We start from the raw sequence: 60,948 nt of genomic DNA, 5'->3' as shown, positions 1-60,948 counted from the left end.
CCGCCTATGATAGCATGAGGGAGATTAAAACTGAATAAGTTCACAAATGCTGGAGTGGTTAAAGGTCATCCCCCATTTTAGCACATGGAAAAAGAACAAGGACCAAGTTTTCATTCAGGCTGTGCCAGTTAATAGCTGTGACGTTGGGCGAGTTATGAAACCTCTTTTCACATCTGAAAAGAAGAACAATAATAAGTAGCACTCACTATATTGTGGATGAAAGGCCATTATAAGCACTGACTCAATGGCAGCCTTCCTTCCTTTTACCGTATGCTAGGTTGTTCCAAACCACACAATGTTTGTGTGTCTCTAATTCTGAATTGCTGTTCCATTTTCCCCACAGATAGAAGCTACGGTCCAGGGTACTATCCCAAGCCCACCATTTTTCATCCTTCAGCTGCTGAAATAAGCCTTCATAAGGCTGGAACACATATTTGTCTTCTTGAGAAATTTTTCCCTGATGTTATCAAGGTGTACTGGAAGGAAAAAAATGGCGATACAGTTCTGGAATCTCAGCAGGGAAATACCATGAAGACTGATGACACATACATGAAATTCAGCTGGCTGACCGTGAGTGAAGAGTCAATGAATAAAGAACACAAATGTATCGTCAAACATGAGCATAATAAAGTGGATCAAGAGATTCTTTTTCCTGCAATAAAGAAAGGTATGTGTGTGTGTGTGTGTGTGTGTGTGTGTGTGTGTAATCTTCCCAGAACACTTTTTTTGCCCCCAAAGGGAATGCCCCATATGTCTGTCATGTACTAATAATAATTATAATTATATATACATATATCTTCCTCAAATGTTGCTACATTTAATAGTAGCATAAATGCCCTGCTATTTTCCCATAGAATTGAAAATAGTATAGGATTTAGGACATAAAAAAGATAAAGAAATAAAAATTTTACTTTTCTCAGCCTCAGTTTTATCATCCAAAGTTAAAGTCACATGATTTTTTAGGGTTGTTGATGAAACAACCTACATGACAGCACCAGCAATTTAGCACAAAAGAAATGCTCAAAAAGAGATTCCACTTTTGATTATCTTACTTGGTCAGGAAATAAGAATAATCATACATCTTTCTGGAACTTTCTGCTCAGCAAGCAAAGTCACTCATGCCTGAGTCTTGCTATACTTGAAGTATAACCCATAAACAATGAGTCTTGGGCGACTGATGGTGTCATTCTGAGGGAGTTGGATCAAGGTTTACCGAAAAATAGAATAATTTAGACCTTCAGTGTTATTATGGTCCTAGGTTTTCCAGATTCGTATTTTATGTACCTTTGCAGGTAAATTTTGGCGAGGCTAGTGCCTAGAAACATATTTCCATTCTACATAATGAGTGTATCTCTTGCCACTGGTATTGCTGCTCAACAAACACGTAGTGCAGTACTAGCGTGGGTCAGGATTGGAAGGGTATGGATGAATATACTAGGACGAATCTCTATTCCCAGGAGGATGCACAGAGTGAAGAGAACGTAGTCTTTTCCTAAACATTCAGGGTCACCTGGGATTCAGGCATAATGTCCCAAAGGAGTGCCTTTGATGCAGATGCTGTACATATTTAGCCAGTGTGGGCAGAGGGCCAAATGTGCCCTGGCCCCGGCCGTGGTCCCATAACTCCCTCGACTCAGAACTTCAAGTCCTGAGTATTAACACAACAGACCAAAGTCCCGTAAGAAGACTGGTTGGATCTTTACCCTGTGGCTAACAAGCCCTTTCTAAGCAGTGGGAAATGAGGGCGTCGGGCGTGCTGAGACCTTTGCTGTGTACCAGTCTTTATCTTACACCTGAGTTTCCCCAGAGACCAAGTCAGGTTCGAACACTTGCCGTGGCTTCCTTCTGAGGCTGTGATGAAGGACAAGTGAAATAATGTATGTGAAATGCTTGCTCTCAAAAATATAACACGAATGTATTTATTCATGTATGTGTATTTATATCCTTTCCTAGAACTATATATATATTTGCCTTTTTAAAAAAAACAACAACATTGTAGATAAACGCAACTCTCACCTCAGGTTTTACATATTCAAATAACTATAAGTGTGACTTGATTTATCTGAAAAGAATTGCCCTGAAATGCCAAGCTCCTGTAGTAAAAGGTCGTTTGCTAAGCATCACTAAGACATCTGGAAGAGATGTTTTAGTGTCTACAATGGTGGGAGTATGCTGTTTCTCTATAGATTATTTTCTATTTCTATGGATTATTTTTACAGAGTACTTTCCACATGTTCTCTCCCATTTAATCTCCCACAACAGTCTTCTGGATGCTGGCTCTGCCAGTCACTGGTGTGCCTCTCAACAAGTCACTAATACTCTCTAAACCCCACTCCTCTTCTGTGACATGGGGCCCTCTAAAAGACAAGTCACTCCAGCGTTACTGGGGGATTACTAGTAAATGAGACAATGCATGTGAAGCATTTGACATGCACTGCACCACACAGCCTCGCACAGTAATAATCACTTTGTAGACATTAGCAGTTATTAGTATTGTTGTCATGTCCACAAACACAACTGCAAAAAATTATGTGGGTGAGCTGGGGATATTGGGGAAATGCATGATTTGGAAAGGCATGGCCTCGATAGGAAATTTGTCTAAACCAGACTCCTTCAAACATGTTAGATTCTGTTGTGGGTCCTCAATTAAGCAAATTTCTTTGAGTAGCAACTGTTCATGTCAGCAGTGTGTGCTGAAGACTGTAGAGCAGCTCCTTTTTCTGTTCATTTTTTTCCCATTCAACAAGTATTTATTGAACAGTTTCTTTGTGGCAGGCACTGTGCTAGGAGCAATGAGTACAGGAGGAAAACAGGTAGTCTTGGGTAGTAGCCTCCAGATAGGATTAAAAAGTTAAAATGTACCCTTCATGACCTTCAACATCTTCACGTGCAGAAACACAGTATATGTATTAGGTCTACTGAATTACATAGAGTCTGGGCAACTATTCCTGGAATTGTGGGGCTCATATTTTTAATGGCTCTCTCGTCTTTGTTGGTAGATTCTATCTATCTATCTATCTATCTATCTATCTATCTATCTATCTATTATCTATATATCTGTCTATCCAGACACACAGTCAAATAATGGTTACTAACAATTCATTAATAGTGCTCTCATTTCTTGTAGAGGCTGCTACTAATCATGTAAGAGAAGTTTATCTGGAAGACAAAAGTGGTAAGTTCTTGCATATGTTTGCCTTTGTGTCATGCTGTAGCATTTTCTCCCTTCTGATCAACTTAAATTTTGAACTTTTCTGGCTTAAGGTAGAAAAATCAGAATGGCTGGATTTTGCAGAATAGACTGAATGATATTTTAAGCAAAACCATCATTTCCTATTAGCTATCTTAACACAGTAAATGTTATATTTTGGTATTAGATAACTGTGGGGTGTGGCGATACGCTCACAATTATTTCAACACTGGATTTTATTCATCTGCATGACTTTTGTTTCTATTGATTAGGGAACACATGCTATCAATATGCTTCTAGATTTTTATCTTTGGTCCTTGCTAGTAGTTAATAACATGAACTGACATTTACTGAGCAGTTCTTATACAGAAGGCGTAGTGTTGTGTTTTGAATGCATTTCCTTGTTCAATTATCATAATACTCCTGTGAAGTAGTAACTATATTTTCTACCATTTTACAGATGAGAGAGTGAGCTAAAATTAAGTCCCGTACACTGTGCCACACAGCTAGATCTGGGCTGTCAGCCCAGGACACCTGAGTCAAGAGTTCATAAACTTCCTCAGTCCTCTATTCTTCCTTTATGAGTGGAGTCATTGAACAAGAAAGCCGAAAGCCAAGACCCCAGGTCACCGTGGTCGGCAAACCAGGGCTCGCGAGCCACATGTGGCTCTTTGGCCCCTTGAGTGTTGGTCTTCCACAAAATACCACGTGCGGGCGCGTGGTACAGTGCGATTGAAATTTCGTGGTCCATGCGCAGAAGTCGGTATTTTGTGGAAGAGCCGGTATTTTGTGGAAGAGCCACACTCAAGGGGCCAAAGAGCCGCATGTGGCTCGCGAGCCGCGGTTTGCCGACCACTGCCCCAGGACAATGGATGCATGGTTGGGGCGGGGCTGGGGGCAGTGCATGGGCTTCTGAGTACCACAGACTGGGCTTCAACCCCAACTCTTTTAATAATTAGTTGCATGAATATGGGTACTAACATTTTATGAGAAATACTTTACTCATCTGCCAACCAGGAATACTTACACCTAACTCAGTTCTTAAAGAGATAAGGTCACATATGTGGAATGTCTAGCGTAAGGTATCTCAGTTAGCTGGCATAGAATATGTACTAGTTTCTGGCCCTTTCTCCCTACAAATGCACAAAGAAAGCAACTAGAAGCACTAGCTCTAGTCCTGCTGATCTCTCCTCCATTTCCAATATCAAGGGGGCTCTGGACCTCAACTAATACCTTCTCTGACCAAGGGCAGGAGTTCTGAGCACATCACCTCTTGAGGCCCCTTTCCACACCAAGTGCTAATAATTCTGGAGTGCTGATGCTGTGAAGATAAAGCATGTCAAAGGGAAATTAGCACAGGAAAGGACGTGACCTTGTGGTTCATTGAGTAGCAGTCTGGCTCTCCATCACTGTCGTCAATCATATCTTGACATCATATATTTTTTGCAAAACTTCAAAGGATATTAAGTGCAATTACCCTATAGTATCATAGCCCCAGTGAGAGACATTCAGGAAAGACAGGTGAGCCATCACCTCTTAAAGTTGCAGAGCATTTGGATTAACCACTTTCTTCCAGTTAACACAATGCCCTCTAGTAAAACCTCGCACCCACCCCATTGTGAACACCACCAAATTTTCATGGATTGTACCCTTGGTAAGAATCATATTGCATGCACATTAATGCCTCAGATACTTCTAAATCAGCAACTCAACTTTATACTCATGCTTAACCCTTTGATATCTGGGGTATTATTTATTGTACTTGGAGATGCAGAATTACAGAGTAACTAAGAATGTGATCTGTAAATTCATGTTGCTGGGATTGAAATCCATCTTCTGGTACTTATTAAATACATGACATCAGGCAAATTACTTATCTCTCCCCAATTTTTTGTAAAGCAGGAATTAAAATAAAAACCTCATAGGTTGTTGTAAAAATATATCAGATTAATGCTTTGCATACAAAGCTCTCAGAGCGTTTAGCGTTTCTTTAGTGGTTAATGAATATTGGCTATTATTAATTAGAGATATGGTGAGGGTGAAGAGATGCTAAAAACTATTTACCACAAATATTTTCTTCTCAGTGGACTCACTCATTAAAAATGCAACCTTAGTTTTTAATATTTTGGAGCGCTCTAAGTGAATTTAGCAGAGGTTGTTGGTTGACTTGGCCTGCAAGCTGGATTCTACATTGTCTTGTTGTTGTTGGTAGAGGTGGTAGATGTTTGCTTATTTGGGGGGTTGGTGGTGTGAGGGTGTCACTTTAATGAAGATCATAAGAAGTAAATAAGTGTGACCCCTCCCTTTAATATTTCCTACCCTTTCAAAACAACAGGTGAAACTAACAAATTGACTTCTCCTAGATATACTTCAGCTGCAGCTCATCAATACCTCTGCCTACTACACCTACCTTCTCCTCCTCCTCAAGAGCCTGGTCTACTTTGCCGTCATTTCCTTCTGTCTGGTTCGGAGAACAGCGGTCTGTGACCATGGAAAGAGTTCATAACAGATAATGGCACAAAAGAATCAATGTTCTTTTGCTTTTTTTTTGCTTTTTTTTTTGCCTCTGAACCTGTCTGCTGAGGATCTAGCTGGACTTTCTTTCTGGGTTTGGATGATTTCAGTTCACATGTGTATTTTTCTATTATATCATTTTTTGCATAATGGTTTTCAAACCACTGGCTAAAAGAAAATTCCACTGTGTAACAATAACAAATTCTGCCATGACTCAGGGGCAGGGCCAAAGGGTACCCTTTAGCACCATCTTCCCATAATCCCCATCAGCTCCTCTAGCCAAGCCTAATAATCACGCCTTCTGAGAACAGACAGCACGCAGCCTCTAGTCACACTCCTTAGTGCTTTTGCACCAGATAACTGCCCTGAACTTTGCACTCAGAAGATGCCATATTTGCTACTTGAATTCTGTATTTTGTTTTTCATAATAAGACAATAAATTTTTTTAAAATCACAAGTCTACTCTTGTCTATGTACTCTAATTTGATGAATCTAATTGGAAGTCCAAGATAAGAAAGACATGACAAATGAGGTATCAAATGCAGTGTTGGCGTGATGGTCCACACAACATTTCTAGTTCGTTCCCTGAGACGGTCGTTCGGATGCTTTCTCTGGGGCACTGGTTCCTAGGGAAGCTGGTGCCAAATGAAGGTGCCCAGCTTCCTCCTCTTTCAAAGGTTTGGTTTGGGACATTCCAATGGCGACACTGTATCACCTGCCATGATTTGCACTGTGTGCTCAGATCTATACTAGTGTTTCTCAAACATCAGTGTTCCTGACCCTCGCAATCACCCTGTGAGAACTGCCCTGGCATTGGAGAGGCAGTGTGAGGGAGGGGTGAGGCACATCGACTCTGAACCCTAAGTGCCTGAGTTTGAATCCTGGGTCTAGCATTGCTCTCTGTGTGACCTCAGACAAGCTCTTTAACTCTATGTGCCATAATTTTCTCATTTGTAGAATGCAGTTACGGTGCCTGGTCTCCTCGATTTGTGTGAATTAGTTGGGTTAATAATTTTTGGTGCATGTAAGTCTTCAATAGCATTAGCAGCTATTAGTAGCTCTACTTTAGAAATAATAGATCACACACACACACACACACACACACCCTGACAGTCATCTCTAATCTTATTTCCCTGCAGAGAGGTTAGATGTGGATGGAATAGTGCCTCAGTGAGTTTCTACTACAAACCAGGCAATCCCATGAATCCTCTCAGAGCCCTTGGAGGTGGGTACAGTCCACGTTTATAGACTGGAGAGATTGTTATCTGCTCCTGGTCACCATTTTGTAAGTAACGGCCATTTGAAGCCAGGCCTCTCTAAACTCAGAGCCATATTTTGTGACCTAGTATCATGTGGCCTCCCCTTCACCTACTTTCAACTGAGAAAAACAAAACAAACATGCACTGCTTCTTTACTACACGCATCCTCCAAGGAGCCAGGGAGAATTTTCTTAAGGACTTGCAGGTGCACCTACATTTTCTCCTGGGAAAACCATAATCGCTCCCTTGATTAGCAACAGGATGGAAATCCTGCCTTATTTTATGTGTCCCAGTTTTGCAGCTGCTCTTTTGGAGTGTTAATGAAGTGAACTGAGAGCCCCAGGCAGAGCAGGACCTCCGATGGTGCTCTCTGGGCCCCGAGGTCCTCAGAATTGCCGTGTAGAAGCCTCTGAATGTCCGTGGGCATTTCTGAGGTAGGAGGTGGGTACACTTCCTTTTTGGTCCAGGACTTTTCATCACAGCAAGACTGCTACACGGTGTAGTGGGAGGAACACTGGGCCAGAAGTCTCACCTCCCACTCCATAGTTAGAGCCTCAGTTACTTGGTCTGGGTCTAACTAGCTGTGTCATTTATTCTCTTTTTAAAAAATGTTTTTATTGATTTCAGAGAGGAAGGGAGAGATAGAAACATCAATAATGAGAGAGAAACATTGACCAGCTACCTCCTGCACGTCCCCTACTAGGGATCAAGCTCACAACCTGGGCATGTGCCCTGACCGGAACTCGAACTACAACCACCTGTTTTATAGGTTGACGCTCAACCACTGAGCCACACTGGCCAGGCTTTGACCATGTCATATTGCCTAAGTTTACCCATCTTTACGAGAAAGTGTTCAATTTAAATAATTTCACATTTCTAGCATACTTACAAATTCAATGATTAATATCCTAATGTAGTATAATAGCAAACGTTTGCACAGTGCTTAATACCTAAGTATGTGTTAACATTTAATTCTCACAAGAACCCTATGAAACAAGTACAATTATCTCTGTTCTACAGATTGGGAAACTGAGGCAAAGAGGGGATAAAGAATGTCCCCATAGTTAGCTAATGGCAGGAAGAACTTGGATTTGAACCCAGGAAGCCTGGTTACCGGAGCTCTGCTCTTACATCTACATTAGTTGCTACTAGAGTAGAAACGGGTTAATTTTAGTTTCAATTAAGACAGGAAAATTTCCTTCCTTATTAGGCTAAGAGATAATGAAGAGAACTACCTCTTTACCTGTCTATGCTTTCTCTCCTTACTCCTATGCTGTTCATACAATTAGAGGGTTATAGGCCAACCTGCCACACAATTTTTCTCATGTTGGGAAGATTTTTATATGCTGACCTCACACACACCAATCAGACATCTGTGATTAGGGTTCATGGAACTTTGTTGGGTGAAATAAATACCAGAACAACAGGTGGCATGCACAGGTGTGCAATGAGAAACTTAGGTAGAGATTTCTACAATTCCTGATAAAAGCACTCACGGCCCAATAGTCTTTATAGAGCTAGAGTACTCCCTACACTTCTCAGCCACAAAAGAAGGGAAACACCAAGGCAACAATTCTCAAAACTTTTCCAATTATGAAGTCTCTCCACTGTTTTAGATTCTTTTCTCCGTAAACTCATAGATTTTTGTGAAGGCTTTCTGTCAATCAAGCAAGCCACAATGGTGTAATACTCAATTTTCCCTTTACATTCATCAAAGTCCTATATAATTGCCAATTAGAAATTCTGAATAATAAGATAGTCAGAGATACTATACCCACATGATACAATTCAGCCAAAAAGCTAGAAACTCGACACATCGTTAGCCATGAAAACTTATCTGGGTAAATGCATGGCCTCTGGCGGGTTCTGTTAGGCTATTTTTTGTTCGCTTTCTTCTGTTTTGTTTGAATAACAGCAAGTTGCTACAACTTAGTGAGCATCAGGAATTCTGCTCGGCAGTTTGCATGCTCCGTCTAATGCTCTCACTGTACCACAGCACAGGTATCATGCTGCGCTGATAGGAAGACTAAGTGTAGAGAGGCTCACTGATGTTTCTAGCTCTCTATTCCTCTCCCTTCCTCTCTGTAAAAAATCAATAAAAAATATTTTTTAAAAAATGACAACAGCCAACACAACAATAGCCTGTTGGTGTAAATGACCGTAAACACACAGGTCATTAATGAGTTGCATCTTATCGATTACACCACATAATAAGGTTGCATGTGATTGGTTAATTCTTGGTACTAGAAATCCTTATATACAAGTATATGCACCTGATTTTTTAAAAAGTACTTTGAGCAAAAAGGGTAGGTAATTACTCTTATTATTGTTTTTATAAATCAATCAAAATTATAACTACTTTTTGTCAGATTAGCAAAAAACATTTTTTGTTGTGCTGCAGAATATTACCAATTCGTTTATGAGTGCCATGAGATGAGAAAGATTGAAGATCGCTGACTTAACAGAGTTGAAACTATTTCTGCAAGGGGGAAAGGGAGAAGCAGAGGGAACTTAAAAATCACTGAGTGTTTTGTGTGGCTAATTTCACAGCTGGGACACTGCTAGCCAGTATCTCCTGTGGCTTCAAACTTCGTGGCCACTTCCTTCCTCAACTCAACGTGGGCTGCCCTGACACCGGAGGCGAGGCGGAGAGGAGGAGAGCGGAGGTGGTGGTGGAGGAGCCCGCGTGTGTGGGGGGAGGGTGCTGGTGCAGCTGATGGTGCTTCATGTTCTCAGGCCTCCTTTGTTTACGTGCTCCGGCAAATGTGGTTGATTCGTGGAAAATGCTCCAACTCAAACCAGCCCCCACTGGTTGGGTCTGTACCAGTGGTGGCTGGGGTGTTATAAGATAAAATAGGGGCAGTTAAACCACAACCACTTTCAAAAGGCCACAGCTAATGTGAAGAAAATATCCATCTACAGACCCAAGCAGGTGGTCAGACATGCACTTAGGCTGTGGGGAGGGGGGTCCCACTTTTTATATACAAGGCTTACCCCCATTACTCCTAGACCAGGAGGTTAATAAGGCTCACCCTATGCGAGTTGGAAATTTTATGCCCAGGACTGTTCAGATGCTGCCCCCTCAGGCCATCACAACGCTGTTCCGGAGGAAAGAGCAAACAGCACTGGATAATCCCTAACGTTTCACCAAATATCTGGGCTTTTCCATGGTATTTGATTTACTGAGCCTGTACCTTTCAGGTTTCATTTTCTTAGTGTAGACAGGGCGACACTGTGTCTGTGAACCTCGTAGCATGGACAGACCGTGGATGTGGGCAAGGGTAATGAGCTTTCTCCTTTATGAGAACACAGCAATAGCAAGGCCCTACTGTATCCCTGAATGTCCTATATGGAATCCTGTAAGCCCCCCTAAAGAAAGAAAAATACTTCACTCAACCTGCACAAAGCTTAACAGAGGACATGCACATCAGATAAAAGTGTGATTGGGGTCAAGTAGAAGAGGGCTGGTCAGCACTGTGAACATAGAGAGCAAATGTGCCCGCCCGCCCCACCCATGCACGGTACAGACGGCTGCCCAGGCCCACAGGCTCCATCTGCACGGGCCTGGGGGAAGTATGGCTCTATTGTTGAGAACAACACTTCGGGCTTTCACAGTCTCACTTCACGGCACATTCAAATCAGACACCTCCTTCTTCTCAGTCTGTGCTCTGAGAGCCAAGTGCTGGGAGCCTTGGCCCCCTTTCACGATGGGCTGTACCCCACAGGTTCAGTCCAGCACGTTTGAGTGAGAGCTCTTTCTCAGGTTAAGTTATGGCAAGGACATCTGGTTTAGGCATCATCTGAGGGCTTGGTGTAGGAGTCCATTCCTGAGACAGGGCCTTCTCGCCGTGAGAATACCAGTGAGTTCCTAAGGTTTTAGTCCAAAGCTGGCCCCTGGAGCTTTCCCTCACCCCTTTCTCCACCATGAGAAGCTCTTCCTGGTTAGGCTCCAGCCTCCTGGAGAACCTCCCCCATGGCATTCCTGTCGTTTGGCCCATTCTTAGAATAAGCACAGATGGACTTGATGTCTCCCTGCAATCGGTTGGGTTTGGAGGCTGAAGAAAGCCAAGGTCTCTTAGATGACCATCTGGAGGTGGCCAAGCACTTCAAATCTCATGGGTTCTCCGGCGACCAGGCTCGAGTGGGCTCCTCTGCATGGCTGGCTGTGGATGGGCTGGTCAGTGCCTCACACAGTGTAAGGAAGATGCCTTCTCCAGGACAGATTGGATGGTGGAGACATTGGATCCCAAGGAGTTTGACTTTTATGACCTGTTTAGATGGCCTCAAAACATGCCCTATGGGCTTTGGCTACATTGGATGACACATGTGATCTCTGTGACCCCCTAAGACCAGGAGATTAATAAGGCGTCCCCCTCACTCCTAGACAATGAACCCAATTAGCCATCTTTCAGAAAGTTTACCCTAAACTGACCAGGTTGCCCCCTTCACCTTCCTGCAACCTCTTCCCTTGTCCACTCCGATCATTCCTTTAGTTTAGAGTTGGGCAGTGAAGTGGATATTTCTGAAGGAGATAGGAAGTCCGACTCAACTCTTTATACCATCATCCCTCAATGCATAAAAGAGGAGGATGTCACCTCAGGCAATGACAGGGGTATCTCTGAGCCCAGAGTCCTATCTGGGCTCTCCCCAGCAATAGTCCCTCTGCCTCCAGGACCTCTCCAAGTAGGTACGTTCCTGCTGTCTCTAGGCACCCTCTGTGGCTCTGCCCACCCCAAACCCTACAACTCTCCTGGACACAAGATGGTAGCAGCAAAACTAAAGGGTAAGAAACTAGATAAAAAGCTGAAAAAATGGAGCAGAGCAAGACAGAAGCCACCAGGTACCACCAGAAAGAGGGGAGAGCAGGAGGCCCTCCCTGACGAGTATGAAGAGCAAGACAAGAAAAACGAGGCTCTGAAAGAGAAGGCAAATTCCTTGGCCAAGGAGATCCAGTATCGGAAATATTTGCTAGAAGAGGTCCGCAAGGCAAGGGGAAAGGAAAGGGCCCCCAGTTAGGGCAGTCGGTGTGTGCTTGTACATTGTACATGGGGGGCTTGTGCTGGAGCTGTGTGTTGTAATAAAGTATTCTGCAGTGAAAGTAAAAAAAAAAAAAAAAGAAGAAGCTCACAATAAAATGTAGTCCACTTTAATTCAAACTAGGTAAACACAAAGGGAAGATGATAGCAATGATTTCATAGTTGGGTTCAGACGCCTTTAGAACCACACTGCTAAGAAAGATACTATTCATGATAAAAAATAATACAGATGTCTGGTGACCTATTATATGTATTCACAATTCCTCCTTGTCCCCCTTTAGTAATTCCCACACTTTTGGCCAAATGCAAAATGAGAAAAATAAAACTAATAATTTTGATATGTTGGATTTTATTACTTTTAAAATTGTACAAAGAGCACATGTGCATGAGTTAAAAAAGACAAAGAAAATGTAGGGTGTTAAAAAAAGAAATCTGAGACATGAAACAAAACAATTCCACTCTGTGAATTCAAATAAAAAGGTATTTGCTTACCAAAGAAGTGTTATGCTAATATATTAAGAAGTCCTTTGATTAGGATACAGTATAAGACCGTTCTGCAACTACTCATTAACAGGTCAGACTCAATCTCACAAATACAGGATGGATCATGACATTATCTTACCAGCCACAGGCAGGTTACTAAACATTTGTGAATATGATACAGTGTCTGTGAGGTATTACGATAAATAAATTCTTTATTAGCCAATCCATCATGTCAGCAGTGATGTCACCATTTCAACTTTCCAGACGGAGACCCCATCTCTGGTGCTTTTTGCCTCCGGTGATTCTCAATGAGGGTTTTTCAAACTTAGAAAAAGAGAGAACACAAAAATATTTGAGATGTGTTGAAAGGAAGAATGCTACACATTGCCTTATGTTTTCACAGCAAAGTCTGTGCCGAAGATGACTGTGTTACAGACACTTAGAGGGCAATGGTGTGGTCATGAGAGAGCTTGTTTTAAAGTGCTGTGAAAAGGATCAGCTCTTCACATGACCGCATGTCTGCGTTGTCGCAGGACCCTTGTGCAAAGAAGGGAATGAGTATGGGGTGCTGCTGATGCAAGTGCAGGGCCTGCACTCGCCAGGACTCTGGCCGCCTTTGCCGGCCCGTCTGCCACTATGCTGGCTTCCCAACTATGCTGAAGTCTGTCTACTATGCTTACCTTCTTTTAAAAATGCTGTTATTAGTTTACTGAGATCTAACTGACATATAACTTTATATTAGTTTCAGGTGTAAAACATAATGATTCAATATTTGTATATATGACAAAATGGTTGCCGCCGTAAGTCTAGTTAACATCCATCACCACACAGAGTTACAACATTGGTTTTTCCTTCTGATAAGGACTGTTAAGATCTACTCTCTTTTCCCTTCTTTAAATAATTAGAGTCACTGCTACTACAATTTATGTTTATTATCTTCTTGTATTTCTGAGGTTAAATGTTCTCCTTTGATGATTTGACGGGATTTAACAACGTGCCCCACCTTGAGGTACATCAAGCGCTACTGCTTTGAATGACTGATCACATCTTCCATCTCAGGAGCTCCACAAACTAGAGACATTCAGTGCAGGGTCAGAGCGCACACTGGAACCAGACTGGACGTCCTGCATCCTGGCTCGGCCACTCCCTCCCTATCTGTGCGACCTTGAACAGGTTACCCACCCACCCACTCTAACTCTCAGCTGCCTCAAGTGTAAGTGGAGACAGCAGCAGTACCACAGCTCATAGGACTGCTATGCTCACATCCTACATACGCTAGGGTTTGTAATTAAATGATGTCTGACATGGAGACATTCTGGCCAAGGAAACAAAAATGAATTCATCCTTATTTAGAAATTGGGGTCTCTGAGGTATTTTTCATACTTCACAAATTTATAGCCATACAAAAAAATATTAAGACCTTTTGCACAAGTTACAATATGACTGATAAATTCATGTAAATTGGAGAAATCTGACTACAGATTCACTCATATTCTTTGAATTTTACTTTGAATCCGCTCGAAGAAATGCTCCCTATTTCAACACTTTGCTGTTACAGTTTCATTTTCAAAGACTTACTTTAACAAAAGTAGGACTCATAGCTCTAAAAGTGGCTTTTCACTGTCCTGCTTTTCTTCAGCTTCTTCAGATCCTATGTGGTAAGAAAGGGGGACAAGAAAAAGTATTGCTTTCTATTAAAGTAACAAAGGATGTCTTTAAAATTACAATATATACACATAATGTTTTAAATGAGAGATACATGTTTAATCCTCCAGAGATTTAGTTTAAAACTGTAACTATAAAATAAAGTTTTACTGTATTTCTTGTAGGAGGAACTTTGAAACAGGATCTATCACTTGCACTAATCTGTCAAAATGGATTTCATTTACATACGATTAAAAATAATCATACTGACCAGAAATTTATTTCCGCAGGCTCTTCCTCCTTCACCTCTGTGCTGGCAAGCTTGCATATGTTTTTCAAGGGCAAATAACTGAGCTTTGGTACAAATAATTTAATCTACATATTTTAAGAAGCACTGTCCTAGTGAGAGAGCAGTGAGGGTTTCCTGATGCCCAGGTGATGCCAGATGGTCCCCGCGTGTGCTGTTGCCAGTGACCCTGGTCTAACCCTTCTGGGCCAATGTCCAGGGAGCCTCACATTAGTTGTGCTCTGACCCAATCATTCCACTCTTGAATTATATCCTTAGCTTATATCCTTGAGGAAATAGCACTTGTTTTATATCATGTAGATTTTTTTTCCTCTCAAAAGTAGGGGGAAAAAGTCTAATTCTGAGAGCAGAAGTTAAAAATGCTTACATTTCCATGAAATACCTTGTACCATTTAAAATTATATTTATATAGTTTATAACATGAAAAATGCATTTTATAATGTAAAAACAAATATATAATGAAAAAATTATATATATTGTAAGGACATGTTTGATAAAAATAAAGCACTAAATACATATGTGCAAGTCAGAAAGACCAGGAGAAAACACCCAGGTGACGTACACACAGTTCTGGATTCCCAAAGCCTCTAGAATAAACCCACGGTAACTACACAATTTTAGAAATAGGATGTAAATAATATAGGCTCTATGGCCACAATCACAGAAATTACAAACACAAAACTAGAAGGAACAAATTAAACTGTCAACATTGAGGTTGCTGAATAGTTTAAAGAACAGGTAATCTTTTCTTTTTGTACTTTCTACATTTTTATAAAAAGAACTTGCATTACTCTCATAACCAGGCACCAGGAACAAAAAGGAGCAGAGATTACCAGCCGTGGGCAAACTACGGCCCTCGGGCGGGATCCGGCCCGTTTGAAATGAATAAAACTAAAAAAAAAAAAAAAAGACCGTACCCTTTTATGTAGTGATGTTTACTTTGAATTTATATTAGTTCACACAAACACTCCATCCATGCTTTTGTTCCGGCCCTCCGGTCCCATTTAAGAACCCATTGTGGCCCTCGAGTCAAAAAGGTTGCCCACCCCTGGGTTAGAGAAGGCAGCAGTCAGGGATACAACCTATTCACACACAAAAGCAGCCTGCCTCCTGCTGCGGCTGCACTTGTCAGGTAATAATGCACTTTCCCATGAGAGTGTCTGCCTGAATTATCGCAAAAATAAACCTGCTCCAGGAGAATGAAAGACCAAGAATCTTAAGACAAGATTATGTCTCACATCTTAACGTCATGAATGTCACACAGTTAAGGGTGAGTTTGTGATAAATAAATAGACAAAGGCTTCACTTTCCAGCCTATAAAGCTGCTATAAAGCTTCCAGACACTGGGGAGGTTTAACTGGCCTCTTCTCATTCTGAAAGGAGCCCAAGGAAGATGGTCAGGCCAACTTCCCATTTCTGGGCTCACTTTCCACCTGTCAGGCTAACAGCATTTGAACCGCAAGCTGACAAGTCCCTGGAATCCAATGAAGACAAACTTTTAATTAAAATGGTAACATTTATGCTTTTCCTAATTTAAAAGTGAATGCTAGACAGGTTAGATCAATAAGTCTGCTTGAAAAGCAACTATAAAACTGGACTAGATGGACAAGACTAGCCATTTCAGCACTTGGAAAATGACCAAAGGCACACAACCATCTGAGAAGTGTCACTGCTTGAAAACTGCAGAATTCTGGGAATAGCAGTGGTATTCTTGCCTGGAGCCACTCCAATTCCTTCCCCTCCCAACACCTGGTTTGATGGGCATGAAGGTTCTTCCAGGGTGGGGCAGACCATGAGGACTGGCAGCAAAACTGCACAGCTGAAGGGAGCTCACTTAATTTGAGGTGGCGGGGGAGGGGTGATGCAATGGTGAACTGACAAAACCAGTTGTGTGGGAGCAGGAAGGGCCAGAGGCTCTGCTGGTGTGAGGTTGTGGTCATGGCTGCAGTAAGCATGTGCTTGGCCGAAGCTGTGTGCACCCTTAGTGGAGACCCCAAAGAGCCCAAGCTAGCCAAACACCCTGGTCGACCCTGAGACTATGAGCATATGCAAAAGAGACAAGAGAAAATGTAGAGGAAAGTTCAAGCTGGGGAGGACTGTAAGTAGACTGAAAGATGCATGTGCTGTCCAATACATACATATATCCACTTGGCAGAAGATGGAAGACTTAATCAAAGTGCTTGAGCACAATCTCTGTCCAATCATTGGCTACCACTTACAAAGGGTGAACCCATGAAGCTCTGCTTAATAATGCATTAAAAATAAAATAAAAAACCAAGAAGGCACATCAACAGCCACATGTCACAGACTGTCTAGGCAATTGGCTAAGTAAACAAACATTAATAACACAACCTTTCGGGGGGAAAATCAGAATCTAGAGTTGACACAAATTTTTATTTTTCAATAAAAATTATAAGACAGAAAAGAATCAGAAAAGTGTGACTACTCTCAGAAGAAAAAACAACAACAAAAACCACAACTCAACAGAAGCTGTCTCTGAGCTAGACCTGTTATTTTATTTAGCAGACCATGACTTCAAAGCAACTATCTATAATAATAATCTATAATAATAAAAGGGTAATATGCTCCGGACGTCCTTCTGGACGAAGCCGGGGCCGGAGCGAAGCCGCCTGGGTCCCGGGTGCCTGCCAGCGGCTGGAGTGAAGCCTGGGTCCTGGGTGCCAGAGGGAAGCCCGTGCCGGCAGCCGGGGGAAGGAAGGCCTACTCTTGCATGAATTTTCATGCATCGGGCCTCTGGTTGTAAATCATATAATATTTAGAAATGTGAATTTATGGATATACATATTCAAAGAACTATAGATAATAAAGCTTAAAGAAGTAAAGTACAAATCAACACAACTACAAATCAGCAAACAAAGATTATCAAGGAGACAGAAATTATAAAATGATCCAGATTTTTAAAAATCTGGAGTAGAAAAGTATAATAACTGAAGTGAAATATTCACTGGGAGGGTGATTGTTTAAGAGAATATTAAAGTTGGCAAAAGACAGAACTTGTAAACTTGATGCTAGAGCAAGAGAAGTTATCCAATCTGAATAACAAAGAGAAAAAGACGGAAGAAAATGGAGCAGACTCAGCGAGCTATGAGATAACATCAAGCATGTGATGGGACTGCCTGATAAAGAGGAGGGGGAAAAGGATCCGGAAAAACATTTGAAGAATTATGCCCCAAACTCCAAAAATGTGTTGTTCATCTATACATTTAATAAGCTAAACAAATACCGATTAGGATATGTACAAAAAGTTGCTACAATATATCTCATTCTGAGAACCACAGAATACATGAAACGCAATACATCAAAATTTATAAGATGTTTGCTAAAGCAATCCCTTGGGGGTAAATTTATGACTCTAAATGCCTGTGTCAGAAAAGGAGATTTAAAATCAATCATGAAAAAGAAGTAAAAGCTAAACTCAACCCAAACAGAAATAATAAAAATTGCAATGGAAATTAAAACACACACACACACACACACACACACACACACACACAAGAGAGAAAAACCCAGGAAAACAAGTCATTCTTTGAAAATATCAACAAAAAGTTGGACAAACCTCAAGCTAGAATTACAAAAAAGAAATGAAAGAAAACATAAACTATCAAAATCAAGAAAAAAACACTACTAATCCTAAAAAGAATTAAAGGAAATATTGTAAGCAATTTATGCCAACAAACTAGATAATTTAGATGAAATGGATTCTTAGAAAGAAACAAATTACCAAAATTGACTAAAGAATAAATAAATACTCTGAATAGACCTACACATAACAAGAAATTTAATTAATAATTGAAAATCTTCCCACAAAGAAAATTCCTCAACTAAATGGTTTCATTGGAGAACCTATCAAATATTTAAAGAAAGAATGATATTGATCCTTAAACAAGAAGAATTAATTCAAAAATAAAGGAGTTGGGAACACTTTCCAGTGCATTCTATGAGGCCAGCATTACTCTGCTATCAAAGCCAAAAATATAATAAGAAAACCACAGACCAATAGGTACAAAAGTAATGAGCATTGATACAAAAATCCTCCAAAAGTATTAGCAAATCAAACCCACGTACATAATGGGTCATACAACATGAAAGAGTGGGATTTACCTAGATGTAAAGAGTTGATTTAACACCCAAAAATCAACTGATATAATACACCATATTAACTGAATACAGGACAAAAACCACACAATCATCTCAACAGATGCATGGAAAGCATATGAAAAATCCAATGCTCACTCATTATAAAAACTTTCAACACACTAGGAATAAAATGAACTTCCTCAGCCTAATAAAGGGCATCTGTGAAAACCCACAGCTATCACGTACTTAATGTTGAAAGACTGAATGCTTTTCCCCAAAGACCAGGAACAAGACAAGGATGTCTGCTCTTGCCCCTTCTATTCAACACTGTATTGGAGGTTCCAGATAGTGCAACAAGAAAAAATTTTTTTTAAAGATATCCAGCTGATTGAAAAACAAAAAATAAAACTGTCTTTACCCACAGATCACATGATCCTATAAGTAGAAAATTCCATAGAATCCATATAGATACAAAACCAAAACTAGAACTAATAAACAGGGTTAGCAAGGGCACGAGATTGAAATTTAATATACAAAATACATACCAACTGTATTTTTATATACTAGCAATGAACAATTTGAAAATGAAACTAAGACAATGTTTACATTTAAAATAGGACCCAAAAGAATAAAATACTTAGGAATTAATTTAACAAAAAAACAAAATTTGTATGCAGAAAACTACAAAACTTTAGTGAAAAAACTATGTTTCAAATCTATTGATATACACAGGGTGACTATATAATTGATCATCTAAACAAGAACATTCTGAGGGATAGATGGAGTTCTAATAGTGATTACATGGGGCCACAGGTAAGCCAAACCAAAATGCAGACTTCCTTTTAGTTGTATGTTAATGCCTTCATCTAGATTTGTTCAGCACTGATTATACAGGGTGGGGCAAAAGTAGGTTTACAGTTATGAGTACACAAAACAGAGTTTATTCTTGTATCATTGTTTATTAATTATTGTAATATTTTCCATATGGACAACAATAAACCTACTTTTGTCCCACCCTGTACTATACAATTGAGCTAGTCTCCATTTTAAGTTAGTCTTTCAATGATTTAGGAGGTGATGAATTACCTTTTCCCCAGCATCACTACTGCTTCGTTTAAGCAGTGTAACCACACGCAACAACTTCAACCCCGTCATCTGAGAGAGGACTGTGCCTCCTCATTCTTTCCATTTAACACACAGGTAAGCAGGAAATGGCCAGACCAAAAGCAAACCTGCAAACACGCCACCTTTATATCCTTCAGAGCTATATCTACTAAAATATGCTAATTTTCCAAATCTCTGTGATACTAAAATTCAAGTCATTCCTTTACAAGGAAAATGCTGACATTTCAATTTTTGGTGCCTTCAACTTTTCCCCTTATTTTCATTTATTCCTCCTTAAGTTTACTATGTGCCAAGGACTGTGCTATGTGCTGAAGAAAGACAAGAAAAGGCAAGGCCGGCCCCAGATGCCCTCTTACCTCTAGGGGCCAATCAGAGCTGTATTAGGACAACAGAAGCTTATAACTTCTGCTGCTAACATACTGTTTAATATTTAGCCATTGGCCTAATGAGAAAACTTTACAGTATAATCTTCTAGGTACACTAATTTCAATAACAGTTTTTAATTTTAATTCATTCTTAAATTGTCTTTAATTCAGACAATGAAAATAATATAATATCTATAATAATAAAAGCAAAATATGCTAATTAGATCAGACATCCTTCCAGACAAAGCTGGGGCTGCGAGGGAAGCCTGGGTCATGGGTGCCAGAGGGAAGCCAGTGCTGGCAGCCTGGGGAAGGAAGGCCTACTCTTGCATGAATTTCGTGCATCGGGCCTCTAGTACAATATAATATAACTAGAGGCCCGATGCACGAAATTCATATAAGGGGCTTGGCTCTCACAGGCCCGGCTGCCTGGGCCCTCGCAGCCCCGGCTTCATCTGGAAGGTCATCTGGACGGTCGTCTGGATGGTCATTCTGCTGTTCGGTCTAATAAGCATATTAACTCTTTATTATATAACTAGAGGCCCAGTGCACAAAATTCATGCATGGGGGGGGGGGGGGGGCCGTGTCCCTCAGCATGACCTGCGCCTTCTTGCAATCTGGGACCCCTCGGGTAGGGTCCCTAAGCCTGGCCGGAGATCAGGGCCTATCAGGGCTTTCCTTCCCCTGGCTGCCAGCAGTGGGCCCCGCCCCCACCGCTGCCACTGCTTGTCATCAGTGCAGTGCTGCCCCCCCTCCTCTGCAACCAGTCGCCTCCCTCTGCGGGTGACAGGCGTGAGGTGCAATGGCTTGGCTGGCCTGGGCTTCCCTCTGCGGGGCGATTGCTGGCCGGCCCCGCACACCTGCCACAGAGTTGCTGGTCAGTGGCCTGGGCCTCCCTCTGTGGGGCGATGGATTGTGGGGCCCCCAGATCGATTGCTGCGCAGAGGGAGGCCCGGCCCATCTGCCGCCGCACTGCCAGCTGGGTAGCCTGGGCCTCTCTCTTTGAGGCGATCAGTCGTGAAGCCCCCCCCACCGATCGCCCCACAGAGGGTGGCCTGTGGGGTGACTGTGGGGCAATGGTGGGGCCCCCTGACCAATCGCATCGCACCAGCCTTGGCTGGCCTGGCACCAGTGCATACCATAGCATGGTTGTACGGAAGGTCATCCAGACGGTCGTTCTGCTGTTCAGTCGTTCGGTTGATTTGCATATTATGTTTTTATTATTATAGATACACTAAACTAAGCCATTCTGAACACTCCTTCTCTGATCACTAATAATCTGCATTTTGTCTTAGAGCAGCTCCCCAGGGGAACACTGTGAAAGTATTTGTTGTTCTTGGTTAGCATCATAAGCTAGTGAAATGGTAATATTTCCAACTACCACTAGGTGGTATTAAAAATCACAGGTAGGAAGCCAATGGTTGCTTGTTGAAGAGTGCCTGAGGTATTCCCCATGTTATTATCCCACTGTTCTGAATTTCCAATTAAGAAAATACATTAGTGTTGAGAAATTTTAATACACTTAGAAAAATAAAAGCTATACAAAAGCATGAACTATAGTGCAAAATTCTTATTTTTTAAAGGAATGAGTCCTATGATGCACAAATCTCAATGAAATAATCCTTATGATGAGGTAATGAAAAGTTTAATACTTACTCTAATAGTTTCTGCTGGCTGAGAAATAGCTTTTCTTCTAGTTCATATATCTTATCATCTGACTCTATGCCTTTGTTTTATACTGCTTTTAGAGCCAACACCAATAGTACAGAATATCAAGTTACTTCAAGTTCCCCTAACATGCTGTCCCAGTGCTGTGCCTTTGATCTTCACATGGTTCTTTCTGCCTGGAGTCTGTTTTACTGTGTGTGTGTGTGTGTGTGTGTGTGTGTGTGTGTGTGTATGTTTAAAATATTTACTAAGCATAACGCTGGGAATAAAATAATGCCGTCTCTAACTCAAGTTTATATCTCAGTGACAGAAACAGGCCAGGTCCCTGCAGAAGACAGTGCGGACAATATAGGATGACAGGGTTGTGGGACATGTCCCAAAGAATAAGCAAACGACAAGGACATGCTGCCAACATGCCAGGAGCCTGGGGTGGGTGGGAGGTAGGGAGAAGCCTTCTGAACGCAAGAGTGGAGACTAGGATTGCAGAGATGTAGTGTTAAGGACAGAAAAAAGCAAGATGCACAACGGCTTGAGAGGGATTTTGCACACCGCATTTTCAGAAAAACTAAGAACAGAACACAAGGAAAGTTAACAAGCAGAGAGGCTAGACAACTGGGTAAGGGTGGTCACAGAAGTGCATTCTGCCAGGCTAAGGAGTCATGACTTTCGTAATCTTTGATGTCACTGAAGGCTTTTGGCCAGGGCAATAATGTGAACAATTTTTAATGTTCATTCATGTTAAAAGGCTATATATTTATTAGCGATGAGCGTGGACTCCAGCACTAGAGCCAGGGTTCAAATCCTACTTCCAACCCTTATTCTTTGTATGATGTGGGACAAACACCTTCACCTCTCTGTGCCTCAATATGCTTATCTCTAAAATAGGGAGAAAGACTTTCACGTCAGAGTGGTTATGAGAAACACTTAGAAAAATGCGATTGTTATTTTTAATACTGCACTCTGGTGGCTGCTTGTGAGAAGGCAACTAAAGCAGGGAGATAGGCTGTTGCAGAAACTGAAGCAAGAAATGCTGAATTGAAGCTCAAGGTGGAATTAAGTGGTACACATCCGATTTCACTCATATGTGGAATCTAATGAACAAAAACGAGACAGACTCATAGATCGAAAGCAGCTGACAGCTGTCAGAGAAGGACTGGGGGGCTGGGTGATGGGGGGAGTGGAGGGATTGAGCAAAGAAGAGAAAGAACTCATGAAAACATACAACAGTGTGGTAACTGCCAGCGGGGAGGGGAGTGGAGGGAGGAGGAGGTGGATAGAAGTTCCCTTCTATCACCATCTATCCCCGCACCATTTATAGGGGGGATAAATGGTGATGGAAGGAGACTTGACTTAGGGTGGTGAACATGCAATTCAGTGTACAGATGCTGTGTTGTAGGACTGTGCACCTGAAATCTGTATAATTTTGTTAACCAGTGTCACCCCAATAAATTCAATAAAAAGGAAAAAAAGAAATTAAGTGGTACAATTTGAATGAGATAAAGGAGGCAGAAATGGAGAGGATCAAAATGTCAGAATCCCCAGGGAGGCTCTGGTTTCTGACTTGGAAAACTGGGTAGACAGTGCTTCTATTCCTAAACATGGGAGGCCTTGGAGGAGGGTCAGTAAGGGAATGGCAGGTAATAAAGAGAGCATCAAAGCCCTTGTCTCTCCTGCCCGTCTTCTAGGATGCAGACGATAAGCCAGTGTCCCTGGCCCTCTATTCCATTTAGTTTTACATCTCTATGTCAGACCACTGATCACATGTCAAGACCATGTCTTAGCTACTCTCATATCCGAAATACCTGGTATGTTAAATATCTGCTAAGTGTTTTGAGAAGTAGAGGGAGAGACAGTGGCTGAGCATTTGAATAATGGACAAAAAACACAAATGATAATCAAATTTTTTTACCTGCTTCAGATTCAGGAGGAGAATAAAACTGGCCATCGGAAAGGCCACCAGGAATGAGTGCTGCCCTCTCCGAAGCATCCTGAACGATCAGGAGTCCTGAAAGAGAAGAAATCAGAGGCTGGGATGGTGCCACTGTTCTGGTAGCTTCTTGGCAAGGCTAACCACAATAAAATGATGTTAATATTACATTTAAAAACAAGTCTTAGCCAAAGAGATACTTTGAAAATCTTTCCACCAAAAAATACATTTTATTAATAAAGTGTGAACCTGTACTGTAAGGACAGATTTCAACTAGTTTTAAAAAACGGCCTCATGTTACTCATGTGCTTCTGTGACTCGGCATTTACAGCATCTTCCCTTGAGAACAGCTTTCTCCCTACAGAAATCAACACCATCAGAACCAAACACAAAGCAAAACAGAAAACCTGGTCAGCTCGGACAAGTGGTCTATCGTCTGCATGTGGCTGGAGAATTGCCGGATGTAAAACATAATGAATGGACAGACTTTTGTAAGTATGTAAAGAGTAATTAAGATGGTGAACAAATATTACCCAGTAAAAAGGTCCTCACAAAAGGAGGGTATTAAAAAAAGAAAAAACAAAGAAAAGAGAAGAAAAGGAAGGATGATGTGGACAGTTCAAGAACACTAACACATGATGATACAGGCCATCAACAACGAGCTCGGACTGAATGTGAGTTAACAATGAGAAACAGCAGGCCAAATAGCAGATACCAGGTAAGTGTATAAGATATGCTACAGACAGTAAAAATAAACGCTATTGTAAAGTGTTTCATTAATTGTGTGTTCTGCTTTGTTACTTATTTTGAATCTGGTTTAAACACATAAGCATTCAGGCCTCAGTCACATTAATAGTTGTTCTGCTTTCAATCAAGTTCAACTTATATATAATTTAAAAAATGATTTCCATTAACTTTGTCCCAAGTTCACAATATGTTTTCATTAAGGAAAAAAAGGCACAGGATAGATAAGGCGTGGTCTGATTAATGTGTTTTAAAACCTACTCTTGAATAATTCTTTTCTTGTAGATGTCGTCTCTGAAAATGAGGTTTTTCCTAAAGAAAGCCATTTCCAAGGTTACTTTTCCTTCTGCTGTTCCTTTGGGTTATAATCATGTTTATCTTTACATAAGACAGACATTTTTTTCTATCAGGCAGGGCAAACAGAGCCAGGTGACGGAGGGGGCATGGAAGAGCATGTCTTAAATCTGCCTGGGTCTCTGTTGAGCTTGGATTATGTCACCAGCAAGAGGGCGAGTGGAGTACGTGGGCTTCCACTAAGGCCACAATTTAGAAAATAATTCCAGCCTAATAATTAATCATAAAGCTCCATGAATCACTTGGCCTTCCTAGTCAATATCCAGGGATACTCAAAGCCGCACAGGGAGAGTACAACAGCTTTGGCAGGACTCACAACTCCACAACGCTAGCTATCACTCAGCTACTCGGAGGAGCGTGGTGCATTTCTTGAATGGCTCGCTGGCTCGCTCTCTTCCTCTTTCTGAACTCCATCTTCAGCATCAACCCACCACCAGTTGTACTCTAGCTGCTCAATGTTCTAATTATGACACATCCAAAGCCACAGCTGGATGATAGCCATGGGAAACTCTGGAGAATCCTGACGTTTAGAATGGCTGACTCAGTTCACCTAACATGTTTCACATTTCTCTGTCCTTAAACAATAGTTCTGTTTAGATGCACAAAATGCCTCGTGCCCTGAGTATTAACAGGGAGAAAGGTCAACCTGTCTGAGGAGAAAGCGGTGTTTGCGATTTTTGTTGTTTGCATGTCTTTGTCACCAGTGTTCACACGTCTTCTCAGGAAGCCAGGTCTAACAGCTGGAGGGAGGAGCCACATTCTGTCACTACCCTTTCATCCAACTCTCCTTGCGATATTAGCTACACCCACTAAAGAACACAAACACCACGATCTGCTAACTTCAGCCACCTGCCGCTCCATTCAAATTACAGCACCCACAGCTCTTCCTTCCAGCTCAGCACCTCGCCAGTCCCAGGAGGCCAACGTTGAGAGGAACTTACTGTTTTCTTCTTCTGACTCTTGAGGTAACACTTTGAAGTCCAGAAACCACGTCTCGATCCAGGCAAGGATGAATGAAATGATGGGCAGCACATAACCGAAAGCCCCTTGAGAGAAAAGCTGGAAGAACAGATGTGAGCAGCAGAGGGAAATCCAGTTACCATGAGCTCACAGTGGAAAACGAGGCATGGTTATTATAGATGGCATTCTTCAGAAAAAGTGGTAGGCCATACCTTTGAGAGGATCACTTTTGCTAGTAAAAAGGCACTGGTCACTGCTGTCGTCAACTGAAAGACACAAAAGTCGGCACCATTCAAATTAGACATTGGACATTGTGGAGGCACCTTCCTCACACAAGAGACCCACCTGAGACAGAAGTATACAATGCCCAAGAAGCTACGCCCAGGCCGGCTCCTTCCCACATCACTCTCTCTCTATCCCCTAAACCCAGACTGAGGCAAAGTGGACTTCTATGTGACACACAATCCCTGGCTGGCTCTAATGGCCTTTCTCCCACATTTAGCAAGCTGGTGTGTTGGGAAACTAGCTGGTGTGTTGGGAAACTAAATTTTATCCAAACACACTATCACCACAGAAGAAAGGACAGTGAAATGCAGAGGCAGGGCTCCTGGGATTGGGGTTGGGATTATCCCATAGGACCTGGCCCTAGTCACTCTGTCCTCCAATTAAGATTTGTGGCAATATGAAACCTGAGCAAAGTGAATGCCAAATAGTTGCCTTGATTGACAGAATGGAGGTCAGGGGACATCAGGTGTTGTGCTTAGTGAGTATTAACAAAGTTGCAGAGTAGGTATTTGTTAGCAAAACACACCCCCCGCCCCCCCCCCCCCCCCCCCCCACACACACACACACCAGCTAAAGTTGAGTTACTAGGAGAGGAAGGATTTTAAATTCTGATACTAATTAACTTTACAGGATGATCTAAGTGCTGTTTAGGTACCAGCTGACTTCTTCCAGCTGCCTGGACCCTTCTCTACAAATGTTTTTCAAAATAAAAACCAGAAACAATAAAATGAATATGCTAAATCTAACCTGTCCTCTTGATGATTTACAATTAGAGACTGAAGATACTTTCTTAAAACTCTCACGGAATGTCAATCATTTTTCTGAAAACAAAACACTGAGACAGTTGGATTGACAAATCCTACTGCATGTTACAGAGACTCAAATAGGGACTATTATAGAATCGGTAAGGGACAATCATCAGCTATTTGGTATTGCCAAATAGCTATTTTGTATTCAAGAGAGGAGTCAAGTCTGGCTAAAACTGTCAGCCAATATCAATGAAATGCAAGCTTGGGGCTCAATGGATGGTCTAAGGATTCTGTGGATGCTCAGAAGAGATGGCCCAGGCAGAGGCGCCCCCTGGTGGATTGTCTTAGGAGTGCTGGACAAGCCTGTGCCAGCCCACACACAGACCAAGGTTTCACACTCAAAAACAGGACTGCAGGCTATTCCTAAGCAGCATTCCCCTCCCTCATATACCTGCCTTATTAGAGCTCTCAAAAAGGTGAGTGTTCAGGTATCTGTGGAAATAGAAAAATTGCTTATAATTCTTCTTTCAATCAATAAATATTTGTTTAGGGTGAATAGTATGTGCTCTATGCTGGATGCAAGGAAACAGAAATGAGTAAAAAGGCCACTGCCTTTAAGAAGCCTAAAGGCAATATAAAAAGGAACATGAGAGCATTTCCCTTTAAGACAGGAGGAAGGGGAATTAAAACAGGGAGGAAGGCAATTATCAAAATGAGCAGAGAGCAAGTCATGAACAATCACTAAGCAGTTTCAATCAACAGGAAAATTTCTAAATATCTTTGTGACAGAGATACTGATCTTATGTCTCATTATACAATGAGGTAGAGGGTGGGTTGGTGCTTGACCAGTAATCCTATTAGGCCTCTGGATTTCTGAATTGGTTCAGTATCCATATAGACAAAGCTAGTTAGTCATTACCATTGGAAAGAAGCTAAACTGTTGAAAGGTAGAGGAACGGGGACTCAGGAAAAGCCAGATGAAAACTGCCTCTTCTCCCAGCTCAGCCCTGCTGCGAGCAGGCCCTAGCCACCAGCACTGGAGGAGGCGAACCATTCATCCAGGTATACTCACTGCTATTGCCCACCAATGGCGCAGTCTGCATACAGCGTAGGCAAGTATTAACACTTTGAACCGAAAAACTGCCAAAAGCTATATTAAAAAAAGAAAAGACAAGTTTTTAAAAATATGTACAAAAGAAGAGTAACTTAGTTTTATGAAGAAGCCACCAAAGTGCCTTCATTATTCTGATTTAGCTGAAGACTGCCATAGACTAGCACTCGTCTACAGACCACCATTTGAGATCCCTGCTCTAGAATTTATGTAATTCCACCCAAATAAGGATTCAAATCAACTTCCCATTCTCGACAAAAGAACATGAAATTAAATGTTTGTTTTTCCTTTCTACTTAAGTCCACATATATTTCCAATTCCACTTTGGAAGACAGCAGGGTTTTAGTCAAGTCTATGGTAAAGCTCTGGGTTACTGGTGTATTGGGAGAGTTCAGCCTACCCCAGTAGTTACTATCTGGTTATTCAGGATGGTTCTGGGACTTTTGTGAAACCCTTTATGTGTATTATTATCCCATGTAATCCCCACCACAACAACCACATGAGTCAACCACTATCATTAATCATAGTTTACAGATTAAGATGAATAGAAACATTGTTCAAAACCCCACAACTCCTTAGTGAGAAAGCCAAGATTTGAATCCAGGTAGCCTGACTTCAAAGACTAGGCTCTTAACCACTATAGTACAGCTGTCTTAGTAACTCTCATCCACTAAGAAATAAACACAGAATAAAAGTTTACCAATTTTACTCAGAAAATATGTTTATTCTGAGTTGGACCCTTGAGACTCAGGGTAGAGGTCTGCCAAAAGTTCCTCACTAGTCAAAACAGCTAAAAGGCTGCAGGCTGAACATTTTGCTGCCATTGACTAGATAACCTCACTTAAGATTCTGTTACATAAATGAAGTTCACAGGTTATATTTGTCTTTAATTTGCTGCTTTCATTAAAAATGTGTTTTCCAATAATCTAACCATTTAGTTTCTCTTCATTCCAAATTCTATCTCCACATTCTGGACTTGGCAAAGTATTTCTTTACCCCTCTATCTTGACGTCTCCCAGGTCCCACGGTTTCATGCTCCCAGGTCCCCTGCTCGACAGTCTTTCCAATCTGAGCTAATGGGCTCTCCCTATTTGTCCAGTAACCCCTAAGCATGGGGCACAGACAACCAATGAGATCTGACCAGTGCATTAACCTGGCTTCCTGACAATTCCTGACTCAGGCTATTTTAAGATAAACTCAGCAAGGGAAATAAGAAGAAAAAAGAGAAATCAATTTTGTTGTTGATATGTCAATAGTTTCAAAGTAAATATCATAAGACTTGGGAAATAACATGTTCTGCCACCAACTTCAATGACCTAGGCTAGGTCAAGATACTGAACCATGAAACACAATTTCTTCATATGGAAAAATAAGGGGATTGCATTATATTAGTGTTTTCCAAATATTCGGCCGCATTCAAACACTTTTTCAACCTACTGTATAGAATCTTAACATACTAGAAGTTAAAATGAATTTGGGGGAATTCACTGTGAATTTTAACTGCCTATGCTCTGTCTACAGATAAGAATGAACCCTTACATACTACATAGATAAAAATGGAACTAGTCAGGTTTCAAGGGGGTGATAACAAGGGAATCCTGAGCTCTACTTATTGGGAATTCAACTTTGTTCCCCAGACACACTTATTCAGGCCCCTTCAAAAAGTAAACAAGACTTTTAGAATAGTTTGAAAACCATTAGAAATATAATCATTAAAGTTTTCAACAAAAATAATGACATTGATTGCAGATCCTGAGCTCTACCTATCATTGGGTTATGTGTTTTCCATGTATGATTTTATTTACTTTTCAGAATGATGATGATCTCATTTTAAATACTAAGGAAACTGAAACTTAGACATAATTTATTCAAAGATATACAACTAGTAATAGTGTTGTGAATCAGGTTTTCTGACTTTAAGGGTTCTATAGTTTCTAAAGACAGTGAATAAAGAAGTTAAAATGAATTTGGAGGAATTCACTGTGGATTTTAAATCCCTATGCTATGTCTAACACAATGCTAGAATCTGATCTACTTACATCATAAAGAGATTTACCAGGGAGTTGTGTCAAACCCAATCAAAGTGTGTCCTAGAGCCAGCAGGCATGGCTCAGTGGTTGAGTATTGACCTATGAACCAGGAGGTCACAGTTCTACTCCCAGTCAGGGCACATGCCCCAGTTGCGGGCTTGATCCCCAGTGGAGGGTGTGCAGGAGGCAGCCGATCAACGATTCACTTTCATCATTGATGTTTCTATCTCTCTCTCCCTCTTCTTTCCTCTCTGAAATTAATTATATATATATATATATATATATATATATATATATATATATATATATATATATTTAAGGGTCCTAGAGCACTACAAGCATTCATTTGAATAAATGAATGCCTCATCTACAGATAATTGCATCTGTAATTCTACAACTGACTAATGTACCCAAGATTACCAATATATAACTTTCCCAAATTATATTAGAGAAAAATGAAACAGATTTATTATTGAAAATATACTGAAAAGAAAATGCATTTTCATAATGTTGTTACATAAATAGGTAAATTTTCCTTTTAGTGATTAGTGCCAATGGCTTCTATTTCAGCTATTTGAAAAAATAAAGGCTTTTCTCTAAGAAAATCAGAATGGCTTTTTCTTTTGCCTTTCTTATATCTTTTATTATCTTGAGATGACCAGATAATTCCTTAGAAAGAGGTAAAGAGAACACAGAATGGGCCAGTAACTAGGGGGGAAAGGAAATATAGTGTTCAAGGGAGGAAACAAATAGAACTACATAGAATATGAGGTCTATTGGGAGGAAATTTGCCTTTTGGTTAGTTTCATCATATCTGAAATAAACTATAATGGAAAATACTTACAAATATATCAAAATAAGAAGAGTAGAAATCATATCGCACCACCTCCTTCTCTAACGTGTTCTCAATGCCTCCATTCACCTAGGAAGGAGAGTAAAAAGTAAAAACAAAAAGAGATTTATGTGTGAAAGTAATGCAAGAGAACATGTACAGAAGACAACTGATCAATGTTTCTCTCTCACAGTGATATCCCTCTCTCTCTCTCTCTCTCTCTCTCTCTCTCTCTCATCAATAAACATATCCTCGGGTGAGATAAAAAAGGAAATAAAATGAAGGGAGCAGATGAATTTTGCCTGGGAGGAAAGCCTTTTGGAAGAGTTTATCTTGTATTGTTGGTAAGAAATGTAAACAGAACCAAGGTTTTGGGAGAAAACAGGTATGTTGGGTTAAATAAAATATATTAAAATTAATTTCACCTATTTACTTTTACTTTTATTAAATAAATGTAGCAACTAGAAAACTTAAAATTACATATGAGGTTTGCATTATATTTCTATTGGGTAGTACTGATCTAGACCAGTGATTTTCAACTAGAGTGCTGCAAGAATTTTAAAAACATGCAATGCCTGATTTAGTCAGAGGCACTGACTTCTTTTCCTTTATATTGTCAAATAAAAAAAAAATTACAGCCCTAGCTGGTTTGGCTCAGTGGATAGAGTGTCCACCTGCAGACTGAAGGGTCCAGTGTTCGATTCTGGTTAAGGGCATATGCCCAGATTTTGAGCTCGATCCCCAGTAGGGGGCGTGCAAGAGGCAGCCGATCAATGATTCTCTCATCATTGATGTTTCTATTCTCTCTCCCTCTCCCTTCCTTTCTGAAATCAATAAAAATATATTTTTAAAAATTATAACAGCCAACACAACAATAGCTGTCCTGTGTGAATGAATCAAAATTATACCTATTTTTTTGGTCAGAATGGCAAAAAAATATATTTTTTGGTGCACCACAGAATTTTACTAATTAGTTTATGTATGCCATGATATTAAAAAAAAAAAGGTTGAAAATCACTGATATATATAACTAACTGCATAAGTCAAAATATAGACAAACCTCCAAATGGTTCTAAAATATTTTTATAACATATGAATTAATAATCTCTTTGCAAAAAGGTAGAGTAAATAACATGCAAAATCTTAAGTATGGGAATTTGAAAAGGAGATGCAACATCTAAAATATATTCCAGAAGCATGCTACATTTTTATGGAGCAAGGATCAGCAATCTATTTTCTGAAAAGGGCCAGGGAATAAACATTTTTGCCTTTGTGGGACAGAAGGTCTCTGTCACAAATACACAACCACTCACATAAAAGCCAGCCACAGACAACAAGTAAGCAAATGGGCAGGGCTATGTTCCAATAAAACTTTATTAACAAAAGCAGTCCAGCTGAATTTGACCCCAGGCTGTAGTGTGCCAATTTTCACTATAATACAAAACACCATGAATTCAAATTCCGAAATCCCAGACAAAATGAATTTTAAATGAACAAGGTTTGGTTTAAACAGTAAAGAAAAAGAAATGTCCAATTCAGCTGGAGATCAATATTGCCTCATTTGGGGGGGAAAACAAAATTCACTGACTGAGATAGAAATGATGTAAAAAAAAAAAAATAAGAAAACGGTTTTGTCTCTGGAAACAATTCTTATACTGTTATGGGAAAAAAACCACTTACATTTAACTCTATTATCCACAATAATGTTACAAATAAGAGGTCAAAGGTGACAAACAAACAGAAAGTCCTCCTGACATCAGATATGCCTTTCTTTTCCCTTCCTTCATAGGACTCGATCCTGGCCATGAGCTGTGCAGGGTTGATGGAATGGACATTGCGCAGAGAACCGCGAGAGCTCTGGCTCCCTGTGAGAGCGTTCTCCATGTCTGCTGGCAGGGAGTTCATCCTGGAGGGGAGTTACAGGAGCCTTTTTCCAACTTCACCATCCCTAGAGAGAAGAGGCCTGAGGGGAATAAAAGAGAGACGCCATGTGAAATCAGAGCTCACCCAACACCACAGCACTACCCCCACCTCCATGCACTGTTTCTCTAATGGAGCACAGAGAGTCTTAACTGAAAACATTTATGTCTTGATGAAGACATAAAGAGAAAGTGAAAGGAGAAGCAATTCTTGATGTTAACAATTAATACTACAAAATAGATGTATGGAAAAGAATGGCAATAGAGAAGAATGCAAACTTACAGTGGTACAGGATAAAGACAGGATGTTAACCCCAACAAAAAGGTGTGCCCGGTAACCTGGAGAAGGCCAGTTGGTGAGCAAGCCAAGCCAGGTCTCTTGCTGTGCCAAGAAGAAAACCTCTACAATTCTGTCATCACCCACAGACTAGGAAAACTTTAACTGAATAGCTTCCCAGAGAGCATGTAACCAGAAGGTGTAAACTACCTATAAAAATGTGTGCCCTGCCGAAACCGGTTTGGCTCAGTGGGTAGAGCGTCGGCCTGAGGACTGAAGGGTCCCGGGTTCGATTCCGGTCAAGGGCATGTACCTGGGTTGCGGGCACATCCCCAGTGGGGGATGTGCAGGAGGCAGCTGATCGATGTTTCTCTCTCATCGATGTTTCTAACTCTCTATCTCTCTCCCTTCCTCTCTATAAAATAATCAATAAAATATATTTAAAAAAAAAAATGTGTGCCCTAAAAAGGAATTGCTTTCCACCGAAGGTATCTAATAAACCAAAGTTCGTTTTTCCCCATCACCTCTTACTGAATAAGCATGTTTCTGAGCTTCTTCTTTAAAAAGAAATACGCACACTGCAAAACGTTCAGCAACATATAAGTGCCCCACTGGTAATTACAGTAGTTACACACTCCCATAGGGAGATGCCGAACCTCCTTCCCCAAAGCCAGGATGTACTTCTATAGTAAAAGTAAAAGATTTATATGGTTGGACAAGCATGGGAGAAGGCATGTTCTTTTCACAGCAATTGGCAAGAGCACATTAGAATAGCTAGAACATGTAAACACATTTAACATCTCTTTATATACATCATGTTTGCTCACATTCTATTGGTCAAAGTATATTTCAAGGCCAAACCCAAAGGCAATAGAGCGGGGATGTATACTCCACCCAAAGAGAAAGAGTAGGTAAGTGAATATTTGTTGATTAATATTCCAATCTAGCACAGCTATCAATGTTTTAAATCACAGGTTGACAAACTATAGCCACATAGCCTGCAGGTTAAATATGGCCCACTGCCTGTTTTTGAATATCGAGTTTTATTAGAACACCACCAGATCCACTTTATTGCCTATGGATGCTTTCACACTAAGATGGCACAGATAAATTGCTGCAACAGAGACCATATGGTTAGCAAAGCCTAAAATGTTTATTTTATTATCTGCATCTTTTTTTCTAGAAAGAGAGACTACTGTTTTTATCAGCTTCTCAAAGGGGACCAGGGTAAGACTGAGAGTTATTCAGATTAGGCTAATTGACAAATATTAATTTGCATGCTCTTAAACTTGTAATTCATTCTTATTTTCCACAGGTTGCTCTAGTGACACACTACAGTTTAGGTACAGATGGTCTTATCTTATGTTGGCTTATCTGAGGGCCACTTCAACAGTTCTTATAGTATGAACACCTTATTCTCTTTCTTTTATTCCACACTACTAAAACTGGAGAAAAATTCTGCCCCATCTGTACTGGTAGCTTCCTAAATGATGACATCTTTCCCACATGAAAACAAAAATAAAAATTGTATTTATAAGATCATTTATTAAATAGTGTGGACCAAATGGGGCCATGTATTAATCCTGACAAGCTCAGTAAAGGCCTACATGGTGGACTTACAAACTCAGAGATCTAAAGGAATCATATAGGATGGTCTGAAATTAAAACCTTTTAACTAAAAGCACTTTATAGCAGGTAGTCATGTCCTAGGCTAGAATATGCCCCGACAAAAGTCAATCTTTACCTTAATTAAGCCTGTCTATTGTCTTTTTGCATCTATGATATCATTACTTTGGAATGTCAGGGTAACTTCCCTTTTACCAGACCCTCATGGCACAAGCAATGCACCAAAGCAGATACTAAAAATCCTCTTATTGTTATTGAGTTGTTTGTTGACTGTTAACGATACTATACCTTCCCTATGTAAAAGAAGCATGTGTCTACATTTTACTTTTTATCCAATCCCAGGATTCCCACCTAACCCCGCCCCCTGCTATGTTTCCTCCAATCTCCCTAATCTATTACCAATGGATTTCACATAGCCCACTTACGTTTTCTCTTTTGATTGTAATGTATAGAATAAGATGCAAAACTGCCGTTCTCTGGGACATTTTCTTAATCCATTGTCCACAATTTGGCTCAAATAAACTCACAAAAATTATCTGCAGGTTTGAATGCTTCATATGTTGACAAAAGTTTACTGAGACCTTTAACAGACCACAAACTCCTTAATCTTGCCTAATCTAGCACATGGCCTAATTTTATCTACTTCTCCAGTACCACTTCACCACGCTAAAAATCACAAGCAGTTTCCTTAAAAAAAAAAATCACATTCTCTGGAACCTCTGTTTCTATTTTTCTCTCTTCATGGAGTGTTACTCTCCTTACCTCTATGGCTCTTACTCTTCCTATCAGCCTTAATGCAAAGGTCACTTCCTTAGGGAAACTTGTGATTCCTCCAACTCTTCCATACCTGTCAGAGAATAGTGTACGCCAAGCATGTCAAACTCAAAGGCTAACATGGGCCAAATGAACAAGGTTTAAGTTTATGTGGGCTGCAAAAAAACCAAAAGCTTCCATTTTCATAGAAATGTAGGTTTATTTTGATAGAAGACATGCTGAATACAAAGGGCTGAAATAAATGAGTAATCATTAACATAAAATAATAGAACATTTTAATAAAAATTAATATTTTTTCTTGAACATTAACTTACCAGACACTGAATAAGTGCACAAATTAATAAGCAGAAGTTATTAATTAACTAATAATTAACAACCTATTTAATAAACCTATTTTTTTGTTCTATGAAAGCGAAATATTTCCTGTTGCATAGCCCAAACAAGTCAGTACAAGACTAATGATGTGGCAATCAGCTGCTAAAATATTCGCTGCTAGTATTAGTGGAAAGAAATGGTGTGCCTGTACGTAAGGGAAATAAATGCAACATGATTATAGTAATCAGTCATTAGCAAATGTTGTAGTTTGTTATTAATAACTAGTGGCCCAGTGCATGGATTCGTGCACATTGAAAAGAAATTAATTAGAAGAAATATTTTAATATTGCTATTTGCCCTTTCTCTATAATAGAAATATCAACAAAAACAACCAAATTCACAATCGACAATGACAGATTGAAACACACACGTGTGATTGGTGCCAGTGAGAGCTTTATATATATCGCGCATGTGCGAGTCAAGGTTTATTTTTAAATTGCCAGTGTGCACCGTAGGTACCAGCCGGTTGGACGGTCAGACGAACAGATGGTTGGTCACTTAGCCTTTTACATATATAGATTATGTATAACAAGATACTGTAAAAATTAAGTTACGAAATTTTTATTTATTTATTTTTATTTTTTTTACGAAATTTTTATTAAAATATTTCTTACAATCTGTTATATTGGCTGGGCCACAAAAATATTAGTTGTGGACCACATGCGGCCTGCGGGCCACGAGTTTGACACGCTTGGTGTACACAGAACTACATAATAACTCCTCTTACGCTGCATAAGATTATTTTTGGTCTACATTTTCCCTAAAGAAACCAACAGCTCACTTAGGATATTGTGATTCACCTATTATCCAGTTCCTTCATTTTGAGCTTCATATGGGAAGTGGGGGAAATCTAGAGACAAAGGGGTGAGGGGGCATTTAATGTAACAAAATATATAATAATTTATAATATATAAATTTAACAAAAATATGCTAATTCCTAACACTGAAAACTACAAAACATAGTTTAGAGAAATAAAAGATGAAAATAAATGGAGAGATATACTATAGTTATGGATATGAAGAATTCATACTGTTAATATTTCAATTCTCCCCTAACTGATCTACAGACCCAACTCAATCCCACTCATAATCAATCAAGGCTTTTGTAGAATTGACAAGGCATTTCTAAAATGAATATAGAAATGCAAAGAAATGAAAACAGCCAAAACAATCTAGAAAAAGAGCAAAATTGGAACTTACACTAATAACTTTCTATAAAGCTCAGTAATAAAAATAACGTGAAACTAACATAATGATCAACAAATAGATTAATGGAACATAACGGAGAGCCTAGAATTAGGCCATCACTAATATGATCATTAGACTTCTAACAAAGATGTCAAAACAATCTAATAATGAAAAGAAAGTTTGTTTTCAACAAATGACGATGGGTCAACCAGATTAACAAAACTGAAAAACAGAAAAAGAACTTTGAACCCTAACTCACACCATGCAAAAAATAAGATAATGTAGGAAAACAGTTTTACAACCTTTTTGCAGGCAAAGATTTCTTAGAGAAGACACAAAAGCCACATCATCTGAAAAAAATTGTATAGGCTTGTCTTCAGGAGTTCCTGCGAGCCAATGTGAAACAATCTGAACATGAAAATGAATAATTTTTAGAATTTATATTTAGAAAAATTAAAAAGTTCCACAAGTCCACAGTAATACTGTAAAAAGGAGAAATGGAGTAGAAGCTCTTCTTTACAGAAAAAAAAAGTCCAACAGAAAAGATAGAAGAAATAATAAAATTAGAAAAATCAAGTTTGTAACCCCAGTTGAAGTAACTGATTTAGGCAAATATATATATATATATATATATATATATATATATATATATATTAATCCTCGCCTAAGGATATATTTTTATGGATTTTTAGATGGATAAACAGGGAGGAAGAGAAAGAAACATCAATTGATCAGTTGCCTCCCATACGGATCGAACCTGCAACTTTTGGTGAACGGGATGATGCTCCAACCAAATGAGCCACCCGGCCACGGCTAGGCGAAGATTTTTAGTAAATGCTAAAAATTATTAAAAGTTTGTTAGGAAATAGAATAGTCTTTATAGTCTCAAAGTATTATCCCTCAGATTATTTAATTTCATTAAGGGATAACATACCATTGTTACTGGACTACTGGACCAGGACTGGGCCGAGTGGGTCTGCCTCAGGCAGGTGGGTGGTGTGTGGGCTCTTGACTTCTTGTAGGGCAGGTTTCACAACTTGAGTCCAGGTGAGTTTGAGAGTACATTTATTAAAGCTGGGGACAGTGAAAAAAGGAAGGACTTAGGTTAGAAGAAGCAACAGGAGAGAGCCTAGGTGGTGCTCTGCTTTGACTCCCTGGAAACATTATAGGAAAGAAGTGAGCCAGGCAGGGCTGTTAGCTCACTGGAAAGTTGGAGACAGGATGAGGGGTAAGTCTGAGACTGGCTGCCACTGCCTGCTGCTCCCTGGGTTACAAGCCTTGTGGAGGCTCTCAGAGTTTAGGAGGAAGTAAAAAGTTCATGCTCCAGAAGGGGCGTGGGCGTGCTCTAGAGCAGTGATGGCGAACCTTTTGAGCTCGGCGTGTCAGCATTTTGAAAAACCCTAACTTAACTCTGGTGCCGTGTCACATATAGAAATTTTTTTATATTTTCAATCATAGTAAAACAAAGACTTATATTTTTGATATTCATTTTATATATTTAAATGCGATTTAACAACCAAAAAAATGAGTTTGCGTGTCACCTGTGACACGCGTGTCATAGGTTCGCCATCACTGCTCTAGAGCAAGCCTGCCCTGGGTCTTTGTCTTGAGGGTTTTTATCTTCCTTCTGTGAGGGAGAATCTTACTGGAGGATTTCAGTAGAATATTCATCAGCTTTCCAGATACTTTCTAATATGTTGATGCATCAAAGTGAGCATATAGGGGAGTTTGGGATTATCCTTTGGTCTGCTTTACTGTTTTACTTTTACCTTGGGTCTAATAGGGTTTTGTTATTTGTTCACCTGGCTTCCTCTGTCCTTGGGTCTAGCTAGCACTGATGGCATTAACTGGGTCTCTGTCCTCTATCTCCTCAACCACGGTGATTTTAAGCTATGCATTCTCTGGTTAGGGAGGAGAGGTATAAACCATTTGCTCTCACGTGTCCTTGGTTAGGGCAGATAAGTTCTTGCAAATTACTAGCTTGCTGTAGGTTGTTCAAATCCTATCTAATAATAGATAAACATGGTAATTGACTGTACCTTCGCTACGCTTCCCATTGGCTAATTGGCGTGATATGCAAATTAACTGCCAACAAAGATGGTGGCTAATTTGCATACTGCAGGCAGGGCAGGCCAACACGAGCCGCCATCCGGGCCCCTGTGTGCTGCCTAAGCCCCACCCCCAGCCGGGACCCCAGTGTGCGGCCCTGGGCGGTGGGGCTTGGTGGCAAGATTGGCCCAAGGAAGTCCTATTCTTGCAGGAATATTCCTGCAACGGGCTTCTAGTTGTTTAATATTCTTGTTTCAGTTTCCCCATTCCCATGCCCAGGAATTTCCTAGCTTCTTACTATCCTGCCTCACCTTCACTGTAGAACGATATGGCAGTCACCACTTACACCAAGTAATCAAACAGTATCACCAATATTGAAACAAGCTGACATTACGTGCCTTCTGATGTAACACAGTAAGAAGTACAAGATATCAATTATCAATTATGATATACCCTTACCAACAATGTTTAATCTGAATTTAGTCATAAAGAAACAAGCAGACAGACACAATACATGGGACATTCTACAAGACAGCTATGGTGGACTCTTCAGAGAAATCAATGTGATAAAACGCAAAGCAAAAACAAAAAGAAGGAAAAGTGGTATGGATACTCTTCAAATTTAAATAAGCATTAAGAGACATGAACATCAACTGCAAGGCACAAGCCAAAACTGAATCCTGAATAAAAAACTTAAAAAAAAAGAAAAGCTACTGAAGACAATTGGGGAGTTGGTTATGGTTTGCAATCCTGGTTATGTAGGAGAATGCCTTTATTCTTTGGAGATGAATGCTGGAGTACTGAGCAGTAAGTGGCATGATATACAGAACTTAAATTAAGAATAGTTCAGAAAAACCTAAGAACATAAGGATGATATATATATATATATATATATATATTTACAAAATAAATATATTTAGACATAATGTGTATATAGTATTGATACTGAAGAAAAGAAAATGGAATGAGAATTGCTAAGAGAATAACTTTTCATATTGGAACTAATCAATCCTGTAACCTAGCAAGCAATCCTTCATTTTAATTACATTCTGTGGTTTTGCCTTTATAAATCCTTTCTTTGTTCTATTCAGAGAGCATTTTGGGTTACTAACTGAATTTGCATCTCCAGCAATCCTTTTGCTCATATAAATGCCTTTTGTTCTTTCTTACAGCCTGAACCTCTTCTTTGGTTAACAGTATATATAAGTATATGCAGTACGTAGAGATATGGAAGAGAGTAAAAAGTTTTCATTACAAAAAAATCATTAACTTTGCTATCAGTATGAGCTCATAAAAGCACAGAGCAAGGAACCAGAATTATCCTAGACAATCTCTTATATAATTCTACAAATAGAATGGACATGGATTTTTGTACACATCTTTGTATAATAACTCTTCTGTATACAGCAGTTTGAGAGGCCATGACAGATTAAAAGGAAAACCTATACTTATTAGATTTTCGGGTATCCAAATCATTCTGCCTTTGATATAACTATTAAATCACCTAGACATAAGAATTTGATTACAGAAGTTAAAGACTTCTAATTTGTGACTGCAGGTAGGAGTCACTCTGTCTGAATCTTGAGCCAATGTCAAGTACCTATGAAATTCTTTTTGTTGTTATAAGGCTTAAGTGAAACAGTGGAGTGTACGTTATGCAATGGTCTGGGATCTAGTTTGCTCAGTTCTTTAGTGAAAAGTGCATAAGATATCACTTTACTCTAAGTGTTTAAAAGCCAAATTTGTCCATCATTGGTTCCATACATTAGTACTCATATACTTCCCAGACACTTAGGGAAACCGATTTTTTTATAAAGCATCACCCATCACAGTTCAGGCACATACCATCTGCTCTCATATTCATGCAGATGACTTACTACACTGGTACCTACATTTCAACAGCATTTCCTTCTGTTCTTTCTCTTACTTTTCTTTAAGAATTTAGAAGTCCAACTACATAGTAATATCTCGATATATTATTTCAATGGTTTTATTCCAAACATCAATTTTCTAGATCTCATACTTTCTAGTGTTGTTTACATTTGTTTGAGACATAATGAAAGTCTTTTTCCATCTCAATAAATTTGCTTACTCTTCACTGCATTCTGCCCTCTTCCTCCCACATATTAAAGGCACACTACTAAAGTTTATGTCATTCTTGCAGTCTTATCTCATCCACTAATTTCTGTTAATATCAGCAAAAGTAATGCCCATAAACAGAATTTAACCTTTTGACAATCTGCTTCAAGATTCATATTTATTTAGAAATTATTTTTTAAATTTTATTTTATTGTTTAAAGTATTACAAATAGTAGTACACATGTCTCCTTTTTTTCCCCATTGACCTTCCCCCAGCCTCCCCTATACTTAGAAATTATTATCAATGACTTGGAAAAATTAAAGCAGAAAAAAATATGTATGGTGTTTGTAAGTCATTGCGCTAACAGACAATAATTTATCTTCCAAGGCCAAACTTTTTTAAAAATACATTTTTATTGATTTCAGGGAGGAAGGGAGAGGGAGAGAGACAGAAACATCAATGGTGAGAATCATTGATCGGCTGCCTCCTGCATGCCCCCCCCCCCCCCCCCCCACACACACACACACACTAGGGATCAAGCCCGCAATACAAGCATGTCCAGGAATCGAACTATTACCTCCTGGTTCATAGGTTGACGCTCAACCACTGAACCACACCAGCCAGGCCCAAACTTGTTCTTATAGCAACTTAATTTCTAAGTGATCTATCTCTATAGCAATATTAAAAATGTTACTGAACTTTTATTTGATATATAAATTAAGATTTAAAGATGGTTGAGTAAATGCACACCAATGTTTTCATAGTTTTTGAGGCAAGCTAAAACATATATTGAGAAACTGAATCTGGATGTGTACTACAAAATTTAAGAATTACACGTGATAATTTTTGAAAATTCAAAGTTTGCCAAGAGTATACTACATCTACTTTATTTACTCCACAAATATGTTCTGAGCACCAAAAATGTTTCAGATCTTCCTCTGAACAGTGGGGATGTAGCAATCAACAAAATTGAAAACATGTCCTACCCTCACAGAACTTACCTCCCTGGAACAGAGGATAAAGAAAGGCGCATTGTAATTTTAAAATGAGTGGTCAGGATGAGCTCAATGAGACGGTGCTGCAAAGACTAGTGGGAGGTAAGAGAGAAATTCCATGTAAATACCAGGAGAAAGAACAGTGCAGGTAGAGGGAACAGTAAGGGCAAAGCTCTGAGGAGGTAGAATTGGCCATGTAGGACAAGCATGTCAAACTCAAAGGCTAACACAGCCAATAAACAAGGTTTAAGTTTATGTGGGCTGCCAGGGTCCAGCCCCAGCGGTCCAGGGTTTCCCAAAGGTGTGGACGGGGTCGGCGAAGAATGAAGGACACGGAGTCAGCATTCAGATGATCAGTATAGTCAGGTTCTTTTTTATTGCCCTGTTACAACTGTATTTATACTATGTAATTCTATAAGCATGCGTCTACAGTTACATCATGGTATGTTTTGGGTCCTCCTTTGACCTTTTACAGTTTCTTGTTTTATGTTTATGGTTTCTTACCTGACCTCTGCTAAAAATCTTATTTCTATTTAGCTCTGCTAATTTTAATCTTATCTATTGCCTATGTTTCTACATTCTATTCTAAAGGTTAGTCTCTGTGTTTCATTATAAGGGCTAGTTTGTTATTTGTATTCTAAGGTCACTATTCTATTGCTCTACTGTTAAGCTATAAGGAAAAAACTGAAGGAGGTTTTCCTATTCTATGGCCTAAGTAAAGCGTGTAGCTTAAGCGTGATTGTTCTTAGCTATGGTGATTAACTACCTGCCTGGCACTTAGTTTAAGTCTTTCTGCTTGCATAGCTCACATAAGATTTTTAGATAAGGAGCCTGCCTGCATTGTTTGGAGCGGTATTTCTTTAACTGTTTGACAGTTGTCCTTTTAGCCTTTCTGGTGGTCTTCCTTGGGACTGCCCTGTGTCGGCAGGTTTTTAAGGGGATAGGCTTTGGTACTTTCTCTGGTGGGTAGACCCCTGGGGGTGTGGGCCTAGCAAGTCCTAAATTTATTGCTAACAGTCTTAGTCTAAGTTCCTCATAAGTGATACACTGCATTTCTGTAACACTAGGGGGTTTTACTGATTTATTCCCTTCCCTAGGCCCGTTAACCCCTAACTCTAGGGAAACATTCCCAGCTGGGGAAACAACCTTTCCCAGGGAGGTGGCCCTGGTAAGAACACATAGCGCTAAGAAGGGGAGCAAACATATTAAGAACAGTATGCCATATGCACCAGGTCCCTTGGAATATATGCTGTGCAGATGTTTCTTCCCTGCAGCGACTGTTTCAAGCAGCAAGGATGGAATGGCTTCCGGCAGTGGGCCGAAAAAAAACAAAAGCTTCAATTTTCATAGAAATATAGGTTTGTTTTGATAGAGACATGCTGAATACAAAGGGCTGAATAAATGAGTAATCGTTAACATAAAATAATAGAACATTTTAATAAATGTTGATGTAGGAGTTTAACCAGGTCATCAGCTTTCAGCACTGCTGGAGATGACAATGGAAGAGTAGCAGTAGATGATAACAGAGAAGGTAACAACAGGCAGGGGACATTATGCTCCATGTTAAAGACTCTGAATGAGATAGGAAGCCTTTGGAAGGTTTTCAGTATAAGAGAAACATGATCCAGCTAAAACGTTAAGAGGCTCTCCAGCTGAGAACCATAGAAGTGGCAAGACCAGTTAGTGGACTATGGCAATAATTCAAGAAGAGAGATGACATATTGACTTAGTAGACTTGGGTGGTGGTAGTGCAGGTGGTGAGACTGACTGGCTCTAAATACAGAGCCAGAAGCATTTTGTGATGGGATGGATAAGGGGGATGGGATAAAGGAAGGACTGAGGGAAAACCGCTAGGTCTGTAGTCTGAGGAAATGGAAAGACAGAGTTATGTACTGAAATGAAGAAGACAGAGATGGGCAGCTTTGAAGAAGAATATCAGTTTGGTTTGGACATATGAAGTATGTGATGCTTTTTAATATTCAAGTGGGAACAAAGTAAGTGGTTGGACATAAGTCAGGAGTTCAGTGGAGAGGTGTGAGCTAGAGGTAGAAATTTGGGAGCAGGTAGATGGAACTTAAAGCCTTGAGCTATTAATTGTTGTAGTAAGTGCTAATTGCTTGTAGTAAGCGCAAGCAATTTTCAAACGCTCTCTATTCTCAGGACAGAACTGGCAATCTTACTGATTTAGATCTGAAAATCATTAATACCTCAAGGCAGTGAGCTCCCTGCTCTCCCAGGAAGAGAAGGTGGCTAAACGTGTACACTTCTTTTAGTAACTACTTTCTTCATCTTAAAGACTAGAATTAAAAATGTGTTTACCACACATTCTTCACAGCCTCCCTAGCCCTACCTTCTCTATACAGACAAAACGGAAGATACATTCCAAGGAGCCCACCAATAAGTAGATAGCAAGGCTGCCAAGGTGGCTATTCAGAGTCAAACAACACAAGACTTCTTTCAACAACACAAGACTTCTTCTCTACAGATGAGGGATCCTGAAAGTGTCACTCTCATTGACAGAGCAATCTTCTCCTCACTGCTCCTGTGGTGGCCCTATAGCTGGTAGAAGTAGCACACTGATGACAATGCTAGGGTAGACACAACATTGACTGCCCCTGGAGTTTTCCAAGGCCAACTTCCTATTTCAGAAACTAGAGCAAGTCAATAAAAGGGAATGCCATTCACACGCTTGCCCAGGAATATCTAACCAACAGGCAGAAGTTACATATATTGTACTTTGATATACAAGGATGATACAAAGTTTATATTAAAAAAATACTAATGTCTACTATGAAGGAAGGGTTGAGGTCCAAAGCTTGGTGCATGTGACAGATAAGGAAATCCCAAAATCTTAATGTCGAGATTTAAAAAATATCAGTAGTCAGTACCGTAGTCTTCTTTCATCAGACTTCATCATGCAAGAAACCAGACCCTCAAGATATCAGCATCAGATGACTTTTTCAACCTAGCTCATGATGCAGAAAACAGAATCACATAAACATAGACTCAATGCAACTATAGGCTAATATATCCAGAAAACAGATCATGAATTATAGCCTAATAATGAGAAAGGGTTCAGATATCACAAAAGTAGTAGTAGGGCTGAAACTGGACAACCAATGAGTACAGGCTGGCTGTCACTACTTGAGCCAATTAAGCAGAAACAGGGCTGAATCATACATGAGCGTATGTTCCATTAATGCTGGCGCTATGGGAGAGCCTCAGGTCATCCATGAAAATCTGCCTGGCACCCCCTCATAAGCCAGCTGCTTACATTGGGTAAGACAAAGATTACACAAGGAAGTAGGCAAAAGGAATAAGAATGGGTATAACGGTTACAGGTTACAGGCAACACAGGGCAGGGACTCCACTGTTTGGGAAAGAAGGTTATTAATCTTTCCATAATAGACTGCATTCCAAGGTTGACTCCCAGGTCCAAGGTTGACTCCCAGGTCCCAGGGGCATAAAACTCCCAGCCAGGTTAGAATGTGCTTTCGTTAATCAGAACAAAGCAATCACAGTTAATAGAGTATGATTAATATTTCTTATATAACCAATCCCCAATATTTTATTTCTGCCCCTAACAGGGCCCTTTTTCAGATCACAGGTTCTCAATGAAGATTTGAAACTAACTCCACTCTCAAGAAATTTGCCCTCAAATTATTTAACAAGAGGTAAGCACTTAGAAAACCAAAAAGGAAGACAGTAAGGCCAGCAGGAGTTCCTCTGCTACTGAAATGTAGGCAGAGAGCCTGGTCAGTCAGAGAGTTAAACCCAGACTCAGCTGTCTAAAGGCTGTGGACAAAAGGGGCCACATGCTAACCCCTTTTTGTTCAAAGTGCGACGGATGGCCAGCTTTAATTCTCACTCTTTTGACATAAACACTAGTCTAGAAGCCCCACCCCAACCATCCTCGTTTCCTGAGCCTTCAAAGAAGGAAGCGTTCCCCCTCCACACAGAATCAAATGAACGTACACTTCTCTATAATCTCACACTGCTACAAAGTCTACACAGAAAAAAACTGCAAACTGATAGCCTGGAGTCAAAGGTTATCCATGTACAGGTCACAGATTGTCTGTCTGTTGGCTTGAATTATGTGTGTGTGTGTGTGTGTGTGTGTGTGTGTGTGTGTGTGTGTATTGATTTCAGAGAGGAAGGGAGAGGGAGAGAAACATCAATGATGAGAATCATAGATTAGCTGCCTTCTGCATGCCCCCGACTGGGGATGGAACTGCAGCTTAGGCATGTGCCCAGGAAATCGAACTGTGACCTCCTGGTTGATAGGTCAAAGCTCAACCACTGAGCAACACTGGCCGGGCTTAAATTTTGTTTTTTAAACATCTAATTATTTGCCAATATTAAAAGATGAGAGTTTTTCACACAAAGAAAATCCAGATTTCCAGAAACAGGTAATTCTGGCAATACTCTCCAGTTTGTCAATTTGCCACCTAACCATCTCATTTATTTCCAGTCCTGCCTGGTCCCTGTTGGTATTTGTTTTGTTTCCTGTGTGGATAAAAAAGGGGCCACATGCTAACCTGACTAACTCAGGGAAGGCCTGCATGGAGGCCTTACAAACTCAAGAAACCTAAAGTAACCACAAAGGATGGTCTGAAATTAAAACCTTTAGTTAAAAAGCAGCTTATTTTGCCCTAGCTGGTTTGGCTCAGTGGATAGAGCGTTAGCTTGTGGACTGAAGGGTCCCAGGTTCGATTCCAATCAAGGGCACATGCCCGGGTTGCGGGCTTGATCCCCAGTAGGGGGCATGCAGGAGGCAGCCGATCAATGATTCTCTCTCATCACTGATGTTTCTATCTTTCTATCCCTCTCCCTTCCTCTCTGAAATCAATAAAAATATATTAAAAAAATAAAAAGCAGCTTATAGTGGGTAGATATGTCCTAGACCAGTATCTTCCCTGATAAAGATCAACTTTGATCTTTATTGAGCCTACCATCTTTTTGCATCTAGATAACATACCTGTGGAATATCAGGATAACTTGTAACTTCCCTTTTTTCTGGACCCCTCAGGGCACAAGTAATACCAGCAAGGAAACAGCAAATTCCCTCATTGTTGTTATCCTGTCAATTGTCAACTCCTCCTTTGATGTATATAACAAGGGGAAAACCGCCATTCTCCAGAGCATTATCCCAATACGCTGAGATTCTGCTTCCTGACAATTGTTAACAGTTTGGCTCAAATAAACTCACAAAAATTCTTTATAGGTTTGGATGCTTCTTATGTTAACACCTGTTTACATACACGGGTCTTCAGATCCCTACTAGTTGGTGCCCAGTCTGAGCTGGTTGCATTTAGACCAGGGTTCCAAAAGAAACAATGCCTAGTTTCACATCTGGTACTATTGTTTACTAATTGTGTAACCTTACAAATTACTTAACTTCTCTATGCCTCAGCTTCTCCTTTTAGTAAATGAGAACAATAGTAATACACCTTATCTCAAAGATTGTTAGGAGGAATCTATAATAATAAAAGCGTAATATGATAATTAGACTGGGCAGCTGAACGAATTTCTGGACATCATTCTGGACGTCCTTCCAGAGGAAGCCGCAGTGGCAGGGGCCAAGGTAGAGTGGTTAGGAGCGATCAGGCAGGCAGGCAAGCAGATAGGGGCAATCAGGCAGGCAGGTAGAGGGGTTATGGGTGATCAGGCAGGCAGACAGAGGGGTTAGGGGCAATCAGGCAGGCAGGCAGAGTGTTAGGGGCGATGAGGCAGGCAGGCAGAGGGGTTAGGAGACAGCGGTCCTGGATTGCAAGAGGGATGTCCGACTGCCAGTTTAGTCGAACATCCCCCAAGGGGTCCCAGATTGCGAGAGGGTGCAGGCCAGGCTGAGGGGGACTCCGCCCCGCCCCCCCCGCACCTGCCTGCCGTGCACGAATTTCATGCACCAGGTCTCTAGTAAGTTTATATAAAGCAGTGGTTCTCAAGGTGTCAGAGGCTGGGGAGGCATTTCCCATTGTCACAATTTGGGGAGGTGCCCCTGCCATCTAGTGGGTAGAGCTCAGGGACTCTGTTAAATATCCTACAATGCACAGGACAGCCCCACAACAAAGAAGTATCCAAAATGTCAATAGCGCCGAGGATGAGAAATCCGGGCAAAGCACTTAGAAGAGCACCTGGCACAGAAGTCGCCCTCTCTCTGTGTTGATTATCAATAATGACAAAAGCAAATCCTGGCTGGTGTTCCCACCTCAGCTGATGAAACATCTAATAGCTCGAGAGCTGCTTGTGTTACCTTTGATGAATTTTACTACCATACAAATAGGGAAATGTACTTAAAATTCTCTGGTTCCACATCATTAATCCAACAGGCAAGTGATTAATTAAAAAAATAATTATGAGAATACATTTTCTTGAAACAAAAAAGCAGATAAGAATATACTTTGGCAAACAATAACGCACAATATATGAAAAGTATAATGTTCTAGAAAATACAGGACACAGAAACTTGTGATTACCACAACGTATAAGGCACTAAGCCAAATTCTTCAAACTCCAAGTTTAATGGGTTGAGGATGCCCACCAGTCCCAATATATTTTTTTGTAAAACTAATGAGAGGGGAAGTGGAAGAGAAGCCTTTGAACTATATAGGGGTCTACCAAACCTGACGCTACCCCCATGCCTGCCCAGGAAGATCCTTGGTTAGAGGTCCTGCTTTGATCTTGAGTCACCACCAAGAGGTTATCTTCCAGATCCAGGTCAACTCACAAGAAAAGCAAGCAAAACAGTCCGGAAACGACTGAGCTGTGCTGACAAACTTGTGAGAGGCTTTCAGGAGTTCTGATGTACGACATCGGAGCCAACAGATGGCCTGCACAAGCTCCTGCTGCTGTGAACCAGGGGTCCTGACCAGGCTTCTTAGCCCAACACTGCAGGGGTCTCCGGCTAGTCTCTCTGTGCCTGCGTTTTCCTATCTTTAATATTAAAAAGCGGAATCGGCCCTGCCTGGCTTGGCTCAGTGGATAGAGCGTCAGCCTGCGGATTGAAGGGTCCCAGGTTCGATTCCGGCCAAGGGCACATGCCTGGGTTGCAGGCTTGATCCCCAGAGGGGGGCGTGCAGGAGGCAGCCAATCAATGATTCTCTCTCATCATTGATGTTTCTATCTCCCTCTCCTCCCTTCCTCTCTGAAATCTACAAAGAAATATATTTTTGCCAAAACCAGTTTGGCTCAGTGGATAGAGCGTCGGTCTGTGGACTGAAAGGTCCCAGGTTCGATTCCGGTCAAGGGCATGTACCTGGGTTGCAGGCACATCCCCAGTAGGAGATGTGCAGGAGGCAGCTGATTGATGTTTCTCTCTCATCGGTGTTTCTGACTATCTCTCTCCCTTCCTCTCTGTAAAAAATCAATAAAATATATTTTAAAAATATATATATAATTTTTTTTAAAAAAAGCAGAATCGCTGTTATTTTTTTCTGACACTATAAACACACACAACATTGATTTTTATTTTCAACAATCTCTCTTCAACATTTACAACCCAAAGATTTGAGTTCCTCCCAAGGGAACCCTTGTTAACTATAGAAGTCAGAGCCTTAACTGAAACAGGAAAGAGTCTGTATGATTCAGAGCCAAGAAAAGCATCTCAGTGCTTCTCTCAAAGATGAGGAATAAACGCAGGAATAAAACTAAAGGGTTCTACAATCTACAAAAAACTTTTCATGTATAACATGAATTAAGTCTCTTTTAAGTTCAAGCTAACATCTATTTGAGCACCCATGAATAAAACAGTGCATTACCAAAGGTATCAAGATTGCTAACCTGTGCAGAGAAAATCTCCCAAAAGTGCTGTGAAAAGGAAGGCTTCCATTAAGAAGACACGGGAAATATCTCATTGAGAGCGTAGCATAGATGGATGCAGATGGACAGGGAGAACTTTGGCTGGATTTGTCCATCTAGAAGGCATTCCAGGCTGCGAGCAGAGTACAAACAATGGCACTGAAGTTGGAGGAAAGGCCAGGAGTGCATTTTGGGGTACAGGGCTCCTAGTGGAAGAAGGGCACTATGATTTGAGGCCAAATGATCATCATGATCATCAGAATGGGATTCAGTTGCATGAACGATCTTACAGGACAGAGATACCTGGACAAAATATCCAGTAGATGGCTTAAAGATCAAAAGCTCTCTTTTGCCTAAATTTAAATTTCTTCCAACATTTAAGAAAGAGGGTGCTAATCCATTAACATTATTCTAATTGATTAATGAAAAAGCTTCCCATACTTGTAAGCATAAGGTTAAAGCTGGAAAACAGTAACAACTTTAAAGTCCCTTTTAAAGATTTGTGAAATAAAAATTAAAGTTATTTGAAATGACTTTCTACTAACAGAAACCAAAGACTCACCTAGAAAGCTTATACTTGTTTAATGCTTAGAAAAGGGAAGGAAAATAAAACAAAGGATTTTTTTTAGCCCCCAAAGCAGCACTTTTTAATCTTTTAAAAATGGCCTTGTATAAGTTTATGGACATTGGAATGCTATGTTTTTATATATACAGAAACCCCCTGTGATGAAATTTTCAAAAAGCATTAGGCTGAAAATCGGCAGGGGGAGAATTTGGCATCAGTTATGTCTTGAAAATCACTAAACATCTATACATCTCCACAGCCCAGCTTTCAACTGAGAGTACTGAATCATGATCTCTAAATGCCATTTTATAAAATATAATGTGAAATAATAGAGATTTGTAGCAGCTGTTATATACTCAGGAAAGCAGCAAAGTAACATGGATTCGGCTTTGGGGACGGGTTAATTGGGGTGTTCAAATCTAGATTCCCTCAGTATTAGCTAGGTTTAGGTTTCCTTTTCCATAAAGAAGGGATAATATTTACCTTCCCAATATGTTGGAAGCATTAAAATGTATGTAACATGCCTGGAACACGGTAGGCACTAAATGAAGGCAGACATTAAGTCTCTAATCAATAGAAAATGGTTATCAATTTCATCAACGCAGTTTCCAAGAACTCCGCTTGAAGAAGAGCAGGGATTAACTTCCAGTCCTTTCCAAAGAGTGAGAACATAAAGATGATACTAGAGAGGAATCATGGTTGGCAATAGGAAGGATAGAACCAGGAAGTTCAAGACAAGCAGAGGCTCAGAGTCCTGCACATAGTACCAATGAACAGGGAAGAAACATCTTGGGACAGAGTGCTTGAGGGAAGAAGACATTTTTTCTTTAAGAAAGAGGACCTCGGGTGAAAAAAAAGATATAATGGATTATTGCAATGACTTCATAACCAAAATAAAGCAGAGAGATGGTCAGAGTCTACTACCATCACTAAAGAAAACAAAGAGGGCTTGGCAATACACAAATCCTATTTCCTTTGTCCGTTTGATGACCCGGCTCCTGCCCATCTCTTGAGTGTCATCTCCTACCGCTGTCCTTCCCTTCACTCTTCCCCAGGTTCACTCCACTCCAGTCACATGGCTTCTCTTCTATCTCTGGAACTTGCCTAGCACATTTTTCCTTTAGCTCTTCTGCACCTCTGCCTGGAAACTTCCAGCAGAACTTGCCATGGCTGACTCATTCTAAAATGCAGGTCTCACTCAAACTGTCACTTCTTCAAGAAAGTCTTCACTGACCACCATACCTAAATTTCCCCCCATATCCCAATCACACTCTAGTCTCTTACCCTGTAATATTTTTTTTCTGGCATTTATCATTATCTAAAATTGACATTTAAAATATATATATATATATATATATATATATATATATATATATATATTCTTATTGATTTCAAAGAGGAAGGGAGAGGGCAAGATAGAAACATCAATGATGAGAGAGAGAATCATTGATTGGTGCCTCCTGCGTGCCCCCCCTGGGGACTGACCCAGCAACCCAGGTATGTGGCCTGACCGGGAATCGAACCGTGACCTCCTGGTTCAGAGGTGCACGCTCAACCACTGAGCCACGCAGGCCGGGCTCAAGTTGTCATTTTTGTTTACATGTTTATTGCATCTCCACCAAAAGCTAAGATCTTTGAAGGCAAAAACCTTACATACATTTTTCAGCACTCAGTCGCCAACACCTAAAACAAAGTGTGGCATAGATGATACACTCATCAGATAAACTTGTCCAAAGAATAAATTCAGATGATATTACCATCCTTTTGTGGACACAAGTTAGAAAAAGTCCCCGGAAATGGCTTTAGTTTCATTTCTTTAATGCAGTTTTACGCAATAATGCAGTCTTAAAAGATCAATGTTTGAGACAGCAAGATTTAAAGAGAATAAATCCTTCAAGATCGTAAAAAATATGTATGCATGCATATAGTTACTGTACGTGACATATGTTTTTACTTTATGAATAAAGCGACAGTACCATAAGTTTTGTGAGATCCTGCTTCTAGAAGGAGAGGGTATCTGAGTAGATGGTTAATATAGAAATTATCATTCAGAACCCTTCTCAACAGAGTTCAGAGATAAACAAACCGAGTTAATTCCAGTATATCTGAGCGGTGAGACCTGTTACTTTACCTTGCTAAACTTAACCAAGTGATGAATTCAGTGATTCCATGTGAAATAAAGACAAATGACCTGATGAAAAATTGACACATTAAGGGAATGGTAAGACAAGTTCACGTTTGCCCATGTTTGAACTAAAAGAGGAAAGAAAAAAAAACACACACACACAAAAAAAAAAAAACACAAAACCCTTGCTAATCCTAAACGAAAGTAAGCATGCTAATGAGATTTTGAAATATGGCCAGGTGCCCATGAGTGGGCAAAGCAGTGAATTAAACCACAGCCAACTCATCCATGACTTGTGCTTTCATTTCTAAGTTTTGTTTTGAACACAGCTTTTTTTCCTTAAGAATATCAGATGCCGGTTACACTTGCCTGTATAACCCGGGCATCACCCCGTCACCATTCTGGGTCGCTCTGGAGGGCCCACAGCGCCCACATGAGGCTGGACCCCACCGGAGACGCCCCCGGGTCTGCAGGGTGAAGGAACGGAGACCTCGCTCCTGCAATCAGCCCCTGAATCCCCGCCCAGGCCCCAGATGAAAACGGGCTCACACGCTGCAACTTCACTTTCGCGGATCCTTTATAAACAGAGCCTGCTTGGCCCATCCTCCTCCGCCTCCGCCTCCTCCTCTCCGGAGGGCGCAGCAAATAGAGCTGTATGCTCGGGCTGCGGCCTCCCTCGGCGGGTCTCCTGTGAGCCCCGGGAGGTCATCTGACCCCGGCTGACTCAGTGTTCCAATCTGTCAAATAGGATGACGAGAAACCCAGCCTACCTCATGGGGTGGTTCCGGGCCTGCTGCCCCGGCTGGCCCGGGGACCACAACTCCGTGGTCTCGCCCGTGGGGGGCCCTCGCGAGCAGAGGGGCGGGCTCTGCAGGGCGGGACCCTGGATCGAGCCCCGCAGGCGAGGCGCAACCCACCGCCGGCCGCCAGCTGCCCCCGAACCTGCACAATTACCCGGCTCCTGACGTCAGCACGCTGACGTAGACGCACGGAGTCCGCAAGTCGCCCTAGGGACCAAAGACCCGGCTGGGGCCCGAGTGTCGTAGTGGACTCACTGATTGGCCAGTATGTATGTCAATCATCAGTCTGCCCAATAAGTGAGGCGGAAAGGCGAAAGAGGGCGGGCTTATCTGCCCCCAGGAGAGGGTGGGAATTTGGAACTCCGGCGTTGGAGAGCCAGCGCTGGTTGCACTTGACCCAATCCGGTGCCTCTCGGTTTTACTAAGAGGCCGCTTCCCCATCGTCACCAATTTTGCTCCTTCCGCCTCGAAAATAATATTGGGACTAGATTTCAGGACCTGTGGGCGAGGCGCACTAAGCTCTCCAGGAATGAAAAAGTGGGACATTTCTTTTTTTGTTGTTCTAGCTTCACCTCCGTTTTGAATCCTAAACCTATTATTTAGGAGACCTGTCTCTGATCTCCTATCACATAGCTGACACCAAGATCTTCATAATACATAGTCACATTTAATTATGTTTTCCTAGAAGATTGGGCATTTTTTAATTATTGTTTTAAGTCAAGTTATCTATATATTTTAATTAACATTCCCCCTCCCACAAATAGATGCTACAGTTATATCCTTGAAATATTTAAAGAAACAGAGGGTTATACTGTGAAAATTCTTCTTCCAGTTTCTCGGGCACTCAGTTCACCTATTGGAGGCAACTAGTGTTGCTGACATCTTGGATATTCTTTCAAAGACATTCTAAGTGCTGTTATTAATTTTAAGTTACACATAGTCATAAATTTAAACATTACAAGTTAGGCTAATATCCTGCTCAGGCACTAATTGCAAACCCAGTTCCTATCTGATGACTCCTAGTTCCTATGCATTTACATACGCATCGATGTTATTATGTATCAGCATTATATATATGAGGTCTTTTCACACCCCTATGTAAATTTACCCAATGCTTTCAAAATACTTCATGGTAGTCCTCAGAACCAATGGATATAATTATGATTCTCCTACCTGCCTCTCTCTCTCTCTCTCTCTCTCTCTCTCTCTCTCTCTCTGTGTGTGTGTGTGTGTGTGTGTGGTAGGAAGTTACACAGACTTGAGCAGAGCAATGACAATGGGCCAAGTACAGATCACCAGGGTGGAAGAGCCCCTGGTGCCTAGCAATGGACAATTTTAGGGTGGGACCTTGCCCCGAGGGTGACACCCGCACACACTTTTCCTCCCTGGAGATAACATCTATGCCTCAACTGTATTTCAGCTCTAGGTCCAGATAAGCAACAAAACCAGCCATGGCTGATATCTGGACCAGCTGCATTGAATAATGCCGCCTGCCCTGGTGCCAGCCAGTCAGTGAAGGCCAATCAATCAATGAAAGGACCCCCCTGGAAAACCGCTGACTATTCTCTCCAAGGGCCCTTCCTTTACCTCTATAACTTGTTTCCCAAGTCCATTTCTTCCAGGAATTACTTTTTCTACCTCTATAATTTATCCAGTAAATATTCTATTAACAGTTGGAGTCTGGACCCTGAACTCTTTCCTAGACAGGACCCAAGTACTGAGGTTGCTGAGCCCAGGTTTGGTTTAACCCTACCGGCCATACAACTGGTGCCATTCCATTCTTACCTCCTACAACATTTGGAAGCATTGCAACCTTTAACATAAGTGCATGTGCCTTTTTGTACCTATATAAGTGTCCTGGAAGATACAGATACTAACATGTGAATGCACTTCTTAGAGTATGCACATTTTAAATCTTAGTAGTAGGTTTCCTCCATTTGCTCCTCTAAGTAGTTGTCACAATTTACATTCCTAACCCTAATATATGAAAAGCCCTTTTCCTGTACCCTTGCCAAAATTGATAAAATACAATATTTAAAAATTTCTGAGACGATGGGTGTGAAAAATTTTAAGGGATAAAAGAACTGCAGCAATCATGACTGTATATCTTGGTAACAAAGTGAATGAACTAGTGTAACCGCCTCCTGGATCAAGATTTTAAATGATTTCCAACAATGTAGAAGCTTTCATGTTTTGTCTTAGTCATTGCATACCTATACAAAAATAACCACTGTTCAGAATTTACCACCAGATTAGTTTTGCCGGTTTTTGAATGCTTAAAAATGGCCGTACATAGTGTGTGCTTTTGTGTGGCTCTTTTGCTTTATAATATACTAGAGGCCCAGGACGCAACATTTGTGCACTTGGGGGGCCCTTGGAGCTTAGAACTGAGGGAGGTGAAGGTGACTTGCCTGGGAGGACGGGGAGGGGTGGGAAAGGCTTTGGGTGCTTCAGGGAGAGAGAGCATGCTGGATCCTCCTTCCTAAGGGTTTTAAGGGTAGAGATTTTAGGGGAAGCCCCAGGGAAAGATCTCAATAGAAAACTCAGCCGCTTTCCAAGTGTGTTCTTTTAGGGTTGCGGTCTCCACAGATTGATTGGTCGGCACCAGGGCAAAGGTTCATTATTCAATGTGGGTCCTGAGGTCAGCCCATGGTTTTGCTTGTCTGATTTTGCTGCTTTTCTGGGGCTGAAATACAACTGAAACCTAAATGTTATCTCTAAGAAGAAAAGGTCAGGGGATCTAAACTGAATGATCAGGTTTACGCTGGGGGAGGAAAGGTCACCCTGGGGGTAAGGTCCCACCCTACAATTGTCCTTTGCTAGGCTCCTGGGCTTTCCACCCTGGTGACCTGCAACAGGCCCATATCCTCGCTCTGCTCATGTCTGTCTAACCGCCTACCTTTTTTTTTTTTTTTTCAGAAATAGAAAAACAATCCTAACATTTATTTATGTGGAACAACAAAAGATCCAGACTAGCCCAAGAAAGAAGAACAATGATGGAAACATCACACTTCCTGATTTCAAAATATATTACAAAGCTACTATAGTTAAAGCAATATGATACTGGCATCAAGACAGACATGGATCCCTGCCAATGTGGCTCAGTGATTGAGCATTGACCCATGAACCAAGAGGTCAACAGTTCAATTCCTGGTCTGGGCACATGCCTGGGTTGTGGGCTCAATCCTAGGTGCATATGTGTATGTGTTTGACTTTTAGGATTTTTCTATACATAAGATTATGTCATCTGCAAACAGAGACAATTTTACTTCTCTCTCATCGATGTTTCTCTCTATCCTTTTCCCTTCCTCTCTCTCTAAAATCAATAAAAATATATTATTTTTTTAAAAAGCATGGTGCTGGCATAAAACAGATATACAGATGAATGGAAAGGAATAGAGAGCCCAGAAATAAACCCATGCCTATATCATCAATTAATATTTGACAAGGAGGCAAAAAAATTTAATGGGACAAAGAAAGTTAATTTAATAAATGGTTTGGGGAAAATCAAACAGACACATGTAAAAAAAATGCAAATAGTGCATGTTCTTATACCACACACAAAAATAAACTCAAATGGATTAAAGACTTTGATGTAAGACTCAAAATCATAAAACTCCTACAAGTAAACACAGGCATGAAAATCTCTGACATTTCTCTTAGCAATATTTTTTTCTGATATATCTCTTTGGGCAAGAGAAACAAAAGAAAAAATAAACAAATGGGAATACCTCAAACTAAAATTGTTTGCACAGCAAAGGAATCCATCAACAAAACAAAAAGAAAACCTATTAAATGAAAGAAGATATTCATCAATGATACATATGATAAGGGGTTAATATCCAAAGGTTATAAAGAACTGATACAATTCAACACCCCCCCCCAAAAAAAAGCCCACAAAAATAATCCAATTAAAAAATGGGCAGAGGACCTGAACAGACTCTTCTTCAAAGAGACATACAGATAGACAATACACATATGAAAAGATACTCAATGTCACTGATGAGAGAAATACAAATTAAAACTATAAATTCAAACCTCACACCTGTCAGAATGACTATCATGAATAAACCAACAAATTAACAAGTGTTGGTGAAGATGTGGAGAAAAGGAAACCCTTGTACTTGGTGCAATTGCAGATTGGTGCAGCCACTATGGAAAACAGTATGGAGGTTCTTCCAATAATTAAAAACGGAACTGTCTTATGAACCAGTGAGTCCACTTCTGAGTATATATCTGAAGAAATCCCTAATACTAATTTGAAAAGATATATGTACCCCTATGTATAGTGCAGGGTCACTTATAATAGCCAAGATATGGAAGCAACTGTGTCTATCAATAGACAACTGGATAAAAAAGTGGTTTCATATACAGGGTGTCCCCCAAAAATGTACACACACTCTAACAGCTGATACCTCCATTTGGAAAATGAAATGTATTTTAATAAACATTTATAATTATTCAAAGTGTTTGCATACATTTTTTTGTAATACCCTATATATATGAGTATTATTACTCAGCCAGAAAAAAAAAATGAAATCTTGCCATTTGTAACAGCATGGATGAACCTAGAAGGTATTATGCTAAGTGGAATAAGTCAGTCAGAGAATGACAAATACCATATAATTTCACTTATATGTGGAATCTAAAGAACAAAATAAATAAACAAAATTGAAACAGATTCATAGCTACAGAGAATAAACTGTCAGAGGGGTGTTGGGGGTTCAGTGAAAAGTTGAAGGAAATTGGCAGTTAAAAACAGTCATGAGGATGAAAAGTACAGCCTAGGGAAGATAGTCAATAATAGTGTAATCACTATGTATAGCGCCAAGTGGGTACTGGAAATATCAGCGGAAATACTTTGTAAAGTGTATGATTATTTAACCTCTGTGCTGTACATCTGAAACTAATATACAATTATATTGAATGTAAACTGTAATTGAAAGATAAAATTTAAAAAGTATCAGTCTAACAGCTAAAGCATATTTATGAAATCCACCCAATATCAACAATAAAATATTTATAATTGGGGAAAAATGAAATATTTGTTGAATGGTGTTGCAATGTGTATATATATATATATATATTACAAAGTCATGCAAATACAATGCTCCCATCTAATCCATCCTCCAGTCTGCCTCTAGTTATGAGATGTGATAAAAGCGTGAAGCCTTACAATAGATATGTTGATAATGGAAATCAGTAATGTACATTAGTGTGGGTTGGAAAGGAAGTGATGGATACAAAAGCTCTTAAGAGGTGGAGTTGACAATTTACTTTATTTGGTAAAATAGAGGGCTAGGTAAAAGGTGATTGGTTGGAGAATTTTGCCTTTAACTTATATTAGGATTTTAGAAGGAAGGCTGGATTGGACAGGGCTGGGTTATAAACTCACTTTTGAACATTCTGAGTTTGAAATAGGTGTGGTTCATTTGGAAATGTGTTTAGTGGGCATCTAGATTATAAACCTGGAGAGTTCAGGAGAGACACTCCAGGGTAATATCGTTCAACAAGAGAGTAAGAGATTGAGAAGGGGGAACCCTGGGCAGGATTCTGGGGAATATCATTTAAGAAGTAGGTGGAAGCAGAGAGACCAAAAGGAAACTTAAACACAATGAACTCAGAAATCAGAGAAGAAACAACACAAGAGTCATAAATGACTAGAGAAAATAGTGTTTGGAAAATGATGAAGTGGTAAAGATTTAAGTCAGAGTGAGCAAGAAGTAAGAAAACACAGAATACAAACCCTAGCAGAGTAAGGCAAATGTGAAAATATTTACTTAAAGAGAGTAATTGTAACTTGGCTCTTTAAGAATATAAGAGATACAAAGCAGGGAGAAAGCCAATGGAAATTGGAGAAGGACAGCATTACAGGAAAATAAATGGAGGCCACGATCTGTAACTGAGCAGCCTGGAAGGGTAGCCTTGATTAGACGGAACATGGAACAGTAGATCCCTGAATTATCTAAGTTGACAAATCACTTTCGATTCTGTGAGGACCCATGGTTGGTCATATGATGAAAGGAGGCATTGATTTATTTTGTTCGAACATTTTCCTGATATTCCCTTTATTATTAGTTTGCAACTAAAATCACTTTAGGAGCTTATCTAAAAGGGACAACCCTTTAGTAATTTGATAATTAGACAAATCACTAGTGCACACTTAATAGTTCCTATTAAGTAATCCTGAGTAAATCTGAGAATGGTGGTTTTAATTTAAAAAAAAAGAAAGAAAGAAAAACATCAATTCTGGAGAAGAATTCAATAATGGATAGCTGTTGTCAGTATTCATAACATCCAAAGAGACATGGGTCCTGAGGCAAGTTGGGATATTTAGGTCTGATCCAAGACTTTGAATATGAATTCACTCTTAAACAGAATGTAAATTCCTACAGAATTTATTGAAAAGTCAACTTTAGCTGCAGCAACTTACCTATTAGAAATGAAAAAGGCAAAGTCAAACATGCTTTATGAGCCCAGAGCTAATGTTAGAACTTCATAGACCTTTGCCAGCCCAAACCGTCAGTGAGTTTGGTCATTCTCATCCTGTTCTCTCCCAATTTGAGGGATTTGGTTGCATGTTGGTGAAGCCATTTAGCTCACTGCGGTCTCTCACATAACCCAGGACCACAATCCCAACGAGCATCCTCTTCTGCTCCCGAGTGAGTCAAGACAACCAGGAAGGAGGCTCTCTTCCGCCACTATGACTCATGGCACATGAGACTGAGCTGGTGCCCGGGGTAGGGGCCACTGCGCCCGCCTTACATGTGGAGCTGATGTTAGCCAAGGCCAGTCAAACCACCAAATCCACATATAAAATTCGGCTTCCCTTTTGCAAAGTTGCTAAGAAGTCATACAGAGGTCACTGGCCTGTTCTTCCCAGCTATGTTTGTAAAGTTTTCACACAATGCTTATGTTGGCAGGAAGCAGCTCCTGTAAGATTCTGGTGGTAACATTGAGGAAGGGCCAAAATCATGGCAGAATATCCAGGAAAACAATGTTTACCATTATCACTAATTATTTTTCAAAGAAATTTAACAATTTAATGTATAACCTTCCCAATTTGCTTTTGTGACTCACTGGGAGATTTCTGAGTCTTTTTGTAAGCATCTGTAACCTAATGTTGTCTCTATGCTAAAGAACAGAATTCTAGTAATTCTTAACTTTTGGAGGCACCATGTTGATGTAAAATTTCTCCATAAAATTATGCTCTCCATGAAATTGCTTAAAAAATAATACAAGCAGACAGCATTATAGTGCTCAGTATTTGTTCTTGGCAAATTTGTTTACTATTAGCAGGAACTACTAAAGTTAGTGAGTTTTTTTTTTGGTAATTGGTCTGTTTAAAAATTTATAGGAAAAGGAGATTGAATCTACCTTCCTTTTCACTCTTCCTTCTTCCCCCCCTCCTCTTCTTCCTCCTTCCCTCCCTTCCTAACCTTTTTTCCTCTTTTGCTACAGAAAAAAAAAAAAGAGAGAAATCTAGAAAACAGTCTTTACACCTAGCCCTATTATCAATGCTGGGTTCCAACAATTTTTTAAAAAGTTTGTCTTTCTGAAGAGGTTTATTAATAATATCTGGTTATAACAAAGTAGACAGTATTTAGACAGAACCATTACTTATATGAAATAAACCTGCATAATATGTTAAACATCTCACATAACTTAGGTAAGTGATATAGAAATACACACTCCTT

At 40.3% G+C, this 60,948-nt stretch overlaps 2 protein-coding genes and 1 pseudogene across 3 annotated transcripts; 2 read left to right on the top strand and 1 right to left on the bottom strand.

The window, feature by feature from the left end:
- The first annotated feature begins 525 nt into the window (after positions 1-525).
- TARP (TCR gamma alternate reading frame protein) lies at positions 526-6,155 on the top strand. The gene is made up of 3 exons (XM_070425190.1): positions 526-667; positions 3,128-3,175; positions 5,554-6,155. Exons 1-3 carry the CDS (start codon positions 529-531, stop codon positions 5,694-5,696), a joined length of 330 nt encoding a protein of 109 aa, XP_070281291.1. The 5' UTR covers positions 526-528; the 3' UTR covers positions 5,697-6,155.
- Positions 6,156-10,978: 4,823 nt separating this feature from the next.
- Positions 10,979-12,314, top strand: LOC139016026 (cyclic AMP-dependent transcription factor ATF-4 pseudogene; annotated as a pseudogene).
- STARD3NL (STARD3 N-terminal like) lies at positions 12,097-53,413 on the bottom strand. Of its 2 annotated transcripts, XM_070424723.1 has the most exons (10): positions 53,222-53,413; positions 37,775-37,914; positions 32,362-32,644; positions 30,694-30,771; positions 27,781-27,858; positions 25,887-25,940; positions 25,656-25,773; positions 23,599-23,694; positions 14,061-14,133; positions 12,097-12,806 (listed from the first exon to the last, which is right to left on the bottom strand). In XM_070424723.1, the coding sequence occupies exons 3-9, from the start codon at positions 32,584-32,586 to the stop codon at positions 14,078-14,080; spliced, it is 705 nt and encodes a 234-aa protein (XP_070280824.1). In that variant the 5' UTR covers positions 32,587-32,644; positions 37,775-37,914; positions 53,222-53,413; the 3' UTR covers positions 12,097-12,806; positions 14,061-14,077. The 2 variants fall into 2 exon arrangements, with proteins under 2 accessions (XP_070280824.1, XP_070280825.1); XM_070424724.1 differs by lacking the exon at positions 37,775-37,914.
- Positions 53,414-60,948: the final 7,535 nt, after the last annotated feature.

The sequence above is a fragment of the Myotis yumanensis genome, unplaced genomic scaffold (assembly GCF_028538775.1).
Source record: "Myotis yumanensis isolate MYYU_CA2020_CCGP unplaced genomic scaffold, mMyoYum1.0.hap1 SCAF_9, whole genome shotgun sequence".
NCBI lineage: Eukaryota > Metazoa > Chordata > Mammalia > Chiroptera > Vespertilionidae > Myotis > Myotis yumanensis.
This window is presented reverse-complemented; position numbering and strand designations above follow the sequence as displayed.

Coding starts and splice junctions, on each gene's coding strand:
- TARP (XM_070425190.1), top strand. CDS start 529: ATGAAGACTGATGACACATACATGAAATTCAGCTGGCTGACCGTGAGT. Junction 668..3,127: donor TTTTCCTGCAATAAAGAAAG/GTATGTGTGTGT, acceptor CATTTCTTGTAG/AGGCTGCTACTAATCATGTA. Junction 3,176..5,553: donor TTATCTGGAAGACAAAAGTG/GTAAGTTCTTGC, acceptor GACTTCTCCTAG/ATATACTTCAGCTGCAGCTC.
- STARD3NL (XM_070424723.1), bottom strand. CDS start 32,586: ATGAACTCCCTGCCAGCAGACATGGAGAACGCTCTCACAGGGAGCCAG. Junction 30,772..32,361: donor TGTGGATAATAGAGTTAAAT/GTAAGTGGTTTT, acceptor TCTCCTTCCTAG/GTGAATGGAGGCATTGAGAA. Junction 23,695..25,655: donor AGAGTCAGAAGAAGAAAACA/GTAAGTTCCTCT, acceptor CTTCTCTTTCAG/GACTCCTGATCGTTCAGGAT.